This window comes from Megascapheus bottae, chromosome 1, assembly GCF_031878675.1.
Source record: "Megascapheus bottae isolate mThoBot1 chromosome 1, mThoBot2.hap1, whole genome shotgun sequence".
Lineage (NCBI taxonomy): Eukaryota > Metazoa > Chordata > Mammalia > Rodentia > Geomyidae > Megascapheus > Megascapheus bottae.
Window position 1 is genome coordinate 5,371,304 of NC_143509.1, and position 61,946 is coordinate 5,433,249.

General features: G+C 41.3%; 2 protein-coding genes and 2 pseudogenes across 2 annotated transcripts; 2 read left to right on the top strand and 2 right to left on the bottom strand.

The window, feature by feature from the left end:
* Positions 1-6,944: 6,944 nt before the first annotated feature.
* On the bottom strand, positions 6,945-7,938 carry LOC150068120 (L-lactate dehydrogenase A chain pseudogene; annotated as a pseudogene).
* Positions 7,939-8,986: 1,048 nt separating this feature from the next.
* Positions 8,987-19,815, bottom strand: LOC150068121 (olfactory receptor 7D4-like). Its single transcript, XM_090342383.1, has 2 exons — positions 19,702-19,815; positions 8,987-9,847 (listed from the first exon to the last, which is right to left on the bottom strand). The coding sequence occupies exons 1-2, from the start codon at positions 19,813-19,815 to the stop codon at positions 8,987-8,989; spliced, it is 975 nt and encodes a 324-aa protein (XP_090198509.1).
* An 18,072-nt stretch (positions 19,816-37,887) lies between these two features.
* LOC150068122 (olfactory receptor 7E178-like) lies at positions 37,888-38,805 on the top strand. Its single transcript, XM_090342455.1, has one exon. The coding sequence runs from the start codon at positions 37,948-37,950 to the stop codon at positions 38,803-38,805; it is 858 nt and encodes a 285-aa protein (XP_090198581.1). The 5' UTR covers positions 37,888-37,947.
* A 4,910-nt stretch (positions 38,806-43,715) lies between these two features.
* Positions 43,716-45,809, top strand: LOC150068123 (olfactory receptor 7E178-like; annotated as a pseudogene).
* Positions 45,810-61,946: the final 16,137 nt, after the last annotated feature.

Here is a 61,946-nt window from a genome sequence, read left to right on the forward strand (position 1 = left end):
TGCTCAAGGTTGGTGCTCTATCACTTCTGCCACAACTCCACTTCTGTCTTATTCTTATGTAAGTGGAAATAAGGTCCTTGAGGACTTCCTGCTCAGGATGACTGGGAGCTTCCATCCTCAGATCTCAGCCCGTGGAGTAGCTGCGGGTTCAGGCTTGAGCCACTGGCATCAGAACTGATTTTGGGAGTTACTTTAGTGCAGGTCACATCTTATACACACAGTGACATTTTGGGTTTTGTTTTTCCAATTTGGATGCACGTTTTTCTTTCTCTTGATGGATTGCTCTGGCTGGGACACAGTGCTGAGTGACATGGCGAATGCAGGATCCTGTGTAATTTAGATCTTACAACCTTCCAGATTTCTTCATTCAGTACATTGTTTGCTGCTTCCTTACTAGAGAGAGATCACCTCTCTCTATCTCTCTGTCTCTCTCTCTGGCTCTCTCTCTCTCTGTCTCTCTCCTATCTCTGTTGTGGGCCATGAACTCTAGGCCTGGGCACTATCTCTGAGCTCTCAAGGCTAACACTCTCCTTGTTTGAGCCACAGCACCACTTTCAGTTTTCTGGTGGTTAATTGGAGGTAAGAGTCTGATGTACTTTCATGTCCAGGCTGGGTTTGATCTGTGATCCTCAGATCTCAGGCTCCCGAGTAGCTAGGATTCAGGTGTGAGCACAGGTTGCCCCGTCTACTTCCAGCAGTGTTATGGGTAGAGATAAGAGTATCACAGACATTCCTGCCCAACCTGGCTTGGAGGCGCCATCCTATATCTCTGCCTGTAAGACCTGAAGCTGAAATTACAAGAGGAAACCATAGAGAACATAACTGGAGATATAGCCTAGAATAGTACTTTCTGGAAAGTTCTGTAGTATTTCATTAAATAGGAGGAAAAATTGACAAAAGGGATTTCATAAATCAAATCTTTATTCAGAGCACAGGAAAGGCTGATGAGAATGAGAGAAGTGTGTGGGGCATTCACTTACAAAGAGTCCCAGTCCCAGGAGGTAGAAGGAAAGCCTTTCAGATACTCAACTCCAAAAATTAATTGTCCACAATTAAGTTGATTTCACAATGAGGAAAAATATTGATAAAATAATGTTGATTTATTTACACATTCATTTTTTTGGTTGGTGATAGGGCTTGATCTCTGGGCCTGGTTGCTGTTCTTGAGCTCTTCAGCTCAAGGCTACTCCTCTACCCCTTGAGTCACAGCACCACTTCTGGATTTCTAGCAGTCAATTGCAGATAAATGCCTAGGTTGGCTTTCCATTGTGATCCTCAAATTTGAAGCTCCTGAGTAGCTAGGATTACAGATGTGAGCCACTGGTCCCAGCCAAGACAATCTTTAAGAGATGTAAAAATGGCCATAAAGAAATCCATAGATAAATATTCAACCTTTTCACTACATAGGATATGAAAATCAATAAAACACTTTGATCCAGTATTATGTCAATTGGGAAGAAAATCTACAACAACAATTCTGGTGAGTTTGAGAAGAAACAGACATCCTCAGACTATTGTCTGTTGTCTGAGGATGTCACTTATTATAGCTATCCTGGAAACACGTTCATATCTGAGTGGGAAAGAGAAATTAGTAAAGAAAAAAAAGAATTGCCCTCAAACTTAAAACAAAATCTCTCATGTAAGTACACAACTGTTGTTCTGATAGTGTTGGGCTTTTATTTGGATTCTTGGAGGAGGAGGTGGAGGAGGAAGAAGTGGAGGAGGTAAAGAAGGATGAGAAGGAGGAGAAGAAGAAGTTTTGTGTTTGAGGAGGAATAATTAATATAGAAGAGGATAACTTACAGGGATACTGTGTAAACTTGGATTGTGATAAGTGCTTTCTATGTTCAATTGGAAATGCCCACGAAAGTTGTGCAACAGTAACCCAAATGGGAATATTAAGAAAAATTCACACTGAAAACAGAAGTTGTTCTTCTGATGGATAGCAAGTAAATTTCCTTGAAACATAGACGTCCAAACATCAACAGACAAAGCCATAGGGGCTTTGGTGGTAAGCGTGAATAAGTACGTCTTTTCTAGATGGAAGAGTCTATACATACATATACACTGAATTCTATAATGAAGGAAAAGTATCACTGATCTGATATTCAGCCAATTTGTCTTCCCACTTCCAATGGACTACTTTGTTCTGTGCTTCACAATCCATCAAGACAGGAGACCACTCTGCCTGGCAGTCTCTCCAGGGCCCCCATCACGTCCTGGTTCAGCATGGGAGTGACCACTGTGTACATCACCGAGGCCACCTTGCTTCTGTGGGCAGAGGAGGACACTGAAGAGCTGAGGTACACCCCAAGTCCTATCCCGTAGAACAAGGAGACCATGCAGAGTTGAGAGCCACAGGTGGAGAAGGCTTTGTGCTTGCTAGCCGTGTTGGGCAGCTTCATTAAAGAGGATAGGATCTGATGGTAAGAGAAGAAGATTCCTAAGGCAGGAAACACACAGAACAGCACAAAATCCAAGTACATCCAGATGACATTGATGAGGGTATCAGAGCTGGCCACTTGGAGAACCTGAGCTAGTTCACAGAAGAAATGGGGGATGGTGGTTCCCGGGGCGAAGGTTAATTTCCTCATCAGTAGAATATGATGTGGTGAGATGCAGAAAATGAGAAGCCAAGACACGAGGACAAGGAGGCCACAGAAGTGAGGGTTCATGATAACTGGGTAGTTCAGTGGGTGACAGATGGCCACAAAGCGATCATAAGCCATCACGGTCAATAGTAAATTATCCATTCCAACAAAAATCATGAAGAAATAGACTTGAGTGAGGCACTCTGGGTAGGAGATGTCTTTCCTCTGGGTCTGGATGTCCACCAGAATCTTGGGGACTGTGGTGGAGGTGAAGCAGATGTCTACAAAGGACAGGTTGTAGAGAAAGAAGTACATGGGGGTGTGGAGGTGGGGGTCAGAGGTGACTGCCAGGATGATGAGCAGATTTCCGAGTACGGTGATCAGGTACATGGACAGGAAGAGCCCAAAGAGGATGGGCTGGAGTTGAGGGTCGTCTGAGAGTCCCAGGAGGAGGAATGGTGATTCCCTTGTGTGGTTTTGTGCTGCCATAGCCCTGGCTGTTTTCCTTGGGGCAAGTAAGGAAAAGTTCAATCAATGCCCACTGCCAGCTCAGGTGGTCATGCCCTTCCCCTGCCAGATGCCTTTTTTGTTTCCTAATGGCTCCCCCGGGGTTGACGTGCACAGCCAAGTTTGCCTCCACTTACTTTCATATTGTAATATGTGTGTAAATATCCCTGTCTATTATTCATTTACTCAGAGATTTTGTGTTTTGCTAGTCCTGAGGCTTGAACTCAAGGCCTGGGCACTGTCCGTGGGCCTGTCAAAGTTAGAGCACTAGTACTTGAGCCACAGCACCACTTTGGATTTTTCTATATATGTGGTACTGAGGAATCAAACTCGGGTATTCTTACATGCTAGGCAAGCACTCTACCACTAGGCTTTGCTCTAGTCCCTGTTAAATGTATTTTTCTAAACCTTGCTTTTAAGTAGTGGCACTATGGGGCTATAATTCAATGATCAGTTTGTGAGTACAAGGCCATTTCATCCATGTCACTCCTTCCATGATCTCCCCGACCCCTCCCCGTTCAACCCCTCCCACAGTTCTCCCATTAGGAATGATTTTGCCCACCTTTCCTCTCTCCATTTCTCTGTCCACCTTTTCCACTGCCTTCACCTCTTAGGAAGCGCTTTCAACTCTCAGGCACAATTAATTCTTTTACCTATTTTCCTGGTGCAGGGAATGTTCACCATGTAATAGGATCGAGTTGTCCTCCTGTTGTGTGCAGTCCATGGAGCGAGCATCTATCTCAGGAATGGGAGCATTTGTGGGGAAGATCTCAGTACATGGAGTTCCTGGATGTGGATGGAATATAGCATGGCTGGTCAACATGGCTGTGGATGCCTCCCGACAGAGAATTCCTTCTATGTGATTTCTTCTAAAATATGAGAGAGGGTAAAAAAGAGACTACCAGCTACATAGAATTGAGGAGAAAGGAACACAATATCATTAAAATAACAGTGTGCTTAGTGCATTTAGTTCATGCCTATAATCCCAGCTACTCAGGAAGTGCAGAGTTAAGGTTTGGGGTTCTGAGTCATTCTGGGCAAGAAAAGTCTGTCAGATTCTTATCTATATTTTTAGCACTAAAAAGATGACAGTGGGTCTAGCAATGGCCGTGAGTAAGAAGTCTCAGAAACTCTGAGTTTAAATCTGAGGACTGGCACACACACACACACACACACTCACTCACACACACACACTCACACACACACACAATATACAACACATGTGTGAAATTTCATGCTCTGAAGCAGGAACATATTGTATGGAAATCAGCAGAATTAATGGATCATGCAATAATAAACTGAATGAATTTGATTCATATGCTCAATGCTCTATCTATCTATCTATCTATCTATCTATCTATCTATCTATCTATCTATCTACCTATCTATCTATCTCTATATATAAGGAATGTAAATGTATATGGGGACAAGCTTGAGGGACAGGGAAGGAATGGTGTGGTTCAATAATGCAGAATATATGTGAAGATGAAGATGAAAATCCACTAAACCTTGAAATCGGGGCTGGACTATGTGCCAAAAAAGAGTTACATAGGGGTTTATTTTGATCAAACCACAATATATGCCCGTGTGGAAATACCACAGCAAAACCCCTTTTTCCAGTTGGTATATATAGAAATCCATTCTGTGCACACAGAAGCCAGTGTACATGTGGAAAACTAAGGAAGGGAAGGTGGTCACAGCTGGCATTCTAGCTACTAAGAGGCTGCAATTGACATAGCAGGGTGTGAAGCCAGCTCAGGCAGGGAAATCCATGACATTCTCATTCCTGATTAATTACTAAAAAGCCACATGTGAGCTCTAGTTCACTTGGTATGGCTCAGAAGCTCAGGGACAGTGCCCAGGTGCACAGTTCAAGACCCATGACTGGCACATGTACATGCAGGCACACACACACAGACACAGACACAGAAACACACACCCACACACAGACACAGACACAGAAACACACGCACACACAGACACACACACGAAGGGGAATTGTTCCTTACTAATAATTCTTTTGTTGGCTAGATTTTGTTATGGACACTAATGGGAAACAAACCATACATTGTCAGTCAAACATGCCAGCAAAATATTGGAGAGGATAAGAAAAAAATTCCAGTCAAAGCTGGCACTGGTGTTTCATCTCTGTAATCATCATTGCTCAGGAGTCTTAGATCTGACAATGGCAGTTCAAAGCCAGCCTGGGCAGGAAAGTCTATGAGACCCTTATTTCCAAACAATGACAGAAAAAGCTGGAAGTGGAGATGCAGTTCCAATAGTGGAGTGCTAGCCTTGAGCAAAAGGAGCTGAGGGACAGTGCCATGGTTAGAGTTCAAGGCCCAGGTCTAGGCACACACACACACACACACACACACACACACACACACACACACACACGTCCCTGGCCTGGAACCCAAAAGACAATACCTGGTGCACATTGGAGCTTTAGCGGGTGATAAATACATAATTGGATGTAGCAAAGCTGACAGATGACGCTGATTATTGGGAAAGAGTGAAGAAAAGCGAGAGAGCTTTCAGAAAGGAACTTCATGAAGAATGCGCTCTAGGTTGCAGAAAGTGAGAGAAAGAAGGGAAATCAGAGTTCACAAAGCCTGAACTCCAAGTGCCTTAGAGATCTGGGACCTCATCTGCAGGTGACGAGCTCCCTTCTGGCCCTTCCCAGCCTCACTATTCCAGAGGATTGCCTGCTACTCACCCCATTTTCTTTTTCTCTTGTTTTCCCTCACTGATCATTAATTTACATTTCCCATCTTTACCAGGATAACATGGTTCTGTATTTTGGTTATCACTGAAGATTTCTTATTTCCCCAACTCCTCCTTAGAAGTTTGTTGGCTGGTGTTTTGACCGAGACTGGATTCAGGGAAGGGAGTCAGAAGCTTGTGCAGTTTCTTGCAACTCAATCGATGTATCTACTAAGATCTCTTCAGGAAATGAATTGCCTTTCAAGAAATAATTGTCTTTATGAAATGAAATGTCTTTCCTGTCTCCAAACCATTTTGTTCCCATGACTTAAAGTGAAGATGACATCATGGATAAACAGATTTAGGTTAATTTCTTGCATTATTGTAGACTGTAAAAGGGTGAGAGGAATTAATTTATTCCAAGGGGAACACAGTTTCCTTTGTTTTGATAAAAAGAATAACAATGAATTCTCAAAGGACCTATTAATTTCTATAGGAACGAAATCTCTGGAGCCATGCTGATTTGGCATCTGCCTTGGAGAATCTTTGGACATGTAATAGATCACTTGATCTCTAGAGGGAAAAACAATTTCTTGATTTTTTTCACTGTTCAAAGTTTATTTGGTGTTTTCCTATGACATTTGGATAGTTTTTGCACTGTTCATCTGTAGCTTTTTTCATAACATGCAATGCACACTATTGATATATAATACATAAAATATCCTTTAAATCAATGATGCATGTGACATGCGAAAATGGATTTATACAACCCATCCCAGGAAGTGTGATTGGGAAAAGAATTTGGAACTAGGTGTTTTGGTGATTTACAAAGAACACAGTAACATATCTGGTTTGAAGGGTAATTAGGGACTATGCACCATTCATTGGCAGTGGTGTCTCAGAGAGGGTAAAATTGTTTACACTTACCAGTTTTTACAGTTACACAGGACCCATCCACCATCAGAATACAGCTGCATGTTTTCCTGAACCAGTCCTAGTCCTAATTTCAGGAAATGGATACTTTTTCCAGGTCTTTTTATAATGCTACTGCTTTAGTCACAGATCAGTATGGGACAACATGCATAATCCCCGACTAAAATTCTCTTATAGCCTCGACAGTGAAGTGGTACATAGAAGACTTCAAAACTGTAGCTCCTTTGGGATTCCCCAAAGCATATCTGCACTTTTTTTCAAGTGAGCCTCTTCCTCGGGAGTCAGAGTGACCTTCACCACATCTGAAATTCCATTCTGTCCCAGAATGCAAAGAACACTAAGGAAGACATCTTCCTTTATTCCATAGAGACCCTTAATCATGGTGGAAATTGGATGAACTCTTCGAAGAGTCTTCATAATACTTTCTGCTAAATCTGCCACAGACAGTCCAATGGCCCAGGACGTATAGCCTTTCAGTTTGATCACCTCATAGGCACTGTCAACAACTTGTTTATGAACCTCTTTCCACTGTTCCTTGTCTGCACCAGTGCCTAAATCAAGATTCAGATTCTTGAAGGAGACACCAGCAACATTCACTCCACTCCACACTGGCAAACTAGAGTCTCCATGAGAACCCATCCATGACAGCTTAAAGGGTGAATTCCCAGCCTCTCTCCCATCAGGTAATGGAACCAGACTGACTCCAGATTGCAGCCACTTCCAATGACACAGTTTTTGGGGAAGCCACTTATCTTCCAAGCCACCTAGGTCAGAATATCCACTGGATTGGAAACAGTAAGCAACTTGCAGTTTGGGCTGTCCGTCACTACATTAGGAATGATGAATTTAAAGATGTTTGCATTGCGCTGGACCAAATTAAGACGGCTTTCATCCTCTTGCTGACGGGCCCCAGCTGTGACAATAACCAGGCTGGAATTTGCATTCACAGAGTAGTCTTTGCCAGAGACAATTTTTGGTGTTTTGCGGAAAAGGCTGCTGAGCTGGAGGTCCATCATTTCTCCCTTCAGTTTGTCTTCCATGACATCAACACGAGCAAGCTCGTCTGCCAACTCCTGATGGGACAGGCCATGCCAACAGCACCAACCCCAACAACTGTAATCTTGCTCTGGGGGACATGATCCTCTTTAAGAAGATTCACAATCAGCTGATCCTTGAGACCTTCCATTCTGTACTTGGAAGGACTGGAACTCCAGGGTGCATGATGGGCGGGAGTCGGAGGTGCACGGCGGGCAGATCTGGACTCAGCAAGAGCCGCTCCATCCAATTTCTTGATTTTCATTCATTATTTAATAGTGTCTTATACTTGGAAGTTATAGATAAAAATCCCATGTTTTGTTTGGTCAGCAGCACACTGAGACACCCAGCACCCTATAAAATTATATTTGGTACCTCATATATGTTACTCTTAGTATCCATTCAGAATATCACAAGAATAGCTCAGTGCCCTGTTCAGTGGATTTAATCAATGTATGATCATTTAATTATTTTTTAATGAATGCATCCTCCCTGGTTAACTGGACATTTGTATTTTCTGATCCTCATTTCTCTCATATCAGCCACTAATTCCTTACCTTCTGTTACTGCTCTCCTTGGCCCGATTGCTGGATTTCGATGAAGTCAGCTTAGAAAACACCCACCAGGCATGGTGGCTGACTCTTGTCATCCTAGTTACTCAGGAGGCTGAGAGACTGAATTCAGTCCCAGTGCAGTAAAAGAGGAAGAGGAAGAGGAAGAAGCAGCAGCAGAAGTAGCAGCAGAAGCAGAAGTACAAGAGGAGCAGGAGGAGGAGAAGGAAAAAGGAGGTGGAGAAGGAAGAAGAAGTTTTTTGTTTTAGGAGGAAGATTTAATATAGAAGGGGATAACTTAAGGGGATACTGTGGAACCTCGGACTGTGATAAGTGCTTTCTATGCACAATTAGAAATGGCCAGAAGAATTTGTATAACACCTCGCCAAATGGGAATATTAAGGAAAATTCACACTGAAAACAGAAGTTGTTCTTCTGAAGTATAGCAAGTAAATTTCTTTCAAAGACAGATGTCCACATATAGACAGACAAAGCCATAGGGGCTTTGCACAGTATTCTTGAATTCATATATATTTTCTAGATGGATATATATATATATATATATATATATATATATACCCTATAATGAAGGAAAAGAATCAATGATGCTGATATTCAGCCAATTAGTCTTACCTCTTGCAGTGGACTACTTTGTTCTGTGGTTCACAATCCATCAAGACAGGAGACCACTCTGCCTGGCAGTCTCCCCAGAGCCCCCATCACGTCCTGGTTCCTCAGGCTGTAGATGAAGGGGTTCAGCATGGGAGTGACCACTGTGTACATCACCGAGGCCACCTTGCTTCTGTGGGCGGAGGAGGACACCGCAGAGCTGAGGTAAACCCCAAGTCCTGTCCCATAGAACAAGGAGACCACGCAGAGGTGAGAGCCACAGGTGGAGAAGGCTTTATGCTTGCTAGCTGTGTTGGGCAGCTTCATTAAAGATGAGAGGATCTGATGGTAAGAGAAGAAGATTTCTAAGGCAGGAAACACACAGAACAGCACAAAATCCAAGTACATCCAGATGTCATTGATGAGGGTGTCAGAGCTGGCCACTTGGAGAACCTGAGGTAGTTCACAGAAGAAATGGGGGATGGTGGTTCCCGGGGGGAAGGTTAATTTCCTCATCAGTAGAACATGGAATAGTGAGATGCAGAAAATGAGAAGCCAGGACACCAGAACCAGGAGGCCACAGAAGTGAGGTTTCATGATAACTGGGTAGTTCAGTGGGTGACAGATGGCCACAAAGCAGTCATAAGCCATCGCAGTCAATAGGAAATTATCCATTCCACCAAAAATCATGAAGAAATACACCTGAGTGAGGCACTCTGGGTAGGAGATGTCTTTCCTCTGGGTCTGGATGTTCACCAGCATCTTGGGGATGGTAGTAGTAGAAAAACAGATGTCCACAAAAGACAGGTTGGAGAGGAAGAAGTACATGGGCGTGTGGAGGTGGGGGTCAGAGATGACAGCCAGGATGATGAGCAGATTTCCGAGCACAGTGATCAGGTACATGGACAGGAAGAGCTCAAAGAGGATGGGCTGGAGTTGAGGGTCATCTGAGAGGCCCAGCAGGAGGATGGTGATTCCCCTGTGTGGTTTTGTGCTGTCATAGCCCTGGCTGTTTTCCTTGGGGCAAATAAGGAAAAGTTCAGTCAATGCCCACTGCCAGCTCAGGTGGTCATGCCCTTCCCATGCCAGATGCCTTTTTTGTTTCCTAGGTTGACCTGCACAGCCAAGATTGGCTCCACTCACTTTCATATTGTAATATGTGGGTAAATATCCCTGTCTTGTATTCACTGACTGTGAAATTTTGTGTTTTGCTAGTCCTGAGGCTTGAACTCAAGGCCTGGGCACTGTCCTTGGCTTTGTCAACGTTAGAGTACTATTAAGTGAGCCACAGAAGCACTTCCAGTTTTTTCTATGTGTGTGGTACTGAGAATTCAACCTCGGGTGTTCGTGCATGCTAGGCAAGCACTCTATCAGTAGGCCGTGCTGCAGTCCCTATGAAATGTATTTTTCTAAACCTTATTCTTACCTACTTGTACAATGGGGCTGCAATTCAATGATCAGGTTTTGAGTAAAAGACCATTTCATCCATGTCACCACAACTCCCCCCACTCCAACCCCTCCCTCAGTTCACTCAGTTCCAGCTTCACATTTGTACACTGAATATTAGGAATGATTTTGCCCACCTTTCTTCTCTCCATTTCTCTGTCCACCTTTTCCACTGCCTTCACCATTCAGGAAGCGCTTTCAACTCTCAGGTACAATTAACTCTTTTACCTATTTTCCTGGTGGCGGGAATGTTCACCATACAATAGGATCGAGTTGTCCTCCCGTTGTGTGCAGGCCATGGAGCGAGCATCTATCACAGGAAGGGGAGCATTTGTGGGGAAGATCTCAGTGCATGGAGTTCCCGGATGTCATTCAGCCTCATTGCCTGGAGTCCAGGCCGTGTGGGCTGAGCTGTTCTCAACACAACACATCTGTCACCTGTGTGGATGGAATATACCATGGCTGGTCAACATGGCTGTGGATGCCTCCCGACAGAGAATTCCTTCTAGGTTATTTATTCCAAAATATGAGAGAGGGTAAAAAAGAGACTACCAGCTGCACAGAAATGAGGACAAAGGAACACAACATTATTAAAATAACCTACACTATGCTTAGCACATTTAATTCATGCCTGTAATCCTAGCTACTCAGGAAATGGAGAGCTAAGGCTTGGGGTTGTAAGTCAGTCTGGGTAAGAAAAGTCTGTCAGAGTCTTATCTCCTTTTTGTAGCACTAAAAGGATGACAGTGGATCTCATAGTAGCCTTGAGTAAGTAGTCTCACACACACACACCATCCATCACTTGCATGGGATTTCATGCTCTGGAGCAGGAACATATTGTGTGGAAATCAGCAGAATTAATGGATCATGCAATAGTAAACTGGATGAAGATGATTTATATGCTGAAGGCTCTGAAAGAGCAGTTTGTGTGGAATATTTACAAAGAAATCTTAGGGTTTGAACACTAGTGTTTGTCTTCTCCAGAACAATTACAAGTGTCTACATCTTTTATGCTCATGCAATGGAAGCTGTGTAAATCAGAATGACAGCATTCGGGAGGAAAATCTTCTTGGAAATAGAAATCATTTGTGCTGGGGGGAGGAAAGATGGAGTAGGAAAGGAAGGCACAGGCATTTTAGGCTGAGACAACGAATGAAATCAGCCCCGCTGTCCTTGGATGAAAGGAGAACAAAAACAGACATACAATGGAATAGTATTCAGCCGTTAAGAACAATGGATTCCATCCTGTGGAGGAAAATGACTGGAAGCTAAATAATCCAGGTTCAGAAAGACAAATGGTACATGTGTTCTCTTCTCCACAGTTTTGTGTTTTTGTATCTATTTGTCTGCCTACTCAGCTAGCTATCTTCTTACCCACCTTCCAACCCACTGTATGTCTATTATTTATGTATGTGTCTGTCTATCATGTATGTACCAGGCTACTGTGATATCTCAGTTTCTGTGTATGTGTGTACTGTTACCTATGTATGTATGCCTGTGTATATCTCTCTGTGTAATATCTATCTACCTTTGTCTGTCTCTTGGTTAGTTATATATCTATCTGTGTGTTTTTGTATTACCTTCTGATATATCTATGTAATTGCCCATCTATTATCTGTGTATCTATCTGTCTGTCTGTTGGTCCATTACCTACTGAACTGTGTCTTTGTTAGTTTTTATCTTTGTTTTTTTTCTTTTTCATTTATCTTTAATGCTATCTTCTCTTACAAAGTTTTATGAATTACAATGAAATCTTAAATTTTATGTCCAAGTCAATGGACAAACTGACAGTTAACTGTGAAATATGTGTAGTTTTCAGTTGTCGTTTCCTACCTAGACACTTAATATTTATACAGTGAGATGTAAAAATAAATAGGGAAGAGGGGATAAGAAGATGAGGGGCAGGGGTGAGGCAAAGGTAATTGGGACCAAAACATGAGAAAGGGCATCACTGTGTGTGAAGTAATGCACCTTCTATCTGTTGAATATAATGTAACCCTTCTGTTAATTAGAATGAAATATCAAAAAAGATAATAAATAGTAGGCTTATCTCAATCTTGTTTACCCATTAAAGAAATCTAATCTTTTCAGGATTCTATACAGGGAGACAAGTGCTACTCTATTGGAAACATTAAAGGTAAGGAAAACGTCACTCTTAGAATTATAATTTTTCTTAGCATCTAATTTCTATTATGTATGATCAATCTACATGTTATCTATCTATCTGTAAATATATCAGGAATGTAGTTGTTTGTGGAGACAAGCCAGAGAGAGAGGGAAGTAATGGTGGGATTAACATGGAATATGTGTGAAGATGAAGATAAAAGCCACTAAACTCTGTTGAAATCAGAAGAAGGGGCTATGGGCCAAAGAAAGAGCTACAGCGGGGTTTAGTGTGATCAAAACACAATATATGCCTTTGTGGAAATACCACAGCAAAACCCCCTTTTCCAGTTGGAATACATAGAAAACCATTCTGTGTACACTGAAGCCAGTGTGCATGTGCAAACCTAAGTGAGGGAAGTTGGGTGCTGGTGGTTCAAGCTGGCATTCTAGCTACTAGGAGGCTGCAATTGAAGGATCAGGGTGTGAAGCCAGCTCAGACAGGGAAATCCATGAGATTATCATTCCTGATTAATTACCAAAAAGCCACAAGTGAGCTGTAGTTCACTTGGTATGGTTCAGGGACAGTGCAAAGACCCACAGTTCAAGCCCCATGGCTGGCAATGCACATGCAAGCACACATACACACACACAACACACACACACATACAACACACACACAGACACGCATAAAGGGGAATTCTTCTTTATCAATAATTCCATTGTTGGCTAGATTTTGTTATGGACACTAATGGGAAAGGAAAGTCCATGAGACCCTTATTTCCAAATAATGACAGAAAAAGCTGGAAGTGGAGCTGTAGCTCAAGTAGTAGAGTGCTAGCCTTGAGTAAAAGGAGATTAGGACAGTGCCAAGTTCAAGGCTCAGGCCTAGAGAACAAAGAAGTCCAGTGGCATGGAACCCAATAGATAATACATGGTGCACATGGATCTTTAAGCAGGTGATTAATAAATACATAATTGGATAAAGCAAAGCTGACAGATAACGCTGATTCTTGCAGAAGAGCAAGAGACTTCCCAGAAAGGAACTTCATGAGAAAGATGCTGTAGGCTGGAGAAAGAAGGGCAATCAGAGTTTCCAAAGCGTGAGCTCCATGAGGATGATAAGTTACCTGGAGATCTGGGACCTCACCTGCAGACGTGAGCCCACTTCTGGTCCTTTTTCTCTTGTTTCTCCTCACTGGACATAAATTTACATTTTGCCTGTGTTTATCAGGTTACCGTGGCTCTGTCTTCTTTTCTTTTACCACTAAAGATTTCTTATTCCCCAACTCCTTCTTAGATCTTTTTCAGCTAGGGTTTTCACGGAGACTGGATTCAGAGAAGGGCATCAGAAGCTTGTGCAGTTTCTTGCAAGTCAATCGATGAATCTATTAAGACCTCATCAAATGATTTGTATTTCATGAAATAATTGTCTTCATGGAATAAAATATCTTTCTAGTCTCCAAACCATTTTGTTCCCATGAGTTAAAGTGAAGATGACATCATAGATAAACAGATTTAGGTTAATTTCTTGCAATATTGTAGCTGTTACCGGGAGAGAGGAATTAATTTATTCCAAGGGGAACATAGTCCTTTTTGTTTTTTTCCCTTTTGTTTTGATTAAAGAAAATAAGAAGGAATCCTTAAAGGAACTATTAATTTAAATAGGGACTAAATCTCTGGAGACAGGGCTCTTCACTGTCTTGAAGAATATTTGGACATGTAATAGATAACTTGATTTCTACAGGGAAAAACAATTTCTTGGTTTTTATTTATTATTTTAAAAGTATCTCATGTTTTAAAGTTATAGAAATCACATGTTTAATATGGACACTGCGAAACTGAGCATACTACCAAATGTTTCCATCTATAAAATTATATTTGTTACCTCATTTATGTTACCCTTAGTATCCATTCAGAATATCACAAGAATAGTTCAGTGCCCCGTTCAGTGGATTTCATAAATGTATGATCATTTAATTATTATTATTTAATGAATGTATCCTCCCTGGCTAACTGGACATTTGTATTTTCTGATCCTCATTTCTCCCATATCAGCCCCAAGTTCCTTTCCTTCTGTTATCATCCCTCTCAGCCCAATTGAGGGATTTCTTTTTTTTATATTTTTATTGTAATTAATACAAGGGTTACATGATATTTGCCAGATAGAAGGTGCATTAATTCACATATATTGATACCCTTTCACATGTCTTGGTACCCATTACCCTCCCCCACACCGCCCCGTCTTGGTTTTCCCCCCTTCCCTATCAAATTTCAAATAACCCAATACAAATAAATTCAATATATCAGATAACAAAGTGAGATACTGTAACAATATGAGATAACCAAGGGACAGCAAAGGAGATGAGAGATAACATAGTACATTAAGGACAACAATCATTCATTATATGGCTTTTGTTTCAATATCCTGGAGGTCCTTTCAAATAGCTTCATACTATATGGCCTTATGTATCAAGTTTTTGCTCTATCGCAGATCCCTGCCAGGAGAACCCAAGGTTTCTACTGATTATGACAAATGAGGGAAAGCACTGAGCCTAAGTTCCTTTGAGTCTGGCTTACTTCACTTAATATGATTTTTTCTAAGACTGTCCATTTCCTAACGAATGGGGAGATGTCATTTTTTCTGACAGCAGCATAGAATTCCATTGTGTACAAATACCATTCATCAACTGAGGGCATCTAGGTTGGTTCCATATCTTTGCTGTGGTGAATAATGCTGCAATGAACATTGTTGTGCTAGTGGATTTAGTATGCCCTAGATTCTGGATGGTTGGGTAAATGTCAAGTCGTAGAATTGCTGGGTCATAGGGGAGTTCTATGTTTAGCCTTTTGAGGCACTGCCATACTGCTTTCCATACTGGTTGAATGAGTTAGCACTCCCAACAACAGTGTAGTAGTGATCCCTCCTGGCCACATCCCCTCCAGCATGTGTTATTATTCGTTTTCCTGATCCTGGCCATTCTAACTAGAGTGAGTTGGAATCGTAGAGTTGTTTCGATTTGCATTCCTTTTATGACCAGAGATGTTGAGCATTTCTTCATGTGTCTATAGGCCATTTTTGTTTCTTCTTCAGAGAAGATTCTCTTTAAGTTTTTTGCCCATTTTTTAATGGGATGGTTGTTACTATGGAGATTGGTTTTGGAGGGATTCAATTTTTTGAGTTGTTGATATATTTTAGATATGAGGCCTTTGTCCGTTGTTTGGTTGGTGAAGATCTTCTCCCACTCTGTAGGCTTCCTAATTAATTTACTATCTATGTCCTTTGCCATAAAAAAGCTCCGCAGTTTAATGCAGTCCCACTTATCTAGCCTTTGTCTGATTTGTTGTGATTCTTGGTCCTTATTAAGAAAGTTTCGACCTGTGCCAATGAGGCCTAGTGTATCTCCTATTGCTTCTTGTAAAGTTTTCAGTGTGTTAGCTTTTACCTCCAGGTCTTTGATCCATTTGGAGTTAATTCTAGTGCAGGGTGACAAAGAAGGATCCAGCTTTAGTTTTCTTCAGGTGCTTAACCAGTTCTGCCAGCACAAATTGTTGAAGAGGCAGTCTTTCTTCCATTGTATTTTTTTGGCTCCCTTGTCAAAGATTAGGTGGCCATAGGTCTGTGGTTTAATATCTGGGTCCTCAGTTCTATTCCATTGGTCTTCAGGCCTGTTTTTGTGCTAACCAGCCTGTTTTGATAATTATAGTTCTGTAATAGAGTCTAAAGTTTGGAATTGAAATTCCTCCAGCGCTGTTCTTTCTGCTAAGAAGTGTTTTTGCTATACGGGGGTCTTTTATTATTCCATATGAAATTTTGGATTGCCTCTTCTATTTCTTTAGAGAATGCCATTGGGATATTGATGGGTATGGTGTTGAATTTGTAGATAGCCCTTGACAAGATTGTCATTTTCACAATGTTGATTCTTCCAATCCAGGAGCATGGGAGGTTTTTCCATTTCCTTAGTTCTGCTTTAATTTTCTTTTTTAGGGTTTTAAAGTTTTCATCAAAAGCAGACCAGAAGATCAGTGGAACAGAATAGAAGTTGCCTATAGGCAACTTGTATTTGACAAAGGAGCCAAAGATGTACAATGGAACAAACACAGTCTATTCAATTATTGGTGCTGGCAAAACTGGGCAGCCATATGCAGAAAACTGAAAATTGACACTAGCCTTTCGCCACGCACAAGCATTAACTCAAAGTGGATCAAAGACCTCAACGTCAGACCGGAAACCGTGAAATTGCTACAAGATAATATAGGAGAGACACTGTAACTCATAGGCACAGGCAACCGATTCCTGAACAGAATCCCAGGGGGACAACAGATCGGAGAGAGACTCGATAAATGGGACTACCTAAAAGTAAAAAGTTTCTGAACAGATAAAAACATAGTTGCAAAAGTAGGGAGACAGCCATCCAACTGGGAAAAGTTATTCACCAACAACACATCTGACAAATGCTTAATATCCAGTATCTACAGGGAACTCAAGAAACTAATCCCCCCCAAAACCCAATAAACCATTCACTAAATGGGCAAGGGAACTAAAGAGAGACCTATCAGAAGAAGAGATTAAAATGGCAGAAAAACATATGAGAAAATGTTCATCATCTATGGTCATAAAGGAAATGCAAATAAAAACAACCCTAAGATACCACCTTACCCCAACAAGAATGGCCAAGATTTCGAACTCAGACAATGACAGTTGCTGGCGGGGTTGTGGAGAAAAAGGAAACCTACTGCACTGCTGGTGGGATTGTAAACTAGTTCAGCCACTCGGGAAAGCAGTGTGGAGGTTCCTTAAAGAACTGAAAATAGACCTTCCCTATGATCCCGCCATACCACTTCTGGGCATCTATCCTGAACAGCATGACCCAAGATATTATAAAGACACCTGCTCAGCTATGTTCATCTCTGCACCATTCACAATAGCCAGGCGATGAAAACAACCCAGATGCCCTACTGCAGATTAATGGATACAGAAAATGTGGTATATATACACAATGGAATTCTACATAGCCAACAGACAAGATAAAATAATGGCATTCACAGGGAAGTGGATGAATCTAGAGCGAATCATGCTGAGTGAGACAAGTCAAGACCTAAGGAACAAAAGGTGCATGGTATCCTTAATATGCGGTTATTAAATCCAAAGTGTACAAGAAAGAGGACTCAATAACTGCATACCCAAAGCAATGGACATGGTAATGGAAATACCATTACACAACTATATAGACAAAAAAACCTATGACTCTATAATTAATATTTTATTTCATAAACTGTTATGTTCCTATGACATACAAACCGTTAGCCTAATTTGGATTAAGTTCTAAAGACTAAGTCCCAGAGAATGTAATTTGAGATTTCCTCCTTGAACATTGTTTGTTAAAATTGTCATTTAAAATATGATGTAAACATAAGCCATATAATTTATCATTGTTGTTCAAAAGGTACTATGTTATCTCTCATCACTTCTACTGTTCCTTGGTTATCTCATATTGTTACATTATCTCACTTTGCTATCTGATATATTGGATATATTTGTATTTGGTTATTTGAAATTGGATAGGGAACGGGGGAAAACAAGATGAGGGGTGGGGGAGGGGGGAAGGGAAATGGGGACCATGACGTGTGAAAGGGTTTCAATGTGTGGGAATTAAGGCACCATTTATCTGGCAAATATCATGCAACCCTTCTATTAATCACAATATATATATATTTATTAAAAAAAGGTCTTTTACATTCTTAGTTAAGCTAATTCCTAGTTACTTTATTTACTTTGAGGTTATTGTGAAAGGAGTTGCTTTCCTGATTATTTTTTTATTGTAATTAGTAAAAGGGTTACATGATATTTGCCAGATAGAAGGTGCATTAATTCACATACATTGATACCCTTTCATATGTCTTGGTACCCGTTTCCCCCCCCCCCACACCCCCCACCAATCTTAGTTTTCCCCCCTTCCCTATTAAATTTCAAAAGTCCAAATACAAATAAATTCAATATATCAGATAACAAAGTGAGATACTATACCAATATGAGATAACCAAGGGACAGCAAAGGAGATGAGAGACAACATACTACATTAAGGACAACAATCATTCATTATATGGCTTTTGTTTCACAATCCAGGAGGTCCTTTCAATTAGCTTCACGTTATATGTCCTTATGTATCAAGATTTTGCTCTATTGCAGATCTCTGCTAGTAGAGCCCAAGGTTTTTACTGATTATGAAAAATGAGGGAAACCATTGAGCCTAAGTTCCTTTGAGTCTGGCTTACTTCACTTAATATGATTTTTTCTAAGTCTTTCCATTTACTAACAAATGGGGCAATGTCATTCTTTCTGACAGCAGCATAGAATTCCATTGTGTACAAATACCACAACTTGTTGATCCACTCATCAACTGACGGGCATTTGGTTCGTTCCATATCTTTGCTATGGTGAATAGTGCTGCAATGAACATTGTTGTACTAGTGGGTTTAGTATGTCCTTGTTTCTGGATGGTTGGGTAAATGCCAAGTAGTGGAATTGCTGGGTCATAGGGGAGTTCTATGTTTAGCCTTTTGAGGCACTGCCACACTGCTTTCCATAGTGGTTGAACGAGTTTGCACTCCCACCAACAGTGTAGAAAAAATCATATTAAGTGAAGTAAGCCAGACTCAAGGGAACTTAGGCTCAATGGTTTCCCTCATTCGTCATAATCAGTAGAAACCTTGGGCTCTACTAGCAGAGATTTGCAATAGAGCAAAATCTTGATACATAAGGACATATAACGTGAAGCTAATTAAAAGGACCTCCAGGATAGTGAAACAAAAGCCATATAATGAATGATTGTTGTCCTTAATGTACTATGTTGTCTCCCATCTCCTTTGCTGTCCCTTGGTTATCTCATATTGGTATAGTATCTCACTTTGTTATCTGATGTATTGAATTTATTTGTATTTGGATATTTGAAATTTGATAGGGAAGGGGGGAAAACCAAGATGGGGGCGGGTCTGTGGGGGGGAGGGAAACGGTTACCAAGACATGTGAAAGGGTATCAATGTATGTGAATTAATGCACCTTCTATCTGGCAAATATCATGTAACCCTTTTACTAATTACAATTAAAAAATCTCTTTATGTAACAAAAAAAAAGACAGGATGGAGAGGAAGAAGTACATGGGGGTGTGGAGGTGGGAGTCAGAGGTGACTGCCAGGATGATGAGCAGATTTCCGAGCACGGTGATCAGGTACATGGACAGGAAGATCCCAAAGAGGATGGGCTGGAGTTGAGGGTCGTCTGAGAGGCCCAAGAGGAGGAATCGTGATTCCCCTATGTGGTTTTGTGCGGTCATAGCCCTGGCTGTTCTCCTTGGGGCAAGAAAGCAAAAGTTCAATCAATATCCACTGGTAGCTCAGGTGGTCATGCCCACCCAGGGATGCCTTTTTCTTTCTCTGATTGTTTCGCACGGGAGTGCTGTGCAAAGCCAATCACTTTAACATTATAGTATTTGGGTAAATATCCTTTTTTTAATATTCCCTGAGTTTTTGATGTCTTTATTTCCTGGTGGTATTCCTGAGGCTTTTAACTCAGGGCCTGGCTGCTGCCCATAAGTTTTTTTTGCTTAAGGCATTTTGCTAATTCAGATCCACTTCCAGCTCCTTGGTGGCTCATGGAAGATAAGAATCTCACAGTCTTCTCTTGACCGGGGTGGCTTTGAACCATGGTCTTCAGTTTTCAGTCTCTTGAGTAGCTTGGATGACATGTGTATCACCAGTGTTTTCTTTGATTTCCCTTTTGAAATTTAAAGATATTGATTTTGTTACAACCTTGTAGAATATTGGAAAGTTATTTCATGTGCCCCTTTTGATAACCTCCATATTTTTTAATCCTATCAACTGTGTAATAGTGATGTATTATTTATTTACAATGGCAACAATCTTTATTTTCTGATACGACACTTGTCATGGAAGTATTTTTTTATATAAATACAGTTCTTGTAGAAGCCACTTTTAGATTTCAAATCATCCCTATCTATCTGTCAGTTGTTTGCCTATATAGCTATCTCCTAAGTGACATAAAGGACATTGATTTATTCGGCTGTATTAATTAGTAGCCCTCAGAAAGTTATTCTTTTAATATTAAATATACTTTTAACTTGTCCTTAAGTAGCTGTACCAAGGGGTTTCAATTAACCCTATCAGTTTGTGAGCACAATGCCTGTTCATCAAAGTCACTCCTTCCTTGCTCTCCCTATCTCTCCCAGCTCTCCCCATCCCAAAGTTTATCTGGTTCTAGCTTCTTACTTGTTCATTGAACATTAGTAGTATTTTTCCCCACCCTTCCTCCCCCCCCATCCATCCTCCCTCCCCTTCCCCAGGACCTCATCTCTCAGAAAGGTCTTTCAACAATTATTTTAGCACTTGTGTATGTAGCGGGAATATTCAAAACCTAATAGGCCTGAATAGGGAAATGCAATGGTGTCCTCATGGAACAGTCTTGTGGGGTTTATAGAACATGGAGCAAGCGTCTGTCTCCTAAATCTGAAGATTTGCTGGGAATATCCTAACAAGTGGGGGTCCTTGCTGTCATCAGCCATATCGTCTTAAACCCAGGCAGTGTTGATGGACATAACAATATTCATGACACAACATGGTTAGTCTGTTACCTGTGTGGCTCGAATGCAATATGTAGTCTGGCTGGCTGTGGATGGCTCCTCCCAGACAATGCTTTCCAAATGACCTCTTTCAAGATGAGGGAGTGAGAAAAAAAAGCATATGAGCAACATAGAAAAGAGGAGAAAGCAGTATTATGCCAATAAAACAACCCACAATGAGCTTAGTGCCTGTGGTCTGTATGCCTAGCTACTCAGGAGGCTGAGAGCTGAGGTTTGAAGTTCCAAAACGTCCTGGACTAGAAAAGCCTGTGTGATTCTTACCTCCAGTTTGAAGCACCACCCTAAAACAGACTGAAGTGGAGGAGCTGTGGCCTTAGTGTTAGAGCCGTAGCCTTGAGTAACAAAGCTCCGAGACAGTATCCAGGCCCTGAGCTCAAGCTTCAGGACTGGTGCATATGAGCATTCGTGAACATGTACACACACACACACACACACACACACACACACACACACACACACACACACACTACAATGCGCACGTGAGGTTTCAGAGTACAATAAAAGCTGTTGAAGTACCAAAGCAAAACCCCTTTGTACAACCCACACATATGGATTAAAAACATTCTTTTTTTCCTTATTCACACTAGTTTATTGGTATTAGTACAATTAACTTACAACATATGTTATAATGGCAATTTAAAACCCAATTAGAAGAATATGCACATAGCTTATGACATAAACAATAGTGCACATTTACATTCTGATAAGTGGTAATTTCTAGTGGTCTCAGAAGCATAAAATACTGGTAGACTGATATTCTAGAAATTACCTGTTAATATCTGTGGATTCAAAAAACTTCTATGCACAGAGAAGAGAATGTGCATGTGCTCTGTATTCAGTGGGCTGGTAGAGGAGGGGAATTGAGAAGTTGCTGGGATGATCAGAGAATGAGGGTGAAGAAGGCCCATTGTAAAGGTTTCTTTTTCCATATCCTTAATGTTTCCTTTACATGGGTAAATTCTGTCCATTTGTGGGTTGTGGGGGATTTCTTGCGTCACTATTTATGATTGTGTGGATATCACTTGGGTCCTGTGACAATCTAAATGTAGAAGAAATGAAAATGTCGGCTATGTAATAAGAAGTTAAGATCATGGTAGGCATGGTGACAGAACCCTATCATCTTAGATACTCAAAAGTTAGAGGATAGTCGCTCAAAGTTAGCCTAGAAGCATAAGAATCTGCCTGGAAAAAGAAGAAGGTGGAGGGGCCTTAGCTTAGTTTGTAGACCACTTTTTCTATCACGTGTAAGATATTGATATGAGCCTGAGTGCCACCTTTTCCAGGATAACTCAGACCAGCTTGTCAACCATATAACAATCCTAACATATAGATCTAGACAAAACCAAATAGAAACAAACAAGACATTCAAAACTGTTGAAGAACAATAAGAGAGTGTGTTGGCAACAACTTCAGGAATGGAAGCCCACGGAACATAAGGATGTTGGTTAACACCAAAATTCACTGCAAAAATAAGTCTCTGAAGTTGGGTGTCAGCGGCTCACATCTGCCATCTTAGTTACCCAGGAGGCTGAGATCTGAGAATCAGGGTCAAAGCCAGCCCCAGCTGGAGTCTGTGAGATTCATTCCTAATTAAGTACCCAAAATCTGGAAATACAGCTGAGGTTCCAGAGATAGAATACTAGAGCACAAAAGTTCAGGAACAGGGCACAGCCACTGAGTTCAAGGCCCTTCACACACACACACACACACACACACACACACACACACACACACACACACACACACACTTAGAATTCCTCTAAGTACTAGCCTTATGAATAATGGGCTAGGCATTTGGCCTAGTGGTAGAGTGCTTGTCTAGCATGTACAAGATCTGGGTTTGATTCCTCTGTACCACATGTATAGAAAAGCCACAAGTGGGGCTGTGGCTCATGTGGTAGAGCACTACTGTTGAGGAAAATGCCCACGGACAGTGCTCAGGTCCTGACTTCAAGCCCCAGGACTGGCAAAGAAAGAAAGAAAGAAAGAAAGAGAGAGAGAGAGAGAGAGAGAGAGAGAGAGAGAGAGAGAGAGAGAGAGAGAGAGAGAGAGAGAGAGAGAGAGAGAAGAAAGAGAGAAAGAAAGAGAGAAAGAAAGAAAGAAAAAAGAAAGAAAAAACCATTGGGGGTAGATTTTCTTATGGACACTAAGTGGAAACAAACAATACATCTTTTTTTGCCCCCCCCCAACCCCGCCCGGTCAAACAATACATCTTAAATCATATATGCCAGCAAAGTATTTAGTGAACATACCTCAAACATAAAGTCTAATCAATACCTGGTGTCCAATATATCTTTTGTGGGTGGTTAATGATTGCATAATTGGACACAGAGAAGCTGACCCACAGGCTGATTCTTGGGAAAGAGTGGGGGAAAGCTAGAGACTTTCCAGAAATGAACTTTATGGGGAAAGATGTTCTGGGCTCTAGAAAATGAGAGAAAGAAAGGAAATCAGAGCTTGGCAAAGCATAAGCTTAGTAAGGATGAGAAGTTCCTTGAAGTCCTGGGACCTCACTGGCAGATGTGGGCATCTGCCCTTTCCAATCTCATCATTCCAAGGGTTTGCCTGGTACTTACTCAGTTTTCTTGTTACCTCACTCTTGTCATGAATTTATATTCCATCTTTCTTTACCAGGACACCCCCGTTCTGTCTTTGGGTTATCACCAAAGCTTTCCCTTGTCCCCAATTTCTCCTCAGAAGATCGGCTACAGTTTTCATGAAGACTGGAATCAGAGAAGGGAGTCAGAAATGCATGTAAAGTTTCTTGCATCTCCATAGGTGAATTATAATCAGATCTCTTCATTAACTAAATTGTCCTGTTGTCTTTCTGGTAGTCTCCAAACGGTTTTGTTCCCATGAGGTAACATGTAGATTACAGAATGGAAAAGGAATGGTAGGCCCAAATACCACAGAGGCCTTCTCCTGTCTAATAAGAAATTCTCTCCTCCCCACCCCCATGCCCCCACCCTGATTCCGGTTGTCTTACAAGGACAGCCAATCACAGCACAAAAGCAGAGACTCCAGTAAGCGATTTTATATCTGATATTGGGAGAAACAACATGCCCCCCACCCGTGAAAAGAAGTTGGAGAACCTATATTTTTGTTCTTAGTTTATTTTTCTTTTTGCTATTCTGCTTAGTCTTAGATATATAGTCTAAAGTGAGCCCTAGGCCAGTTTTAGTTGTGTGCATACTTAATTGTGTTTATATATATATGTATATATATATATTTTACCAGTTCTGGGCATTGAACTCAGGGCCTGAGCACTTTCCTTAGGCTTTCTCAAGGACAGAGCTCCACCACTTGAGTCACAGTACCACTTCCAGCTTTTTTCTATGTATGTGGTACTGCGGAATCTAACCTGGGTCTTAGTGCATGCTAGGAAAGCACTCCAACACTAGGCCAAACTCCTGGCCTCTGGTTATATTTTTATTGCTCAATTTTCTATTATTATTATTATTATTATTATTATTATTATTATTATTAGTCCTGGGGTATGAACTCAGGGCCTGAGTGCTGTCCTTGGGCTTTCTCAAGGCTAGAGCTCTACCACTTGAATCACAGCCCCACTTCCAGCGTTTTCTAGGTATGTGATATTGAGGAATTGAACCTGGGTCTTTGTGCATGCTAGGCAAACACTGCACCACTAGGCCAAACTCCCGGCACTTATTATTATTTTTTTATTGTTGGGGTAATATATAGAGGTGTTACAGTTACATTTGCCAGATAGTAGGTGCATTACTTCTCACACAGTGATATCCCTTCTCATGTTTTTGTCCCCATTTTCCTCCCCCAACCCATCCAATCACTTATTTCCCCCTTCCCTTTCCTATTTCAAATAAACGAAAAAACATATATACAATATCTCAGGTAACAAAGTCAGATACAGTAATAACATGACATTAACCAACGGGCAACGAAAGAGAAGAGAATAACAGTACATTAAGAACAACAATCACATAAGGTAAAGCTCTTGTTTCCATATCCTAGAGTTCCTTTCATTTAGACTCATCCTATATGACATTATGTACCTACGTTTTGAGCTTTTGTAATTCTCTGCTAGGAGAGTCCTAGGTGTGTGTTGATTATTACAAATGAGGGAAACCATTGAGCCTATGTTCCTTTGGGTCTAACTTACTTCACTTAAAATGATTTTTTTCCAAGTCTTTCCATTTCTTTGTGAATGGGGAGATGTCATTCTTTCTAATGGCAGCATAGAATTCCATTGTGTAGAAGTACCACATATTCTTAATCATCTACTGAGAGACATCTGGTTTGGTTCCATGTCTTTGCTACGGTAAATAGTGCTGCAAAATAGTGGCTTTAATATGTCCTTTTTTCTGGATGAGTGGGTAACTGCTAAGGAGTGGAATTGCTAGGTCACATGGGAGCTCTATGTTTAGTCTTTTAAGGAACCACCATATTGCTTTCCATGGTGATTGAATGAGCTTACACTCCCACCAGAAGTGTAGTTATTGCTCAATTTTCTATCTACTTTTCTTTATTTTCTTCTATTTTATTACATATTTCATTTTTTTAGAATTTATTTATTTATTTATTTATTTTTATTGTAATTAGTAAAAGGATTACATGATATTTGCCAGATAGAAGGTGCATTAATTCACATACATTGATACCCTTTCACATGTCTTGGTACCAGTTTCCCTTCCCCCCCACACCTCCCACCCGTCTTGGTTTTCCCCCCTTCCCTTTCAAATTTCAAATATTCAAATACCAATAAATTCAATATATCAGATAACAAAGTGAGATACTATACCAATATGAGATAACCAAGGGACAGCAAAGGAGATGAGAGACAACATACTACATTAAGGACAACAATCATTAATTATATGGCTTTTGTTTCACTATCCTGGAGGTCCTGTCAATTAGCTTCACATTATATGGCCTTATGTATCAAGATTTTGCTCTATTGCAAATCTCTGCTAGTAGAGCCCAAGGTTCCTACTGATTATGACGAATGAGGGAAACCATTGAGCCTAAGTTCCTTTGAGTCTGGCTTACTTCACTTAATATGATTTTTTCTAAGTCTTTCCATTTCCTAACAAATGGGGCAATGTCATTCTTTCTGACAGCAGCATAGAATTCCTTTGTGTACAAATACCACAACTTGTTGATCCACTCATCAACTGAGGGACATCTAGGTTGGTTCCATATCTTTGCTATGGTGAATAGTGCTGCAATGAACATTGTTCTGCTAGTGGGTTTAGTATGTCCTTGTTTCTTGGTGGTTGGGTAAATGTGGAGTAGTCGAATTGCTGGGTCATAGGGGAGTTCTATGTTTAGCCTTTTGAGGCACTGCCACACTGTTTTCCATAGTGGTTGAACGAGTTTGCACTCCCACCAACAGTGTAGTAGTGATCCCTCCTGGCCACATCCCCTCCAGCATCTGTTGTCATTCGTTTTCCTGATCCTGGCCATTGTAGCTGGAGTGAGGTGGAATCTTAGAGTTGTTTTGATTTGCATTTCTTTTATGACCAGAGATGTTGAGCATTTCTTCTTGTGTCTATAGGCCATTTTTTTTCTTCTTCAGAGAAGACTCTCTTTAAGTCTTTGGCCCGTTTTTAATGGGATGGTTGTTACTTTGGAGGTTAGTTTTGGAGTGATTCAATTTTTTGAGTTTTTGATATATTTTAGATATGAGGCCTTTGTCCGTTGTTTGGTTGGTGAAGATCTTCTCCCACTCTATAGGCTTCCTGATTAGTTTCGTAGCTATGTCCTTTGCCATACAAAAGCTCTGCAGTTTAATGCAGTCCCACTTATCCAGCCTTTGTCTGATTTGTTGTGATTCTTGGTCCTTATTAAGAAAGTTTCGACCTGTGCCAAGGAGGCCTAGTGTATCTCCTATTCCTTCCTGTAGAGTTTTCAGTGTGTCAGCTTTTACCTCCAGGTCTTTGATCCATTTGGAGTTAATTCTAGTGCAAGGTGACAAAGAAGGATCCAGCTTTAGTTTTCTTCAGGTGCTTAATCAGTTCTGCCAGCACAAATTGTTGAAGAGGCTGTCTTTCTTCCCTTGTGTTTTTTTGGCTCCCTTGTCAAAGATTAGGTGGCCATAGGTCTGTGGTTTAATATCTGGGTCCTCAGTTCTATTCCATTGGTCTTCAGGCCTGTTCCTGTGCCAGTACCAAGCTGTTTTGAGAATTATAGCTCTGTAATAGAGTTTAAAGTTTGGAATTGAAATTCCTCCAGCGCTGTTCTTTCTGCTAAGAATTGTTTTTGCTATACGGGGTCTTTTATTATTCCATATGAAATTTTGGATTGCCTCTTCTATTTCTTTAAAGAAGGACATTGGGATGTTGATGGATATTGCATTGAATTTGTAGATAGCTCTTGGCAAGATTGTCATTTTCACAATGTTGATTCTTCCAATCCAGGAGCATGGGAGGTTTTTCCATTTCCTTAGTTCTGCTTTAATTTCCTTTTTTAGGGTTTTAAAGTTTTCGTCAAAAAGGTCCTTTACATTCTTAGTTAAGCTAATTCCTAGGTACTTTATTTTCTTTGAGGCTATTGTGAAAGGAGTTTTTTTTCTGATTATCTCCTTCTTCATCTCACAGTTGGCGTAAAGGAAGGCAGTTGATTTTTGAGGGTTGATTTTATAGCCTGCTACTCTTCCAAAGTTTTGAATCACTCAAGGAGCTTGGGAGTAGAGTCTATAGGATTCTTTAAATACAGAATCATGTCATCTGCAAAGAGGGATAGTTTTATTTCCTCTTTCCCTACTTGGATCCCCTTTATGCTTCCTTCTTGCCTTATTGCCCTGGCTAGGAATTCTAGTACTATGTTAAAGAAAAGTAGAGAGAGTGGGCATCCTTGTCTCGTTCCTGATTTTAGAGGGAATGGCTTTACATTTTCACCATTAAGTGTAATGCTAGCAGTAGGTTTCTCATACACAGCCTTTATTACATTGAGGAATGTTCCATGGATTCCTAGTTTTTCCAGAGCTTTTAACATAAAGGGGTGTTGGATCATGTGAAGTGTCTTTTCCGCGTCTATTGAGACAATCATGTGATTTTTGTCCTTGCTCCTGTTGATGTGTTGAATTATATTAATTGATTTGCGTATGTTGAACCAGCTTTGCCTTCCTGTGATGAATCCAGTTTGATCATAGTGTATAATTTTTTTGATGAGTTGTTTTAAACGGTTGGCCAGTATTTTGTTGAGAAGTTTTGCATCGATTTTCATCAAAGATATAGGTCTATAGTTCTCTTTCTTTGATGAATCTCTGTCTGGTTTGGGGATGAGGGTTATACTGGCTTCATAGATGAGTTTGGTAAGGAACCTTCATTTTCAATTTCGTTGAAGAGCTTGAGGAGTATTGGTGTGAGCTCTGCTTTGAAGACTTTGAAGAATTCAGCTGTGAATCCATCTGGCCCTGGGCTTTTCTTAGGTGGAAGTTCTCTAATTGCCATTTCTATTTCTGAGCTTGAAATAGGTCTCTTGAGTTGGCTTAGTTCTTCTTGGTTCAGTGTGGGTATGTTAATATTGGCTAGGAATTCATCCATTTCATCTAGATTCTCAAATTTGTTGGCATAAAGGTTTGAGAAGTATTCCTTCATGATGTTCTGGATCTTGGTAATTTCTGTCGTGATATTACTATTTTCATCTGCGATGTTCTTTATTTTGATATGCTCTCCTCTTTTTTTGTTAAGATTTGCTAAGGGCTCGTCACTTTTGTTAATTCTATCAAAGAACCAACTCCTTGTTTTGTTTATTCTTTCTATAGTTTTTTTGGATTCCAAATTCTGCTTTGATTTTAATAATTTGCTTTCTTCTACTGGGATTGTGGTTGGTTTGTTGCTCTTTTTCCAGGATCTTAAGATGAGACATTAACTTGTTGGTTTGCAATTTTTCCAACTTGTTGTTGTAGGCACTCAGCGCTATAAATTTTCCTCTGAGTACTGCCTTTGCTGTATCCCAAAGGAGTTGGTAGTTCGTGTGCTCCTTACTGTTGAATTTCATAAACTGTTGGAATTCTGTTCTGATCTCTTCGATGACCCATTGGGGATTGAACAATGTGTTGGTCAGTCTCCATGAGTTACAGGGTTTTCGTTGGTGGAGATGTGTGTTCAGTTCCAGTTTGATGTCTTTGTGGTCTGAGAGTGTGCGTGGAATAATTTCAGTGTTTCTGAATCTGTCCAGGTTTGTTTTATGGCCTAAGATGTGATCTATTTTGGAAAATGTTACATGTGCTGCTGAGAAAAACGTATATTGTGTTGTTGCTGGGTGGAATATTCTGCAGATGTCTGTTAGATCTAGTTGGTCTATATAGTTGTTCAGTTCTAAGGTTTCTCTATTGAGTTTTTGCCTTGTTGATCTGTCCATAGGTGAAAGTGGTGTGTTAAAGTCCCCGACAATCACTGTATTTCGATCTATGCATGGTTTCAGTGTAAGTAAAGTTTGCTTGATGAAATTTGGAGTTCCGGGATTGGGTGTGTAAATATTTAGGATCGTTATGTCTTCCTGCAGGAAAGATCCCTTTAGTAGTATGTAGTAACCTTCTTTGTCTTTTCTTCCTAATTTTGGTTTGAAGTCTATTTTATCTGATATGAGGATGGCAACTCCAGCCTGTTTATGGGGGCCGTTAGCTTGATAGAGTTTATTCCAACCTCTCACTTTCAAAAGGTGTTTGGTTTTTTGGGTAAGATGTTTCTCTTGAAGACAGCAGAACGATGGCTCTTGCTTTTTGATCCAACTAGACAGCCTATGCCATTTAATTGGAGAGTTGAGTCCATTGATATTTAGAGTTATGATTGAGAGATATTTATTAGGGCCTACCATTTTTAAAAGCTTTTATTTGGGCCTGTGTCTTGACAGTTCTTGTGGTCCTTAGGTGGTATGCTGTTTAGGTGCCATTTCTTTCCCTATATTGCCTTTATTTTGGTTTTCTTTGTATAGAACATCTTTCAGAATTCTCTGTAGTGTTGGTTTTGTTGCGACATATTGTTGCAGCTTTTCCCTGGAATGGAATGTTTTTATTGTTCCCTCAGTTATGAATGAGAGCTTAGCTGGGTACAGTATTCTTGGTTGGTAGTTATTTGACTTAAGGGCATGACATATATGCTTCCAGTCACTTCTTGCTTGCATGGTCTCTGCTGAGTAATCTGGGGTTATTCTGATTGCTTTTCCTTTATAGGTTACTGAACCCTTTTTCCTGGCTGCCTTTAGGATCCTTTTTTGGTTTCTACTGATCCAGTTCGGATTACAATGTGGCGGTGAGATGTTCTTTTCTGGTCAGGTCTGTTTGGGTTTCTAAAAGCTTCTTGTATCTGGATGGGTCTGCCCTTCTGGATATTTGGGAAATTCTCTCAGATGATTCCCTGAAGTATATTTCCAATACCATTGACCTCTTTCTCCAGACCCTCCTCAATACCAATTAGCCTTAAATTAAGCTTCCTAATTGTATCTTGGACCTCCTGAAGCGCTCTCTCATTTTTCCTAGATTTGGATTGACTCATTTTCTGTTCTTTCTCTATAATAACTAAATTATCTTCAGCCCCGGAAATTCTCTCCTCTGCATTGTCTAACCTGCTATCAAAGCTATCTACTTTATTTTTCATCTCCCTTGCTACTAATTGCTCATTTTTGATGCCTTGCTTCTCTTCTTTTAGATCATGTATGGATTTCTTTAGCTCCTTGATTTCCATTTGAGTGGTTAGCTCAGTAGCTTTATTTTCTTTGAACATTTGCTGGAGTTCGGTCACCTTTTTATTTGTGGATTCTATGAATTCATCCATCTTTCTTTGAACAGCCTTTATTATGGCCTCCTTTATGGCTTCTTCTTTTTTACTTATCACCTTGTTTATGGTTTCCTCTTGTTCAGCTATGGCTTCCTCCCTTATCTCTTTCTTTATATTTTCACATTTTTCATTAATGATGTTTATCAATTGCATTTGTACAGCACTTGGAAGACTCTTCTCTAGGTTTGCCAGTTACTGTTCCATTGGCTGTTTACATTGGGTGGGGGAGGTGGGAGGTGTTGTTTCTTGATTTGACATTTTTCTTGTTCTGCCCATTTGAAAATGGGAGCAAGATTAATACTAAACACGATTATAGTTTTTCAGATATAACCAACCTAGACCTCTGTAGCTGGCAGACTCTAGACGTTCACAAGTTTTGATTGGTGTTATCACTCTTTCCTTTTGTGCAGTTATGGACTAGTCTAATTATTCACTGATAAGCGATTTATATCCAAAACAATAAGCCTCTCAATCCAATCTCTATTGTCTTTAAGTCCCTCTGAGCCTAGAGAATAATTAAACACCTAGATATACAATGTTGCTCAACAGCCATCAAGTGCAGATCCATGCAGTATAAGGGTTGAAAGAGGAGCAGAGGTCCAGAGATAGAAAAATAGAATGAGAGAGGTCAGGGGGTAAGTAGGTAGCGTATTTGAGTACAAAGTTTGGAAAGTATTAGAATAAAACTTATGAGTTGCTTCGTGACTAGCTCTTAGCCCAACCAGTGGCCTCACAGTGGACCATGGGATGGATCTGCGAGCATCCGTCTGAGCGCGGTTGGCGGACGTTTTCCTGTGCTGCTTCCAGGGGCGGCCCCAAGCCAAGGGTCTGTGGATTGAGAGTTTCAGGGGCTCTCAGCAGGACCAGCAGGAGGCCCCTCTGTTCCCAGGGGCGGGGCCCAGCTGGGGACATGGCCTCAAGGGCGGAGCCGTGCCTCTTTTGTTCTCAGAAGGGGAGCTTGGTTGCTGGTCGGCCCTTCAGATCCCTGCTGTGTTTCCACTGCTTTTTCAGAGTCTGTGACTGTGGGGGGGGCCCTCGGTGGTTTCTTGCTCAGGATTCCCAGCTGGAGTATGCCCCGCTCGAGAATTGAGGGGGTGCAGATGCTGGCTCCTATTTACCCGCACCCCCTACCCACTGTTGTAAGGCAGGGTGCCACAGCTCTCCACTCTTCAGATCCAGTGGCCTGGGTGAGGAGCCTGGTGGGCGGGTGGGAGCTGGGACAGCTCCGCCTCCCCTTGTGGGGTGCTGAGTCTTAGGGTCCGCCCACTTGTCAGTCACCAGTCAGAGGGCTGGGGATTGAGCCCGTTGGACGGGTGCGAGTTGAGACAACCCCGCCTCCCTTGGTGGGGTGCTGGGTCTTATGGTTAGCCCGCCTGTCAATCTCCAGTCAATGGCCTGAGGGAGGGGGCTGTGGAGGGGAGAGACAGGGTTCTAAATTCCTTGCCCCCCTGCTCCTGCCAGTCTTTCTCGGGATGGGTGTTGGGGTCTGAGTTAAGTTCTATTGCTTGGCAACCGCCCCGCTTTCCCGATGTGTTTGGGGACGCGCTGTATTACTCACGCCTCTACGTCCGTCTGCGGGTGCTCCACGGTGGTGGGAAGTCTTTCACTCCCCTCGGGTCTCTGCCGCCACCTGTGTTCTGCGTCTGGGTTCCGCTGCTTGCTGTTCTGGTTCCGCGTCTGGGTTCTGCTGCTTCCGCCGTTCGTTGGCCCGGTTCTGTGCTGGTTTCTGCAGCCGTTGGGCTCCCAGCCTGGTGCCCTCCACTGCCGCCTCTTTTCCTGGGTTAGAGCCGGTGCCCACCCCTGCTTTTCCCGCGTGGAACCGGCGCCAGCTCAAGCTGCTTTTTGCAGCTTGGTCTTGTGCGGCTTTCCGCGGCTTTGGGCGAGAGGTGGGGGAGGGGTCCTCGCGTTCCGAATTCTTTGAGAAAGTTGGATGTGAACTGTATCTGGATTTCTTTTCTGGTTTGAGTCCTTTTCCATTGCTTTTTGAGTTTGTTGTTGTGGATTTCTTTAGATAGTTGGCTCGTGGGACTCCCTGGTTCTCTCTTTTTGTCAGAGAAAGCTAGGCTGCGTCCCTATTGTCTTGGCGCCATCTTCCTTCTTTTTTCTATTACATATTTCTTTTATGGCCAGAGATGTTGAGCATTTTTTCATGTGTCCATTGGCCATTCTTATTTCCTTTTAGAGCAGTCTCTCTTTAAGTCTTTAGGCTACCTTTTAATGGGATAGTTGTTACTTTGAGAACTTGTTTTTGAGATATTTAAGTTTTTGAATCATAGGTATATTTTAGCTATGAGCTATATCTGTTGTATGGCTAAGTGAAGATCTTCTCTCGCTCTGTGGGTTTTCTATTTAACTTGCTAGCTATGTCCTCTGCTATATAGAATCCCTGAAGTTTAATGAAATCTCATTTGTCCAAACTTTCTTTAATTTGTTGTATTTCTGGACCTTTATTAAGAAAGTTTTGACCTGACGCAAGGATCCCTAGTTTATCTCCTATTCATTCCTGTAGAGTTTTCAGAGTGTTTGCTTTTACCTTGAGGTCTTTGATCCATGTGGTATTTATTCTGGTACAGGGTGATATATAAGGATCCAACTTTAGTTTACAGATGCTTAAGCAATTGTGTCAGCACCATTTGTTGAGGAGGCTTTCTTCCATCCTATTTCTCTTTTTTTTTGGTCTTCTTATTGAAGATTCGGTGACCATAGGTCTGTGGGTTGATTTCTGGGTCTTCAGTTCTAGTCCATTGGTCTTCAGGCTTGTTCTTGTGCCAGTACCAAGCTGTTTTTCTTTTTTGTCCATGGGGCTTGAACTCAGGGCCTGGGGGCTGTCCCTGAGCTCTTCAGATCAAGGATAGCACTCTACCTCTTGAGTCTCAGCTCAACGTCCGGTTTTCTGGTGTTTCATTGGAGATAAGAGTCTCATGGACTTACGACTTCCATGCCCAGGCTGGCTTTGAATTGGAATCCTCAGATCTCAGCCTCCTGAGTAGCTAGATTAGAGCTCTGAGCCTCCAGTGCCCAGCTCCCAGCTGTTATTTTATTGCTATAGCTCTGTAATAGACTCTGAAGCTTGGTATTGATATTCCTCCCACGCTGTTCTCTCTGCTAAGGATTGCTTTTGCTATTTGGGGTCTTTTATTATTCCATATGAATTTTTGGATTGCTTATTCTATGTCATTAAAGAATGGCATTGGGATATTGATGGGCATTGCATTGAATTTGTAGATAGCCCTTGGCAGGATTGCTATTTTCACTATGTTAGTTCTTCCAATCCAGGGGCATGCAGGGGTTTTCCACTTCCTTAATTCAGCTTTAATTTACTTTTTCAGGTTTTTAAAATTTTCATCTTAGAGGTCCTTTACTTCTTTGGCTAAGTTAATTCTTATTTTTTTGAGGCTATTGCAAAAGGAGTTGCTTTCCTGATTTCTGCCTTGCTCTTCTCATTGTTGGTATACAGGAAAATCATTGATTTTTTTTGCCAGTTCTGGGGTATGAACTCGGCTTGAGCACTGTCCTTGGGCTTTCCTCAAAGCAAGCACTCTACCACTTGAGCCACAGCACCACTTCTGCCTTTTTCTATGTATGTGGTTTCCAGGAACTGAACCTGGGTCTTTGTGCAAGCACTCTACCACTAGGCCAGACTCCTGGACCAGCCACTGATATTTTGAGGGTTAATTTTATACCCTGCTGCTTTACCAAAGTTTTGAATCAGCTCAAGTAACTTGGGTGTGGAGTCCATAGGGTTCTTTAAATACAGAATCATGTCAACTGCAAAGAAGTAAAGTTTCACTTCCTCTTTCCCTATTTGGGTCCTCTTTATGTTTGCTTCTTCCCTTATTGCTCTGGCTAGAAATCCTAATTACAATATTGAACAGAAATGACACAATTCACTGACACATTTTTATATAAAATTTGCATTTGACAGAAGTCACTGGTGAGAGTTAAATAATACATAATTTAACAATATGATTAAGTTATATTCTGTTTTTAGTAATTGCTTATCTTCACATTTGATAGATGGAGGTTTCAGCTTAACATGTCCCTGTAGATGTACATTGCATGTTAAGACAAGTCAGATCTCCCGTCACTCTCCCTTTCCTCTTACTCCTTCTCCCATCAGACACATGAAGAACCACACTTGATTTTTTTTCACATATGGACCTTCAGTATTATGCCTATATTCTCTCATAGCTCCCTCTTCCCATTCATTTCAGCCTCTTCTACCAGCCTCCTATTCAAGAGTCTGGTTTTCTAGGTATTTCTTTGGTTAAAATGTCTGGGAGCTGTTCTAAGGCCTTACAATACCCCACTGCATTCCTGCATATTCCATTCTGAACCATACTTTTCATCCTCTCATCTATGTATAAAACACATAAGCTTTTCTTATCAGAGGAAGAGCCTCAAATCTATTCTTTTGGACATTCTTTCCACTTTAGTGAGTCCATAGAGATTTGTATGCCTAGAAGCAATCTGTTTAATTGTGAGCTCTGGGAATTAAGCATCTAAGATCAAAGGAAATCCAATTATCAGCCTGTCCTCTGACATCTCCATAAATATCTCCGATGTTATATTATTCTACAGCTGAAATTTCTCCTGTGTCAACCTACGTAAGATTGATTGTGAGGAGTGGAGCTGAGATTTTATTATACGTCAGGCACGCAGGGATCCTCTGATCTGTACTTCATGCCCATGACCCAACAGAGAAGCAGTTCAACCCAGTAAGTAGAGAGTGATATCACAGTAAATATGCAAGCATGCTTTGTATAACTTTCCTGGTGATGCAGAGGTTTCATTCCTATAGAAAAACACAGTTCTATATCTTGTGTCCTTAAACTAGAGAGCAGAACAACTATTTCTACATAACAAGGACAAGCCAGCAGTTGCAATATGCAACTGCCGGAGGATGAGGAATAGCAGTAATGAGAACTTTCTTAGGACTTTTGTTCTGCTGAAGGTTACAGAAATCTGACTTCAAAGCTTTCTACTGTGTATTGTTTTTCCTGTAGTTGAAAATGTTTCCTAATAGAATATGATTGAACATACTATTCTTTCTTTTTTCTTTTTGTCGGTCATGAGGCTTGAACTCTGGGCCTGGGTGCTGTCCCTGAGCTCTTCAGCTCAAGGCTACTGCCCTTAAGGCACAGCGTCACTTCTGGTTTGTTTTTTCTTAGTGGCTAAGTGAAGCTAAGAGTCTCAGGGACTTTCAAGCCTAGGCTGCCTTTGAACCGTGATCCTCAGATCTCAACCCTCTGAGTAGCTAGGATCACAGGTGGAAGCCACTGTGCCCAGCTTGAACACACTACTCTTTTAGAAGCTATGGTAGATGGTAAGGTTAAAAAAAGAAAACTGTGAAGCCATGTTTCTGTTTGTCTATTGACACAGAATATCAAATTTTGGAAAGTGGGATTTGTTAAAGACTTTGATAGGCACACAGTGGAAACCAGAGCATCTGTCTCACTTCTTTCTGACATCCAAAAGAGGATGCTGATTTCTTCTTTGGGAGATTCCTAATTGGTCACAAAACAGAAAAGCAGGAGTCATGCCTTGAAATCAGTACAGGAAGTGCAAGGTTTGATCGATGGCAGAACAGGAAGGACTAAATGTCAACCACCATTGCTCATATCAACATACTCCTAAATTCCTGAAATTGGTTCAGGGAAAAGTAGATATAACATCAGGTATTGATTTAGTCATGTTTAGAAAAATGCAAAGAGTTAAAAATGTATACTTTATTCCCAGTGCTGGTGGCTTACTCCTGCAATCCTAGCTACTGAAGAGGCTGAGAGAGGTTCTGAGGATTCAAGTTCAAAGACAGCCCAAGTATTAGAACCCCAGAGGCTCTTATCTCCATTTAGTCACTTGAAAGTCAAAAGTAGAGCTGTGCATCAGATTGGCTCTCTTTAGAGCCAATCTAAAGCAATGTCGATTATATCTGTCTACAAAGAAATGAAGACCTGAATGTTTATGGAAAAACATTGTTTTCATTTCTCAATTAAACAACTGATATTGAACTCCCAAAAAAGGTAGAGCTGTGGCTCAAGTCGAAGAGCACTACTTTGGGCAGGAAGGAAAGATTCAAATTCTAGGACTCACTGTCTCTGTCTCTGTCTCTCTGTTTCTCTCTCTCTCTTTTACACACACACACAAACACACACACACACACACACACACACACACACAGAATATCAAGATGGAAATTAATAATGAAAGATTGACGAAGAAATTTCCTGGGAGATAACAGGTGCTGTACATTATTTTCTAGAACTGATTTGTTGGTATGAAATTAATGTTTGATAATTCAGTTCTGTATATTTTATGAAGTGTTTTAAGTAGAACATCTCTAGAAATTTCACTATTCATGACTTTAGTATTTCTTTATGATAAAATAAAGTTTGTAGGAATGTTTCTTTCTTTCCTTTTGTTGGTTGGGAGACTTGAACTCTGGGCCTGGGCACTGTCTCTGAGCTCTTCAGCTTAAGGCTACAGCCCTACCCCTGAGCCACAGTGCCACTTCTGGTGGTTAATTGGAGATAAGAGTCTCATGGACTTTAGCACCAGGGCTGGCTTTGAACCATGATTCTAAGATCTCAGCCTCCTGAGTAGCTAGGATTACAGGTGTGAGCCACCATGTCCAGCAAGAATGTTTCTTTATAGAATGTATGAGAATGAATCTCACAAAGAAAGAAGACTACTGTGGAATATCTTGTAATAATCTTACAAGAATATGCTATTATTTTCTGTGATAAGAAAGCACTTCCTGTAATGTTCTAACGTAGTTGAGTATCTAAAATGCATTTATAAAAGGGGTATATGAGAAAGAATAAATCCAGGATGACTGGGTACATGACAACGGAAACAATCATTGATGGACACTAAAGAGTCCTCAACTAAAACACTTGATTTCAAAATTATTGCTGAATTCTGAGTTCTTCAGTAGTTATTGCTCTCTGTTTTACATCAAAGGTGTCCAATAGATATAGGGCTGCGTAATCTAACACACATCTCAGAATTTTATCTCCTGGGACTCTCAGATGACCTTGAGCTACAACCTATGCTCTTTGGGCTCTTCCTGTCCATGTACCTGATCACTGTGCTTGGAAATCTGCTCATCATCCTGGCTGTCACCTCTGACCCCCACCTCCACACCCCCATGTACTTGTTCCTCTCCATCTTGTCTTGTGTTGGCATTGGCTTCATCTCTACCACGGTCCCCAAGATGTTGGTGTACATTCAGAGTCACAGCAGAACCATCTCCTATGTGGGCTGCCTCACCCAGATATCTGTTTTTCTCATTTTTGGCAGTATGGAAGTTTTGCTTCTTACTTTGATGGCCTATGACCGCTTTGTGGCCATCTGTCACCCTCTGAATTACCTACTCATCATGAACCCTCGTCTCTGTGTCTCCTTGGTTCTGATATCATTTGTAGCCAGCATCTTGGAATCTCAACTTCATGTGTTGATGGCATTACAGATCACCACTTTTACAGAGGTGGAAATCCCGAATTTCTTCCGTGACCCTTCTCAAGTCCTGGATCTTGCCTGTGTTCACAGCTTCACAGATAACATCATTAAATATTTCATAGGTACATTATTTGGTTTCTTTCCCACCTTAGGGACTCTTTTCTCTTATTATAAAATTACTACCTCACTACTGAGAATTCCAACATCAGGAGAGAAGTACAAACCCTTCTCCACCTGTGGCTCTCACCTGTCTGTGGTCTGCTTATTCTTTGGGACAGGAATTGGAGTCTACATTGGATCTGCTGTGTCACATTCTCCCAGGAATATTGCAGTGCCCTCAGCAATGTACACAGTGGTCACTTCTCTTCTGAACCCCTTCATCTACAGCTTGAGGAACAGGGACATTAAAAGAGCCCTGAGGAGACTCTTCAAGGCAGCAAGCTGGTGACAAGATAGGTTACATATGGTTATGTTGTTGGTTTTCTTGCTGTTCAGTGTGTGTGTGTGTGTGTGTGTGTGTGTGTGTGTGTGTCTGTGTGTGTGTGTGTGTGTGTGTGTGTGTTGTTCCTGGGACTTGTTCTCAGCACCTAAGCACTGTTCCTGAGCTTTTATGCTCGTGGTTGTCCCTCTACCACTTGAACCGTTCCTCCACTTTCTAAACTTTGGTGATTAATTGGTGATAAGCGTCTCACAGATTTTCCTGTTGATGCTGGATTTCAGCTGGGATCCTCAGATCTCAGCCTCTTGAGTGAGAAAGAATACAGGTGTAAAGCATCACATGCAGTGTGTTTTTTGAAAAGTGAATCTATCTGTGCATGCAGACCTCTAAATTCAGCCAGACAGTAAAAATTATGTTTTGGAAAAAGAAAAGATGAATATGTTCACATATAATTTCAAAAAAAATCATGTTTTGGTTATAATTGCTGATCATGTTCACTCCTTAAGGACATCGTTCAATGATGCATTTATTTGATATGTATAAATGTTCTATTTTAATGTACATTCCTTTATACACATTATGAAATGTATGAAAGGTGTAGAAATTTCAGATAGAAAATTTCCTGAGATGAAGGGTAATAAACATACCATGTTGTAATAGTATACCATACCATATTATAATAGTAACTAATATCTAGTAAAAATTTATTTTTTATTTTGATTTTTTTTATTGTAATTAGTAAAAGGGTTACATGATATTTGCCAGATAGAAGGTGCATTAATTCACATACATTGATGCCCTTTTGCATGTCTTGGTACCCATTACCCTCACCCCCACACCCTCTAATAAAAATTTAAATGGGTCAGAATGTTAGTTATTTTTCTCTGTGTACTTTACCAGACTAAAAATGGTTCATGAAAAGAGATGGGTGTTTTTTTCTTTATTGCAATTAATTATATACACAATCCTTTTTACACATATAAGAATCACCATTACGATTTCCAAAGCTTGTGTTAACAAAAAGAAAGAGATCAAGCTCCACATAGGAAAAAAGTTTAACTCTTGAGCATTAATGATAAAGTTGTATCTTCTTGATTGGGTGATAGCAAGATAACTAGAAAGCCAAGAGAATGGGAAAAGATTTTACTAGCTATACATTAGACAAGAATCTCATATCTAAAATATACTTAGTGCTAAAAAATTAATCCAACCCCAAAGAAATTCTTGAAAGGGCCAGGGGTTTGGCCTAGTGGTAGAGTGCTTGCCTAGCACTCACCAAGCTTGGGTTCAATTCCTTAGTACCTCATACACAGAAAAAGCCAAGAAGTGGTGCTGTGGTTCAAGTGGTGGAATGCTAGCCTTGAGCAAAAGAAAGAAGCTCAGTCCTAAGCCAAGTCCTGAGTTCTAGTCCCAAGACTGGCAAAAAAATGAAAAGAAGTCCTTAAAAGAACAACAACAAGCACCTGGTTAATAAGTGGGCTAAACATTTAAAGAGAGACTTCTCTGATGAAGAAATAAGAAGAGGCAATAGATACACAAATAAATGTTCTCCATTTTTGGCCATAAAACATTTGTCAATAAAAACCACATTGAGATTTTATCTCACTCCAGTTAGAATGGCCATTATCAAGAAAACAAATTATAACAGATATTGGTGGGGATGTGGCCAAAAGGGAAACATTACTACACTGTGGGAATGTAAACTTGTTCAGCCACTTGAGAAAGCAATATGGAGATTCCTTAAAAGACTAAACATAGAACTTCCTTATGACCTAGCAATCTCATTCCTGGATATTTTACCCAAATGACTATAACCAGGCTGTACTAAAGCCACCAGCACAACCATGTAAAGGTTTACTATAGCCAAAATATAGAATCAATCCAGATGCCCCTCAGTGGACGAATGGATCAAGAAAATACGGTATATGTGTATATACACAATGGAATTCTATGCTTCAATTAGAAAGGATGACATTGCCCCATTTGTAAGGAAATGTAAAGACTAGGGAAAATTATATTAAACAAAGTAAGCCAGACCCAAAGAAGCATAGGCTTCATGGTTTCTTTTTTTTGTGGGTCATGGGGCTTGAACTCAGCCTAGGTGCTGTCCCTGAGCTCTTCAACTCAAGGCCATCACTCTATCCCTGAGCCTGGGTATTTTCACTGAGCTCTTCAGCTCAAGGCTACCACCCTACACTTGAGCCAAGCCCCACTTCCCATTTTCTAGTGGTTAATTGGAGATAAGAGTCTCTGGTCCTTTTGTGCTCAGGCTGGCTTTGAACCTTGATCTTCAGATCTCAGTCTCCTGAATAGCTAGGATTACAGGCATGAGCCACCATGCCTGGTGTTTTCCCTCATTTGTAATATCAGAATATGCCTGTAAATTTAGAAGTAAACCCAATGGATAGGAAAAAACAAAAAACCTTTACTTGCACATGATTAATTAAATAGGACTCCAAGCATCCACACAGTGGGAACAAATGAGGATATTCTTAGGAGAGAATCACAAGGGCTCAATATTTAGGTGCATATAATAATATCATTTCATGTTTATCAAAATGAACTCCAAGAAACAGAAATGAAGATTTTTTGCCAGTCCTGGGTCTCAGACTCAGAACCTGAGCACTGTCCTTGTGCTTTCTCAAAGCTAGCACTCTGACACTTGATCCTTGGCACAATTTTGGCTTTTTTTCTGTGTATCTGGTACTGAAGAATTGAACCTGGGTCTTTGTTCATGCTAGGCAAGCATTCTACCACTAGGCCAATCTCCTAGCCAAAATGAAGTTTTTTAAATTTTTTACTTTTTGTGGGCTTTTTCCCCCCTCCTGTTTTTCCTCTTTTCTCACTGTTTTTGATTTCTATACTTTTGTCTTGATTATAAGTTTATTTGCTTTGGGGAGGGAAAGGGGAAGCACAGAGATGATGGGACAAAGAGTGAACTAATTCAGTAGTGATACTTGCTAGACACAATGTTGGAAATGAACTATAAAACTTGTGGTCAGAAGGGACAAAAACAGGAGAAAATGAGGGAAGAGATGACACTGTTCAGAAAGAAATTTATTCAATGCATAATTTATATAACTCCCCTGTACATTACCTCTGCAGTAAAAGCAAAGTAAACCAGACCTAGAGGGAAAAATGTATACCCCAGGCAAAAACATGAGACCCTACCTGCTAAAAGCCACAGGACAGAGACATGGCTTTTCATGGCAGATCACTTGCTAAATAAGTACAAGGCTTGGAGTCCAATCTCTAGTACTGCAGGAAAAGCAAACACAAACCTCAGATCACAATCTTATTTACCACTCCTGAGAATACATGCAAAGGAATGTAACTTGGCATATAGATGCAGGCACACCCAAGTTTATCAGGGCCCTGTTCACAATAGTTAAGCTGTGAATCTGTGCAGGTGCCTATCAATGGATATAAAAATTGTGGTACATATACACAATGCTATAAGAAGGATACCATTATTTTGTGAATAGAAGTAAAGACTATCTTGTTCAGTGAAACAAGGACAGATATCAAGATGGTAACAGGAAGGGAACTCCTGGAGAGGTACATGGCTATGAGTTCCACCTGAGCCGATGCCCTGAGGTGTGCAGATGGTCCTGTCTATACACACAGAGGTGGAGGTGGGCAGACCCTGGTCAGTTGCCAGTGGTTAACTCTGGCCCTACAGGCCCTGGCATCAGCAGGTTGTCTGTCGGGAGCAAGAGTGGAATCAAACTGTACTTTGATTTGCATCAGATAATTGCTTGATTGTCTTATTGTTTTTTGGCCTTCTCCTGTTCAATTGATCTGAGATTTACCATATGAATGTAACCCCCAACAGTTCCCTGATTAACCATCTGGATGTAACACCTGGCAGTGCCCTGGTCTCAAGAAGGGATATAAGCTTTGAGTTGAGAATAAACGGGGCGCTGCAGTTTTTGCCTGGGCTGCAGACCTCCCGGATCCGATGTGTTTGTCTCTCTTCTAATTTTTCCAGTCCCTGCCCCCTATTTCAGGAACCCCAATTTGCTGCCGGTAGTTCCCGGCAGTTGTCATTGCCAGGCATCACTTGTTCTCTTGGCATGTAGCTTCAGATGGGAGCCAAGCACCTAGAAGCAGCAGGGAACAGTGGCCAGCCTTCTTAGCATGGTCTTCTCCCTGACAGATGTCTCCAGGCCGGGGCTGGATGACCCAGAGGCAACCAAATGATCTGGGCCCAGACCTTGGGCAGGGACTGGCTGGTCTGAGGTAGAGCAGTTGTAACGCAGCCTCTTCATTAAGACTTCTTGGTGGACCATCAGACCTGGAATGTGTGGGTTGACTGTGGGCTTCCTTGCGTGTGTGTTTATGCCTGTGTGCATGGGTGGATGGGGTGCCCATCCATCTCTGGGGTTCACATCTGGCTTTCTGTATGCTGTGTGGATGTGGCTATGTGCCTATTTGGAGGTGTCACATAGCCATTCTTTTCAGGTTATATTTGTGAGACTGTCTCCATGTCTGTGTATTGCCTCCATGTCCTGTGGCCTCTGTATTCCTGCGTGTCTGTGTTTATACACTACACATGTGCCTCTCTGGCTTCTCAGAGCTCTGTGTGTGTCACCTGTGGACACATGACGTCATGTGTGGGTATGCTGCTTGCCTGCGCCCCTCTCCACCTGCTCAGGCCCAGGCCCCCATCCTGCCCTTGCTCTAGCACCATCACACTGAGTTCATGCCGAGAGGGGCCAGGCAGCTGCAGGCTTCATGTGGTTGTTGTCTGGGCCTTGGGAGAAGACACTAAGTTGGGAGATCAAGTGTATCAGGAGACAGGGAGGCGTGAGGGGGCGGGGTGGGCTGAGGGATGCCAAGTCCATCGGGTCCATCTGCAATGGAAGGAAGCTGGTCCCTGGTGAGGCCAGCAGTTAGCCTTTGGGGTCTGCAGCGGGATGGGCGTACTTGGCAGAGGGCTCCCCCTGCTATGCCTGCCAGAGAAGCATCTCTCACACGGGTGTGATTAACCGAGCCCTTGGATTGCCTTTGAAGGATTTATAAAAACTGATTTAAAATTGGAAAAAAAAGATGCAAAGATGGAGCAGCTAGCTAAAAGCTGTGTCCCAAATGCAGAGTCTTCCACCCTCTTTCCCCCAGTGGCCCTCCATCCCCATTGGTGCCTGGATCATTTTCATTTGATATGAAATCATTTTCAATTTCCTCTCTGATTTCTTCATCGGCCCAGAGATCATGCAAAACTTTGTCATGCTATCTCCATGTGTCTGTATATTTCAATTAATTTCTCATTTTTTCCCCTTTAGGATCCTTGAAGATATAGAGAATTTTTTCTTTCACTTTGGTATTTGTTAAGACTTGCTTTATGGCCTGAAATGTGATCTAACTTACAGAAAGTTCAACGGGTCACTGAGAAGGGCTGGTGACTCACCCCTACAATCTGAGCTACTCAGGAGGCTACTAGAGTACTGTGGAGGTATCTATCTGTTAAGCTTATTTTATCTATGGTGCTGTTTAACTCTTTGAGTTATCTTTGTGATTTTATTTTATTTAGTGGTCTACCCAATGATGAAAACACTGTGTTGAAGTCATTTATTTCTATTGTATCTAGTTTTATTTTTCCGGTCCTGGGACTTGAATTCTGAGCATTCTGGACATTGTTCTTTAGCTTTTGTACTCAAGGCTGGCACTCTACTACTTGAGTCAGATCTCCATTTTTGGCCTTTTGCTGGTTATTTGGAGATAAGAGTCTCATGGACTTTTCTGTCCAACTGGCTTGGAACAATGATACTCAGATGCCAGTCCCCTGAGTGGCTGGGATTATAGGTGGGAGTCACTAGATATTTTATTGTACTCCAAGCTTTACCTGGATTGCTCAAATACACATCACTTGGGTATATCTCTAAAATAAATGGAGTGCATGAAAGAAAAAATGACGGACGATGGGATTTGTCAGAAATTAATATTTTGGACGAGATTTTCCTCTCCCTTGAGAACTTCCCTGTTGGATTGATTTAATCTGAATGTAGTTTTAGTGTCACAGTCTGGTATACGTACATTTATTTCTTTTGACACATTTTTTTCATTTTCAAAAGGTGCCCAGGCAACATAGATGCCCACAACCTAACTCCAGTCACTGAGTTCCATCTCCTGAGCCTCTCAGATGACACTGAGCTACAGCCCGTCCTCTTTGGTCTCTTCCTGTCCATGTACCTGATCACCGTGCTCGGAAATCTGCTCATCATCCTGGCTGTCACCTCTGACCCCCACCTCCACACCCCCATGTACTTCTTCCTCTCCATTCTCTCCTTGGCTGACATTGGCTTCACCTCCACCACGGTCCCCAAGATGCTGGTGGACACATGGAGTCACAGTAGAGCCATCTCCTCTAGTGGGTGCCTGACTCAGACGTCCTTTTTTATGCTTTTTGGTTGTCTGGACAGTCTGCTTCTGACCGTCATGGCTTCTGATCGCTTTGTGGCCATCTGTCACCCCCTTTATTACAAGGTCATGATGGACCCTCGACGTTGTGGCTCACTGGTTGTGGTGTCTGTTGTCATCAGCCTGCTGGTGTGCCAGTTACATAACTCTATGGTCTTACAGCTCACTTTCTTCAGGAGTGTGGCCATTTCTCATTTCTTCTGTGATCCTTCCCAGCTCCTCAGCCTTGCCTGCTCTGACCCCTTCACCGATGACCTTGTCATGTATTTTGTGGGTGCCATGTCTGGTTTCCTCCCTATTTCGGGAGTCCTTTTTTCCTACTCTAGAATAGTTTCTTCCATACTCAGTGTGTCATCGCCAGGTGGAAGGTGGAAAGCTTTCTCCACCTGTGGGTCTCACCTGTGTGTGGTGTGCTTGTTTTATGGCACAGGACTTGGGGTGTACCTCAGTTCGGCGGTTTCAGTGTCTCTCAGGATGGGGCAGTGGCTTCTGTGGCATACACAGTGGTCACCCCCATGCTGAACCCCTTCATTTACAGCCTCAGGGACAGGGACATCAAACGGGCCATAGGGAGACTGCTGAGGAAAGTCTAATCTCAGTGGGATCAGAGTCTTCCTTCTGGAGAAAGCAGCAAGCCCACATTGAGACTCAGAAAACAACAACAACAAACATCTCCCGTCGCTGACCATGTCATTCATGTTTAAAAAATTGTTAGTGTAAAGGTCATGTATGGAGAGGTTACAGTTAGGTAAGTCAGGTAATGAACACCTTTCTTTTTGGACAACGTAAACCCTTCCCTTTCCTTCCCACCATCCACAAGTTGTAGAGTTCATTTTCAGCATAGTGTGTAGTGAGTATCACTGCTGAATTAGTTCATCTTTTGTCCTACCATTTTAGTGCTTCCTGCTTACCCTTTGCAAACAGGTAAACTTATAAGCAAGACAAAAGGCACAGAAAACAAAAATAGCAACAGATAGAAAACAAAGGCAAAAAAACCCTTTCGTCTCCATTTCTTGGAGTTCATGTCTATAAATATCATTTTATATGACCGTATGCACAGAGCTATTGAGCCTTTGAGATCCTCTCCTAAGAATATCCTTCTTTGGTCTCACTGTGTGAATGTGTATAGTCCTGTAAATTTATCATGTTCAAATGTGTCTTTGTCTTTTATCATCCAGTGTGTTTACTTGTAGACTTATAGGCACATTTTAATGATTAAAAATGGTGGAAACCATGCAACCCATGTTTCATTGGATCTGGCTTACTTCACTTAATATAATTTGTTACAAGCCTTTCCATTTTATTATGAATGGCACAAAGTCATTCTTTCTGATGGAAGCATAGAATGCCACTGCGTATATATAAACACCATATTTTCTTGATCCATTTCTCCATTGAAGGGCATCTGGGTTGATTCCATATCTTGGCTATGGCAAACAGTGTTGGAACCAGTATGGTTGCCCTGGTAGCCTTAGGGTGGATTTGTATGTGGCCAGTTGGATAGATGACCAGGAGTAGGACTGCTGGGTCATATTATTTTGAGGAACCTCCATACTGTTGTCTAGAGTGGTTGAACAAGTTTACATCCCCACCAACTGTGTAGCAGAGTTTCATTTTGGCTACATTCCCACCAGAATCTGTTATTGTTATTTCTTGATAATAACCATCTAACTAGGGTGAGGTGGAATCTCAATGTTGTCTTTATTTGCATTTCTTTTATGGCAAGAGATGTTGAACATTTCTTCATGTGTCTATTGGCCATTCTTACTTCTTCTGAGAAGTCTCTCTTTAATTCTTTATTTTTTGCTAGACCTGGCCTTTGCCCTCGGGGCCTGAGCACTGTCTTTGGGCTTTCTCAAAGCTAGAGCTCTACCACTTGAGCCACAGCACCACTTCTGGCTTTTTCCATGTATGTGGCACTGAGGAATCAAATCTGTGTCTTTGTGCATATTAGGCAAGCATTTTACCACTAGGACAAACTCCGGGCCTCTTTTTAATTCTTTTACCTCCTTATTAAATGGGTAGTTGTTTATTTGAAGATTTTTTTGAGAGTTTAATTTTTTGAGCACTAGGTAAATGTTAGATATGAGACCCTTCTTGTCTGAAGCATAGCTGGTAAAAATCTCCTATTCTGTGTGATTTCTATATATCTTGTTAGCCATGTTGGCCACGCAGAAACTCTTCAGTTTGATGCAATCTTTGGTTTCTTGTCATACTGCATCTTTTCTTAACAAGTTTTGACCTGTGCCTAAGAATCCTAGTGCTTTCCCTACCTCTCCCTGTAATATTTTCATGGTATCTTGATTTAGAGTGAGAGATGTCTAGCCCGGCTTCAGATAATGATCTTGAGATCTCAGCCTCCCGAGCAGCTAGAATTACAGGTGTGAAACACAGGGGCCTAACTAAATTTTTACTCTTTTTTTTTTAAGCATCATTTTCTTTTTTTTTACTGTAATTAGCAAAAGGGTTACATGATATTTGCCAGATAGAAGGTGCATTAATTTACATACATTGATACCCTTTCACATGTCTTGGTACCCATTTCCCTCCCCCCCACTCCTCCCACCCGTCTTGGTTTTCCCCCCTTCCCTATCAAATTTCAAATATCCAAACACAAATCAATTCAATATATCAGAATACAAAGTGAGATACTATGACAATATGAGATAACCAAGGGACAGCAAAGGAGATGAGAGACAACACAGTACATTAAGGACAACAATCATTCATTATATGGCTTTTGTTTCAATATCCTGGAGGCCCTTTCAATTAGCTTCACATTATATGGCCTTATGTATCAAGATTTTGCTCTATTGCAGATCTCTGCTAGTAGAGCCCAAGGTTTCTACCGATTATGACGAATGAGGGAAACCATTGAGCCTAAGTTCCCTTGAGTCCGCCTTACTTCACTTAATATGATTTTTTCTAAGTTTTTCCATTTCCTAACAAATGGGTCGATGTCATTCTTTCTGACAGCAGCATAGAATTCCATTGTGTACAAATACCACAACTTGTTGATCCACTCATCAACTGAGGGACATCTGGGTTGCTTCCATATCTTTCCTATGGTGAATAGTGCTGCAATGAACATTGTTGGGCTAGTGGATTTAGTATGTCCTTGTTTCTGGATGGTTGGGTAAATGCCAAGTAGTGGAATTGCTGGGTCATAGGGGAGTTCTATGTTTAGCCTTTTGAGGCACTGCCACACTGCTTTCCATAGTGGTTTAACGAGTTTGCACTCCCACCAACAGTGTAGTAGTGATCCCTCCTGGCCACATCCCCTCCAGCGTCTATTGTCATTCCTTTTCCTGATCCTGGCCATTCTAGCTGGAGTGAGGTGGAATCTTAGAGTTGTTTTGATTTGCATTTCTTTTATGATCAGAGATGTTGAGCATTTCTTCATGTCTCTATAGACCATTTTTGTTTCTTCTTCAGAGAAGACTCTCTTTAAGCCTTTGGCCCATTTTTAATGGGATGGTTGTTACTTTGGAGGTTAGTTTTGGAGTGATTCAATTTTTTGAGTTGTTGATATATTTTAGATATGAGGCCTTTGTCCGTTGTTTGGTTGGTGAAGGTCTTCTCCCACTCTGTAGGCTTCTTACTTAATTTACTAGCTATGTCCTTTGCTATACAAAAGCTCTGCAGTATAATGCAGTCCCACTTATCCAGCCTTTCTCTGATTTGTTGTGATTCTTGGTCCTTATTAAGAAAATTTCGACCTGTTCCAAGGAGGCCTAGTGTATCTCCTGTTTCTTCCTGTAAAGTTTTCAGTGTGTCAGCTTTTACCTCCAGGTCTTTGATCCATTTGGAGTTAATTCTAGTGCAAGGTGACAAAGAAGAATCCAACTTTAGTTTTCTGCAGGTGTTTAACCAGTTCTGCCAGCACAACTTGTTGAAGAGGCTGTCTTTCTTCAATTCTATTTTTTGGCTCCCTTGTCAAAGATTAGGTGGCTATAGGTCTGTGGTTTAATATCTGGGTCCTCAGTTCTAGTCCATTGGTCTTCAGGCCTATTCCTGTGGCAGTACCAAGCTGTTTTGATAATTATAGCACTGTAATTGAGTCTAAAGTTTGGAATTGAAATTCTTCCGGCGCTGTTCTTTTTGCTAAGAATTGTTTTTGCTATATGGGGTCTTTTATTATTCCATAGGAAATTTTGGATTGCCTCTTCTATTTCTTTAAAGAATGACATTGGGATATTGATGGGTATTGCGTTGAATTTGTAGATAGCTCTTGGCAAGATTGTCATTTTCACAATGTTGATTCTTCCAATCCAGGAGCATGGGAGGTTTTTCCATTTCCTTAGTTCTGCTTTAATTTCCTTTTTTAGGGTTTTAAAGTTTTCGTCAAAAAGGTCCTTTACATTCTTAGTTAAGCTAATTCCTAGGTATTTTATTTTCTTTGAGGCTATTGTGAAAGGAGTTTCTTTCCTGATTATTGCCTCATTCCTCTCACTGTTGGCGTAAAGGAAGGCAGTTGATTTTTTGAGGGTTGATTTTATAGCCTGCTACTCTTCCAAAGTTTTGAATCAGCTCAAGGAGCTTGGGAGTAGAGTTTATAGGATTCTTTAAATACAGAATCATGTCATCTGCAAAGAGGGATAGTTTTATTTCCTCTTTCACTACTTGGATCCCCTTTATGCTTGCTTCTTGCCTTATTGCACTGGCTAGGAATTCTAGTACTATGTTAAAGAGTAGTGGAGAGAGTGGGCATCCTTGTCTCCTTCCTGATTTTAGAGGGAATGGCTTTAGATTTTCACCATTAAGTGTAATACTTGCAGTGGGTTTCTCATACACAGCCTTTATTGCATTGAGGAATGTTCCATGGATTCCTAGTTTCTCCAGAGCTTTTAACATAAAGGGGTGTTGGATCGTGTCAAATGCCGTTTCCGCGTCTGTTGAAACAATCATGTGATTTTTGTCCTTGCTCCTGTTGATGTGTTGAATTATATTAATTGATTTGCTTATGTTGAACCAGCTTTGCCTTCCTGTGATGAATCCAGTTTGATCACAGTGTATAATTTTTTTGATGAGTTGTTGTAGACGGTTGGCCAGTATTTTGTTGAGAAGTTTTGCATCGATGTTCATCAAAGATATAGGTCTATAGTTCTCTTTCTTTGATGAATCTCTGTCTGGTTTGGGGATGAGGGTTATACTGGCTTCATAGAAGAGCTTGAGGAGTATTGGTGTGAGCTCTGCTTTGAAGACCTTGTAGAATTCAGCTGTGAATCCATCTGGCTCTGGGCTTTTCTTAGGTGGAAGTTCTGTAATTGACATTTCTATTTCAGAGCTTGAAATAGGTCTGCTGAGTTGGCTTAGTTCTTCTTGGTTCAGTGTGGGTATGTTAATATTGGCTAGGAATTCATCCATTTCATCTAGATTCTCAAATTTGTTGGCGTAAAGGTTTGAGAAGTATTCCCTCATGATATTCTGGATCTTGGTAATTTCTGTCGTGATATTACCATTTTCATCTGCGATTTTGTTTATTTCGATATGCTCTCTTCTTTTTTTGGTAACATTTGCTAAGGGCTTGTCAATTTTGTTAATTCTTTGAAAGAACCAACTCCTTGTTTTGTTGATTCTTTCTATAGTTTTCTTTGGATTCCAAATCATTTAATTTTCCTTTGAGTTTAATTATTTGCTTTCTTCTACTGGGATTAGGGTTGTTTTGTTGTTCTTTTTCCAGGAGCTTAAGGTGAGACATTAACTTGTTGGTTTGCAATTTTTCCAACTTGTTGTTGTAGGCACTCAGCGCTATAAGTTTTCCTCTGAGTACTGCCTTTGCTGTGTCGCAAAAGAGTTGGTATTTTGTGTGCTCCTTACTGTTAAATTTAATAAACTGTTGGATTTCTGTTCTGATCTCTTCGGTGACCCATTGGTGATTCAACAATGTGTTTTTCAGTCTCCATGAGTTACAGGGTTTTTGTTGGTGGAGATGTGTGCTCAGTTCCAGTTTGATGCCTTTGTGTTCTGAGAGTTTGCATGGAATAATTTCAGTGTTTCTGAATCTGTCCAGGTTTGTTTTATGGCCCAAGATGTGATCTATTTTGGAAAATGTTCCATGTGCTGCTGAGAAAATCGTATATTGTGTTGTTGCTGGGTGGAATATTCTGCAGATGTCTGTTAGATCTAGTTGGTCTATATATTTGTTCAGTTCTAAGGTTTCTCTGTTGAGTTTTTGCCTTGTTGATCTGTCCATAGGTGAGAGTGGTGTGTTGAAGTCACCAACAATCACTGTATTTCAATCTATGTATGCTTTCAGTGTAACTTGATGAAGTTCGGAGCTCCGGGATTGGGTGTGTAAATATTTAGGATCGTTATGTCTTCCTGGAGGAAAGATCCCTTTAGTAGTATGTAGTAAACTTCTTTGTCTTTTCTTCCTAATTTTGCGTTGAATTCTATTTTATCTGATATGAGGATGGCAACTCCAGCCTGTTTATGGGGGCCGTTAGGTTGATAGAGTTTATTCCAACCTTTCACTTTCAAAAGATGTTTGTTTTTTGGGTAAGATGTGTCTCTTGAAGACAACAGAACGATGGCTCTTGCTTTTTGATCCAACTAGACAGCCTATGCCGTTTAATTGGAGAGTTAAGTCCATTGATATTGAGAGTTATAATTGAGAGATATTTATTAGATCCTACCATTTTTAAAAGCTTTTATTTGGGCCTGTGTCTTGACAGTTCTTGTGGTCCTTAGGTGGTATGCTGTTTAGGTGCCATTTCTTTCCCTATATTGCCTTTATTTTGGTTTTCTATGTATAGAACATCTTTCAGAATTCTCTGTAGTGTTGGTTTTGTTGCGACATATTGTTGCAGCTTTTCCCTGGAATGGAATGTTTTTATTGTTCCCTCAGTTATGAATGAGAGCTTAGCTGGGTACAGTATTCTTGGTTGGTAGTTATTTGACTTAAGGGCATGACATATATGCTTCCAGTCACTTCTTGCTTGCATGGTCTCTGCTGAGTAATCTGGGGTTATTCTGATTGCTTTTCCTTTATAGGTTACTGAACCCTTTTCCCTGGCTGCCTTTAGGATCCTTTTTTTGGTTTCTACTGATCCAGTTCGGATTACGATGTGGCGGTGGGATGTTCTTTTCTGGTCAGGTCTGTTTGGGGTTCTAAAAGCTTCTTGTATCTCGATGGCCTGCCCTTCTGGATATTTGGGAAATTCTCTGAGATAATTCCCTGAAGTATATTTCCAATACCATTGACCTCTTTCTCCAGACCCTCCTCAATACCAATTAACCTTAAATTAGGCTTCCTGATTGTGTCTTGGACCTCCTGATCGCTCCCTCACTTTTCCTAGATTTGGATTGACTCATTTTCTGTTCTTTCTCTATAATAACTAAATTATCTTCAGCCCCGGAAATTCTCTCCTCTGCATTGTCTAACCTGCTATCAAAGCTATCTACTTTATTTTTCATCTCCCTTGCTACTAATTGCTCATTTTTGATGCCTTGCATCTCTTCTTTTAGACCATGTATGCATTTCTTTAGCTCCTTGATTTCCATTTGAGTGGTTAGCTCAGTAGCTTTATTTTCTTTGAACATTTGCTGGAGTTCGGTCACCTTTTTATTTTTGGATTCTATGAATTCATCCATCTTTCTTTGAAAAACCTTTATTATGGCTTCTTTTTCACTTATCACCTTGTTTATGGTTTCCTCTTGTTCAGCTATGGCTTCCTCCCTTACCTCTTTCTTTATATTTTCACATTTTTCATTAATGCTGTTTATCAACTGCATTTGTACAGCACTTGGAAGCCTCTCCTCTAGGTTTGCCAGTGACTGTTCCATTGGCTGTTTACATTGGGTGGGGGGGTGTGGGTTGTTGTTTCTTCATTTGACATTTTTCTTGAGTTTCTTGTTCTGCCCATTTGAAAATGGGAGCAAGATTAATACTAAACACGATTATAGTTTTTCAGATATAACCAACCTAGACCTCTGTAGCTGGCAGACTCTAGAAGTTCACAAGTTTTGATTGGTGTTATCACTCTTTCTTTTTGTGCAGTTACTGACTAGTCTAATTATTCACTGATTTGCGATTTATATCCAAAACAATAAACCTCTCAATAAAATCTCTATTGTCTTTAAGTCCCTCTGAGCCTAGAGAATAATTAAACACCTAAATATACAGTATTGCTCAACAGCCAAGTGTAGATCCATGCAGTATAAGGGTTGAAAGAGGAGCAGAGGTCCAGAGATAGAAAAATAGAATGAGAGAGGTCAGGGGGTAAGTAGGTAGCGTATTTGAGTACAAAGTTTGGAAAGTATTAGAATAAAACTTATGTGTTGTCGCGCGACTAGCTGTTAGCCCAACCAATGGCCTCACAGTGGACCATGGGATGGATCTGCGAGCTTCCGTCTGAGCATGTTTGGCGGACGTTTTCCTGTGCTGCTTCCAGGGGCGGCCCCAAGCCAAGGGTCTGGGGATTGAGAGTTTCAGGGGCTCTCAGCAGGACCAGCAGGAAACCCCTCTGTTCCCAGGGGCGGGGCCCAGCTGGGGACGTGGGCTGCAAGGGTGGAGCCGCGCCTTTTTGGTTCTCAGAAGGGGAGCTTGGCTGCTGGTCAGCCCTTCAGATCCCTGCTGTGTTTCCACTGCTTTGTCAGAGTCTGTGACTGTGGGGGGGGCCCTCGGTGCTGTCTTGCTCAGGATTCCCAGCTGGAGGATGCCCCGCTTAAGAATTGAGGGGGGGCAGATGCAGGCTCCTATTTACCCGCACCCCCTACCCACTGTTGTAAGGCAGGGTCCCAACGACCTCTAGTCTCAGATCCAGTGGCCTGGGAGTGGAGCCTGGGGGGCGGGTGGGAGCTGGGACAGCTCCTCCTCCCCTGGTGGGGTGCTGAGTCTTAGGGTCCGCCCGCTTGTCCGTCTCCAGTCAGAGGGCTGGGGGTTGAGCCCGTTGGACGGGTGGGAGTTGGGACAGCCCCCCCTCCCTTGGTGGGGTTCTGGGTCTTATGGGTCGCCCACCTGTCAATCTCCAGTCAATGGCCTGGGGGAGGGGGCTGTTGAGGGAAGGGACAGGATTCTAAATTCCTTGCCCCCCTGCTTCCGCCAGTCTTTCTCGGGCGGGGTGTTGGGGTCTGGTTAAGTTCTATTGCTTGGCACCCGCTCTGCTTTTCCGATGTGTTTGGGGATGCGCTGTATTACTCACGCCTCTGCGTCTGTCTGCGGGTGCTCCAAGGTGGTGGGGAGTCTTTCACTCCCCTCAGGTCTCTGCCACTGCATTTGTTCTGCATCTGGGTTCCGCTGCTTGCTGTTCTGGTTCCGCGTCTGGGTTCCGATGCTTTCGCCGTTCGCTGGCCCGGTTCTGTGCTGTTTTCTGCAGCCGTTGGTCTCCCAGCCTGGTGCCCTCCACTGCAGCCGCTTTTCGGGGATTAGAGCCAGTGCCAACCCCTGCTTTCCCCGCGTGGAGCCAGCACCCGCTCAAGCCGCTTTTCGCAGCTTGGTCCGGGGCCAGCAGCCGATTTCCGTGGCTTTCCGCGGCTTTGGGCGAGAGGTGGGGGAGGGGTCCTCGCGTTCCGAATTCTTTGAGAAAGTTGGATGTGAGCTTTATCTGGATTTCTTTTCTAGTTTGAGTCCTTCTCCGTTGCTTTTTGAGTTTGTTGTTGTGGATTTCTTTAGGTAGTTGGCTCGTGGGACTCCCTGGTTCTCTCTTTTTGTCAGAGAAAGCTAGGCAGCGTCCCTATTGTCTCAGCGCCATCTTCCTTCCCCTGAGTTTCTTTTGTTCAAGATTAGCACTCTACTGCTCTACTTCCAGCCTTTTGGTGTTTAATTGGTGATCTGAGTCTCTCAGACTTTCCTGCCCAGGCTGTTTTCAAACTATGTTTTTTTTTCCAGATCTCAGCCTACTGAGAAGCTAGGATTAGAGGCATGAGCTACTGGCATCCGTTTTTATTTCTATGTTCAAATTGTATTTTATCGTTAGGGTGATGTATAGAGGAGTTACAGATAGCAGGTACGTTATTTCTTGAACATTGATACCCCTTCCCATTTTTTCCCAGCTTCCCCCCTCCACCCCTCCCAGTTATCTTGGTTTTCCCCCTTTCCCTTCCCATTTCAAATAAACAAATAAACTTAAATACAATATACCAGGTACCAAAGTCAGATGCAGTAACAATATAAGATAAATCATATGGAGGGAGCAAGGGATGGAGGGAGAGAGAAGGAGAAGAGAAATACATTCACAGGTAAGTTAAGAACAACAAACTCAAAGATAAACCTCTTGTTTCCATATCCTGGAATTCATTTTGCGTATCCTCATCCTGTATGGCCATATGCACATAGCTTTTGAGCTATTGCGATCCTCAGCTAGGAGAATTCTGGATGTGTACTAGTTCTTGCAAATGAGGGAAACCAGGGAGCTATGATCCTTTAGGTCTGGCTTACTTTGCTTAATATTTTCCCAAGTTTTTCATTTCCTTTTGAATGGGTTGATGCCATTCTTTCTGATGGCAGCATAGAATTCCATTGTGTATAGATACCACATCTTCTTGATCCAATCATGCACTAAGGGGCACCTATCTTCGCTATGGTAAATGATGGCATCTGTGTTCCTTATTCTTTTGCATGGTTGTGTTCTTTGTTTATATTGTGGTATTTAGTAAAGTCAGACATATATACTTGTTTCTTTGCTTTTGTTTGTTTAGTGTTAATTCTAGGGCTTAAACTCAGATCCTAGGAATGATTTTCTTTTGCTTAAGTCTAGTAATCTACTACTTGAGCTGCAGCTGGACTTCTGGGCTTTATTTTTCTAATTGGAGATAAAGTGCCACATGCATTTTTCTACCTGGGCTGACTTTGAATGATGTTCTTTAGATTTCAGGCTTTTGAATCCCTAGGTTACAGTTATAAGCTATCAGTGTCCAGTGAGTAGTTGAAAATGTAGACAAGTGGATATATGCATACATGAGAGTTAGAACCACTAGTTAAGCTATTTAAAAACTTTAAAGATCCTTACTACAATGCTCCTGTGCTAGATATTTTTTCCCTCATTTTCCCAATAAGAAGTTGCCCATATGTGTTTTCAAGTATTCATGCATTTTTTCTTTTACCTCTTCTCAGTTAAACCATAGTGAAAGGAAACCAAATAATGAATCTGAGTTACCTTTAAGTAGCAAAAGTAAAGCATTTTTGTGTGTATGCATGTATATGCCATATCTTGGGAGGATTGAATTCAGGGCCTGGGCACTGTCTCTTTTCTGGGTACCTTCTCACTCAAGGCTGATGCTCTACCATTTGAGCCACAGCTCCACTTCTGTGAATCCTATTCTCAGTTGCTTCCATTCACAAATGGAGCAAGAAAGAGAGGTTCTTACAAATAAATCCTTCGAATGTAACCAAAAGCACTTATGTAAGCCCATAAGCGCTGTCCTGAAAGGTAGGAATTTTAATTAGCTTGCTGTAGGTTTTTTTTATCAGATAACAAGAAATTATCTTTCTTGCAGGGCCCTGGTGGTTCACACCTGTAATCCTAGCTTTTTACACAATATGCTTGTGATGCAATTTAAAAACTTCAAGCATGTGGAAATTTCAAATTTCTCTTGTGACCCTTCTTGAATTATTCATCTCAGCTGTGTTGACACTTTTCTTTAGTCACCTTGTCAACGATTTTCTAGTTGTTCTCTGTGGTTTCTGCCCCATGTCAGGAATCTTCTTCTCATATTATAGAATTATTTCATCCATCATGAGGCTTTTTCTCAGGTGGGAAATACAAAGCCTTCTTCACCTATGGCTCTCATCTCTCTGTGGTATGCTTATTTTATGGAAGCGCCACTGGTGTGGGTCAACAGTATCAAAGTCTCCTAAAGACTTGGTGCTGTATGATGTGGTCACCCTATTTGAAGCCCTTCATCTACAGCCTGAGGAACAGGGACATCAAGTGTGCTTTATTTAAGCTGGGGGACAGACTATTCCAATGACATTCACTACCTTTGGTGCACTGTCCAAAGTATTTATTTTTGGCTTCTTATGCTTATCATCCTATGCCAAACCTGTGCTTCTCCAGGCCTGCATCCTCATATCTCAGACTACTGAGTAGCTAGGATTACAGGTGTGAACCCTCGTTCCTTGCAAGATAGGGGTTTGTTCACTCATCTAAGATTCAGAGCTCTCCTGAAGTCACAAACCTCTTGTACCACAACACCACTTCTGGCTTTTGGCTGGCTAGTTGGAAATAAGAGTCTCTTCTTGCCCAGGCTAGCTTTGAACCTTGATCTTCATATCTCAGCCTTCTGAGTAGCTGAGATTACAGGTGTTAAACCACTGGTACTCATTTCTACTTAGTGTTAAATTTGACCTGCCCAGTTCTTCATCACCGCTACCTCTACCATCATTCTTCACATCTTGACTATTCCCCCCACAAAAAATTAATTTGAGGTTTCCCACTTCTGTTATCACAGATACACATTGTCTGTTGTTCATTTTTGCCAGCCTTGGGGCTTGAACTCAGGGGCTGAGCACTGTCCTTGGGCTTTTTCCTCAAGGCTAGAGCTCTACCACTTGAGCCACAGCACCATTTCTGGCTTTTCTATGTATGTTGTGTTGAGGAGTCAAACTTGGGTCTTCATGCATGCTAGCACTCTACCACTAAAACAAACTCCCAGCCCCTTTGTTCTTTTTTGATTCATCCACCTGCCCTTGCCCCAACTAGCAACCTTCCCATTAAACTTATTTTTGCTAAAATCTGTTTTCCTACTTAGTGTTTAGCTCACCCTTCTTGACATTCATGGAATTTATCAATTGTTTATTTGTTCCTTATCATCTATATTTGCCTATAATGTGGTCAAATGTAATTGAAGGATTTTGTATTTTGTGCAGGCCTTGGGGCCTGGACTCAGGGAATGGGCACTATTCCTGAGGGTTTTTTTTCTCAAGGCTAGCACTCTGTCACTTGAACCATAGCCCTACTTTCAGACTTATGGTAGTTAATTGGAGATAAGAATCTCACAGACTTTTCTGCCTGGGCTGACATTAAACCATGATCTTCAGATCTCAGCTTCCTGGATAGCTAGCATTACAGCTGTGTATACTGGTGTCTGACTAAGTCATTTTTGATGCTATTAAATGCATTCCCACTTGGGTCTGAAGTGGGAACTCAAAGCGATCTTGACTACCCATTCTGTATGGATCTTCTCTCCAAGGCTCAGTGAACAGTTGTGCTTGCTATTGGCAAGGGCCTCTGTAATAATTTTGAACCAGGTCAAGAAATATTACTTTGCACCAGTGGCTCATGACTGCAATCCTACCTACTCAGGAGGCTGAGATCTGGGGATAATGGTTCAAAGCCAGCCCAAGCAGGAAAGTCTGTGAGTCTCTTATGCCCAATTAACCACTAGAAAACTGGAAGTGGCACTGTGGCTCAAATGGAAGAGTGATATCCTTGAGCAAAACGAGCACAGGGACAGAGCCTAGGCTCCATGACCCACACAAGAGAGAGAGAGAGAGAGAGAGAGAGAGAGAGAGAGAGAGAGAGAGAGAGAGAGAGAGATTTAAGAACTTGATCCTTACATTCCCTATTCATCCATTCAAAAAGAAGCCAAGACTTTAGAAAATGTCTAGCCCTCAAGGATTGATCGATAGCAGAAGTATAATAGCCTCAAATTGGAAATAATCCAAAATGTCTATTAACTGATGACTAGATAGGCAAAACAAGAAATATTTCTAAAATAGGGTATTATTCAAAGGGGTGAATTACTTGATAGATGAATCATACATTGATAAATTATGTCCATAAACAATAAAAAAGGGGCCTGGAGTTTGGCCTAGTGGTAGAGTGCCTGCCTAGCATGCACAAAGAACCAGGTTTGATTCTCTGTACCAGATACATAGAAAAAGCCAGAAGTGGTGCTTTGGGTCAAGTGGTAGAGCTTTAGCCTTGAGAAAGCTCAAGATAAGCTCTGAGTTCAAGCACCAGGACTGGTAAAATAAAACAAAAAACAATAAAAAGTATTCCTTTATCTAAGCATGAGTGGTGGTTTATGTCTGTAACCTGCTACTCAAAAATGCTGAGATCTGAGCTTCACAGATGGAAGCCAGCCCAGGAGAGGAGAGTCCATATGACTCTCATCTCCAGTTAGCCAGCAAAAGAAAGAGAGACATGTCTCAAGTTTTAGAGCACTAGCCTTGAGCAAAAATATTCAAGGACAGCACACAGGTCCTGAGTTCAAGCTTCAGGATTGGAACACACACACACACACACACACACACACACACACACACACACACTGCACCCCCATAATGTGCATAACATGAAACACATGCAGTGCTGTATGGTTTCTTTGGGAGAATTGCCTCATTTTTGGCACGGGGGGGATTTGCTTTTACTTTATATTTTACTTTCTGCACGTATTCTTCTCTCCTCAAATTCATTCACATTTTGTCTTCCTACTTCCAGGATGCTAGCACCTGTGTGAGCTGCACTGCCAAAGTCATTAAAGACATTTCTAGTCCTCAATATGCTTGATGGCTCAGTAGCAGAGCCAGAGGAACTGTGGTTGCTCATTGTAAGATGGTGATGATGGGTTATTTCTCATACAGTTCATTTTTGGTATAAATGGGATCCTGAAAGTCAAGGCTGTTGAGACTTCCTGTAACACTAATATGTCACTCAGGGAGAAACTTCTATTTTGAAATTAATTTTTTTTGCCAGTCCTGGGCTTGAGCTCAGGGCCTGAGCACTGTCCTTGGACTTTCTCAAGGCTAGAGCTCTACCACTTGAGCCTCAGCACCACTTCCGGCTTTTATCTATATGTGGTACTGAGAAATCGAACCCGGGTCTTCATGCTTGCTAGGCAAGCACTTTAACCACTAGGCCAATCTCCCGGCCCCTGAAATTAAAATCTTTAAAAAATTTTTTGTGCCAGTCCTGAGGCTTGAACTCAGGGATTGGGCACCTTGAGCTATTTTGCTCTGCCAGTTGTGCTAGATCTCCATTTTCAGTTTTTGTTTTGTTTGTTTTTTGGTGGCTAAATTGGAAAAAAGAGTCTCATGGGATTTCCTTCCTGGGCTGGCTTTGAACTGCCATCCTCAGATCTTAGCTTCCTCAGTAGCTAGGATGACAGGCGTGAGCCATTGGCACTCAGCCTGAAATTAAAATCTTTTAATGGGAGACAGCAATTAGTGAAGTTTGATAAACAGTCATGGGAAACTTCTTTTTTAGAATGAGAAAGGCGATTAAAAATCTCCAGGGCACTGATCATATTAACTAAAAATGATCAAATATAGTATATAAACAAAAAAATAGAGAAAACAAATGTATCTGTCTTTAGAGATAGGTGGCTGGCAAGACGTTTATTCTGTCTCCCCGTTAAAGTAAAGAACAATTAAATGAAGGAGTTGCTCTGAAAATTCTTTTCTCAAGGTCTTGGAAATCTCCCCGAAGAAAACATGGGGACTCTTACCGCTTAGGGATTACCTAAGGGGGATATCTCCTTGAGCTTTCTTGTTTTATTTTTTGGAAAAAGTTACCGAGGGAAAGGAGACGTGTCAGACAGGGTTCTATGATGCAGTCTGAAAGTGATGTGTCTTATAATTGCAAGAGCTTATTTAGAAGTAAATGAAAATTAAATGGAAGCAATAGGGACCCAATAAAGGTCCAAAGTTTCTAAAGTATCTTCTCCAAATTAGCAAAACCAGCCTCCCTGGGTGCTTATTAAACACGAGAATTCTTGGCTCCTTTCCCAGATCTTTTAAGTCTGAAACTCCTGGAGTCAGACTCAGATTTTTAATGAGCTCTTAAAGTCATTTCTGCATGGTTGAATTTGGGAACGTGTGGCTCTAAGGGGTTTGTTAGCATGAATAACTTTAATGAAAAACGGGAGACCCACAGAGGACTGCCCTTTTCAGATTTCAGGGCTCTCTGCCTCCTTCCAAATGCTCATGGGTACATCTGAAGAAAGAATGATGTGTTCATTTTGGAATTCATTAAAAATAGTCTGCATTTTTTTCTTTTGGGAACACTGCACTTTTTCCGTATATTTTTTATTGTAATTAATAGAAGGGTTACATTGTATTCATCAAATAGAAGGTGCATTACTTCACAAATATTGATACCCTTTCTCATGTCCTGTTTCCCATTTCCCTCCCCTCTCCCCCCTCACAACTTGATTTCCCCCCTTCCCTCTCCTATTTCAAATAACCAATTAAGCATATATAAGATATATCAGATAACGAGGTGAAGTATTGTAACAATATGAAATAACCAAGGGACAGTAAAAGAGATGAGAGATAACATAGTACATCAAGGACAACAATTACTCATTATATTGCTTTTGTTTCCTTATCTTGGAGGTCCTTACATTTAGTGTTGTACGATTTGGCCTAATGTCTCTAGATTTTGTTCTATTTTAAATCCCTGCTAAGAGAGCCCTAGGTTCCTACTGATTATGACAAATGAGGGAGACTTTTGGGCCTATGTTCCTTTGAGTCTGGCTTACTTCACTTAATATGATTTTTTCTGTCTTTCCATTTCCTTACAAATGGGGCTATGTCATTCTTTCTGACAGCAGCATAGTATTCAATTAACACTGCATTTTCTTAAAACCACCATTTCTTAATGTTTCTATGTTCAGTGGAATGTTATTCCTCATATGAAAATCTAATTATTTATCTTATTTTTTATTAGAGTTTATTAACATTGATTTTTACATCATATTTCAAATGACATATTTAACAAATAAATATTCAAGAAGTGAATCTCTATTAATAACTGGCACTTACATTTTAGGACATAATTAAA

Bases quoted from the DNA above. Each gene is read 5' to 3' on its own strand.
- LOC150068121 (XM_090342383.1), bottom strand. From the start codon at position 19,815: ATGACCGCACAAAACCACATAGGGGAATCACGATTCCTCCTCTTGGGC. The intron at 9,848-19,701 runs GTGCTCGGAAAT...ATCCTCTTTGAG, and splicing joins TGTCCATGTACCTGATCACC to CTCTTCCTGTCCATGTACCT.
- LOC150068122 (XM_090342455.1), top strand. From the start codon at position 37,948: ATGCTCTTTGGGCTCTTCCTGTCCATGTACCTGATCACTGTGCTTGGA.